This window comes from Anguilla anguilla, chromosome 2 (genome assembly GCF_013347855.1).
Source record: "Anguilla anguilla isolate fAngAng1 chromosome 2, fAngAng1.pri, whole genome shotgun sequence".
In the NCBI taxonomy this organism is placed as follows: Eukaryota; Metazoa; Chordata; class Actinopteri; order Anguilliformes; family Anguillidae; genus Anguilla; species Anguilla anguilla.
This window is the reverse complement of record NC_049202.1, coordinates 71,129,225-71,199,557: the sequence shown is the minus strand read 5'-3', so window position 1 is coordinate 71,199,557 and position 70,333 is coordinate 71,129,225. Positions and strand designations below refer to the sequence as shown.

The 70,333-nt window shown below is 45.8% G+C and overlaps 4 protein-coding genes and 1 long non-coding RNA gene across 11 annotated transcripts in view; 3 read left to right on the top strand and 2 right to left on the bottom strand.

The window, feature by feature from the left end:
* The first annotated feature begins 26,087 nt into the window (after positions 1–26,087).
* LOC118219645 (ras-related protein Rap-2a-like) lies at positions 26,088–27,312 on the top strand. The gene has a single exon (XM_035402981.1). It carries the CDS (start codon positions 26,364–26,366, stop codon positions 26,988–26,990), a length of 627 nt encoding a protein of 208 aa, XP_035258872.1. The 5' UTR covers positions 26,088–26,363; the 3' UTR covers positions 26,991–27,312.
* A 4,052-nt stretch (positions 27,313–31,364) lies between these two features.
* LOC118219680 lies at positions 31,365–31,733 on the top strand. Its single transcript, XR_004763816.1, has 2 exons — positions 31,365–31,452; positions 31,617–31,733. It is a non-coding gene; the product is annotated as an uncharacterized LOC118219680 (long non-coding RNA).
* A 4,457-nt stretch (positions 31,734–36,190) lies between these two features.
* Positions 36,191–58,840, bottom strand: prpsap1 (phosphoribosyl pyrophosphate synthetase-associated protein 1). 5 transcript variants are annotated; one of them, XM_035402953.1, is made up of 12 exons: positions 58,733–58,840; positions 57,383–57,497; positions 51,976–52,028; positions 51,681–51,747; positions 48,296–48,468; positions 46,928–47,043; positions 45,284–45,339; positions 44,689–44,834; positions 43,053–43,091; positions 39,485–39,555; positions 38,847–38,993; positions 36,191–38,500 (listed from the first exon to the last, which is right to left on the bottom strand). In XM_035402953.1, exons 2-12 carry the CDS (start codon positions 57,463–57,465, stop codon positions 38,342–38,344), a joined length of 1,110 nt encoding a protein of 369 aa, XP_035258844.1. In that variant the 5' UTR covers positions 57,466–57,497; positions 58,733–58,840; the 3' UTR covers positions 36,191–38,341. The 5 variants fall into 5 exon arrangements, with proteins under 5 accessions (XP_035258844.1, XP_035258843.1, XP_035258845.1 ...); XM_035402952.1 differs by having other exon boundaries at positions 58,005–58,780; XM_035402954.1 differs by lacking the exon at positions 58,733–58,840 and adding an exon at positions 57,903–57,975.
* A 685-nt stretch (positions 58,841–59,525) lies between these two features.
* si:dkey-45d16.4 (scaffold attachment factor B1) lies at positions 59,526–63,690 on the bottom strand. 3 transcript variants are annotated; one of them, XM_035402966.1, is made up of 5 exons: positions 63,563–63,690; positions 62,221–62,485; positions 61,315–61,535; positions 60,644–60,903; positions 59,526–60,503 (listed from the first exon to the last, which is right to left on the bottom strand). In XM_035402966.1, the coding sequence occupies exons 1-5, from the start codon at positions 63,594–63,596 to the stop codon at positions 60,420–60,422; spliced, it is 864 nt and encodes a 287-aa protein (XP_035258857.1). In that variant the 5' UTR covers positions 63,597–63,690; the 3' UTR covers positions 59,526–60,419. The 3 variants fall into 3 exon arrangements, with proteins under 3 accessions (XP_035258857.1, XP_035258856.1, XP_035258859.1); XM_035402965.1 differs by lacking the exon at positions 59,526–60,503 and having other exon boundaries at positions 60,558–60,903; XM_035402968.1 differs by lacking the exon at positions 59,526–60,503 and having other exon boundaries at positions 60,558–60,903; positions 61,336–61,535.
* A 3,669-nt stretch (positions 63,691–67,359) lies between these two features.
* cygb2 (cytoglobin 2) overlaps positions 67,360–70,333 on the top strand; it is an 11,740-nt gene continuing 8,766 nt past the window's right edge. The window contains exon 1 of the mRNA XM_035402983.1: positions 67,360–67,872. Within this exon, the coding sequence (XP_035258874.1) occupies positions 67,727–67,872 (146 nt within the window). The 5' untranslated portion in view covers positions 67,360–67,726. The remainder of the gene's footprint in view (positions 67,873–70,333) is intronic.

The following is a 70,333-nucleotide window of genomic DNA, read 5'->3' as shown; positions in this document are numbered from 1 at the left end:
ATGAACGAATATATGACGTGTGTCAAGGAGACAACCCATTCAGCAGGGACAGATGTCATAATAAATACAAGCACGTTGCTAAAAATATGTATTATTTCCTGCCCACAGACATACACTGTATGCATGGGTACATTCCTATAGATACACAGCATCCAAAGACACGTTCTGCACTGGCTCATTGTTGCTAGTCAATTCCAGAGCTAAATGGGCTGGTTTCTTCTGGTCCAGTCATTCACTTAAATGTTAGTTTTAATTTGGGTTGTACCCATGTTCAGCGTAGTAGTAGCACGTTTGTATTTTACCTGTGCTTGTCACTCAACCAAGAGGCTGCACCAGAACAAAAGTACCACACAAGCACGGAAATAATGACTCCACATTTTCAGCTTTGTATTTTTTAAAAATTGTACCTTAAATGTATTTTATAAAAAATGTTTTACGGAGTTTGTAAGGGCACAGTGGGTTCTCGTTCTGGGCAGATGGGCCCTAGTTTCCTTTGTCAATAAATTGGATCATTAAAGCTCTCGCCGGCGTCTCCATGGAGACCAGTAGCAGCGTGAAATGGAGGGAGAGGTAATTGTGACCAGCTTGAAAAGATCTGATCTTGAACAGCACACAGTGCCAGATGCTGAGCTAGGCCTGACCCAGCTCAGACGCACTCTGAATCACCTCGTGTCCCATGACACTGCACGGAAATTTACCCCATACTGTTTACAGGAAAATACTGTATGTGGTAAATTGGTCAAAAATTATGAAGAATATTATGAAGAAACTGGCAAAATCTGAAACGAAACCATATTGAAGGCTTTGAAAAACGTACCTAAAAAAAAAGTTAATATACGTTTAATTCAGAAATAGAAATCCTTCTAGCATGTTCTGAGCAATACCACTGTGTTGCTCTTCACTTTTGGGTCAATCGTTTACATTTCTGTCGCCATTGGATACAGTGGAACTCTGACTGCTTGTTCAGAATGCAGGATTTTAGAGATGTTCTTCACCTGAGAGTAATGAGGAAATGTCAGGTCTTAACTTGGGTTCCAGTTGTTTATACACAACCACATACAGTAGGTATAATAAAAATAGAAATTAAGCAATCACCTCTGACTGGAAAATACTTGCCTTGTTTGGAGTCTTTTGGAGGAACATTCAAATGAGAGAAAAGGTGACCCAGTCACGGCAAAGTTAGACGATGATGGTGATAAATAAATCTCGTATGTGCATGTGAGACCACGCCCACCCTGTGTTTGTTTTGCTTTGTATCCAATTATGCAGCTGGAAATACACTGAAGCAAAGCTAGTTGAGCGCCTTGCCCAGGGGTACGACGGCAGTGTCCTGCCAGGGAATCGAACATTATATTGCACTGCCGCCCTGTCAATCAGCTGAGCCAAGACAGCCACACGTCAGCACCCTCCACGCCTCCCTCCTGGTCACGGGGAAGACAAGACCCCGAGGCACAGCTGGTCCTCTGTTAAAAACTGACGCATTTGAAAATATAACCGCCACAAAGCCTTTTAAAAAAAATAAAAATACATTTTTAAAAAACCTTTGGGGGATTGGGGAGTGCTGATTGTGCCTCAGCCCAATTTTTCAGACAGTCAGAGGTCCTCCCCTGCCCCATTACTGTCCTACCGGACCCTGAGAAGCAATCACTCTTTGTCTGTTTTGGGAGGGGGCTGGGGGGGGGGGGGTGGCACATTAAATGTGAGGAGGCAGAGGAAAACATCACTCTGTATGAAAGGCTTTTCAAAAGCTCCTGGACATCACGTGTCTTGTCCGTCAGCTGTCTGTACTGACAAGCCGGGTCCTCCTCACCCTCATCTTCTTGTCGCCACGACAGCATCGAGGCACAGCTTTCACATTTCCGACCAGACTGGAAACAAAAGATAACATTTTTCAAACTGTAGACCTTTTGTGAGAGATGGGGTCATTGTTTTACGGAAAATGTGTGGCCCTTTGTTAGATTTAAGTGACAAAATACCACTGAACCATAACCTCTCTTTTTCTCCCCTTTAGCGTTGAATTTTTTTTCATACACTAATTGTGCTGTTCCTTAAAAAAATAAAAAAATAAAAAATAAATCGTGTACAAAATCTTTCTTCAAACGATCCAATAAATGCATGCAAGGACACAAGCTTTGGGGCCGTGTGGTTTTTTTTTGCGTTCCATTGTTGGGTGAAACAAACAAGGCGAGGAAGAAGAAAAAAAAATTGTAGGTGCCGTGGAAGCCCCCGGGGACACGTACTAAAACTGGGCACGCGTGCTCCGTGCGCGATGGTGAGCTTCCTCTGATGGCCCTGTACCGAGCACTGGCGCGACTCAGCTCTGCTGTCCTTGGACGCGAGCCAAAGTTGTGAGATCTTGAAGTGGAGCGTGCATTACCTCAAAAGGTTAGAGCTGGCCTTCCACGTTCAGCACTCTCTGCTCATTGTGTTTGCAATCAGCCTTGTACCCTAAAGGTAAAGTAACAAATTTAATCAAGCGCTACATCTGTCCTTCGTGTATGTATTGTTTCCAGTGGCCGCCGATTTTAATGTCATCGAAGAAATAATAATGTAATCTAAAAAAAAATATATAGCAATGGGAATGGTAAAACAATGAAATGTAAACCCTCTAAATTAATCTGCAAAACCAATTCCGTTCATCCCCTGCTTGTGATGCTAACGCCTTCCTGTCTTTCATAGCACTTCTTAGCCTTCATCAATGAACTGTAATTGTGTGACATCACAAAATTATTTGTCACATATTATCTTTAATATCTCTAAAAAATTTTTTTAAAAACGACAACATGATTATAAAAGAGAATAATTACAAGGCGTGTCAGTCAAAAGAAATTTTGCCTAATTGTAGAAAAGCATGGGCATGCCAGTGTTCATTCATGGATAGATATCTTGTTGTGAAAACTTGCAGTTTGAGCAAAATAAATTCTATCTATGATTATACAGTTTTCCAAATAGATACTGCTTTACATATTTGTATATGGAAAGTCTTTTAGATGCAGTTGTTCTTTATATTGCCAGAAATTATTCATGTTTGGTCAGTGAACGCAATAACTTCTAAATGACAATAATGTCCTTCCGGATCTAAATTATCATGGATTAATCACGTCCAATGTCAATTTTATTTCTTAAGATAATGACATATGACTAATACAGCACATTTGTAGCATAATTTATTACAGTTCAATTTTCAGAGTTATTTTTCAGGAAGCCCATCTCAAAAGGAAGACATAGCTGGTATTCACTAATAGGACTTTATGACATGGAACCTTTAGCCATTTTTAGTCTATACCGTACTGCTCACCCATTGTTGTGAAAGGAGAGGTTTGAAAAAAACAGACCCTTCTGAAAGTAAAGGAAAGTAAACACAATTTATTTTTTCTGAAGTGTCCTCTTTTTGGCTGGAAAAAAAAAAGTGGGTCACTTCTTCAAACTAACAAGACCTGCCAAACGCTGCCCAGGATTTGACGGCACACAAGTGCACCGCAATAATGAGGAAGCATCCTGAATAAGATGAATAGACCCAACAACCCTCTGCTGTCCACAGGATCCGACCATTACCGCAAAAACCCAGCAGCCCGTGTGGGCGAACTGAGCATGCCCAGAAAGAATTAGCCAATTTATAATTAACGAGGCACAGGGTCTACTTCTCAGTTCTACCCCTGTAACATTCTTCTACTGTAAGACCTGGCAATTCATTTTGTCCCCTGTAGAGTCCTTGTGGTTGTTGTGAAGAACCATATATTTTACTATACTGAAACCTACATATATGTCTTCACTACACAAGATTTTTGTCATCCAAGGCACTTGAATTATTTAGAAATATTGAAATACTTTATTCTGGGTATCAGGAGGATATAATGAGCATAAACCTGGTCCAAACAGCATACTGTAGGATTAACTAAAATCATAAGTCCTTGCTTTGTTGGAAGAAATACTTTTTTATTATAATGGCCCAAGCTCTGGATCTATCTGCTTGAACTCAGATACCAATCCCAAAATACCAGGCACATTATGCATAAAATATTTATATACAGTTATACAGTTATGTATACAAACACACAGTTAAATGCAAAAAAAAAAAAAATTTGAGACAGTCTTGGCAAATTACATTTTGCAGCAGTTTGCTGGTAGTCTTTTTTTTTTTTTTTTTTTGGACCTAACTTTTCTTTCCCAAATCCCTTTGACCAAATACCGCCTCTCTTCTCGCTCTGGAGCCCAGGAGCCCTGCAGGCGATAATGAGACGGGGGGGTGCGGAGAGGCTGCTGGCCCGCCTGGAGAGCCCCCCCCCCCATGATAACGGCGGAGAGGGAGGAGGTGTGGGAGAGAGAGAGAGAGAGAGACAGCCCCTGATGAGATTTGAGAGAAGACGATGAGCTGGTGAGAGAGAGAGAGAGGGAGAGAGAGAGAGAGAGAGAGAGAGAGAGACAGCCTCTGATGAGATCTGAGAGAAGACGATGAGCTGGTGAGTGTGAGAGAGAGGGAGAGGGAGTGAGAGAGAGAGAGAGAGAGAGAGAGAGAGAGAGAGGGCCCAGCGTGCTTCGCCCGGACGCCGCGGTAACGGCACGGGGGAGATGCGGGGGAGACTCATCGATTTTCACCCGTTTAACAGGAAGCCGCGTTTCTCTGAGCCGCTCCGCTCTGCTCGTGCCCCCCCCCCCCCCCCCCGCCCCCCCAAGCCCCACGTGGCCGCCGGAGATCCGGACGCCGGGGCGGGACCTCGAGTGTCAAACCTGCGAGCGCCGTTTACAGGCGTTTGGCAGACACTCTTATCCAGAGCGACGTACAACAAAGTGTATAACCATGACCAGGAACAAGTATGATGAAACCCCTAGAGAGAAGTACCGGTCCAAGTGCAGGGAACAACCGCATAGTTCAACTTGGACCCTGAAGGTTAAACTGATTAACACTAACACAAAAGAGAACAGCATTGCTCCTCATCAGGGCAAAAACAGTGCCGACGTTTCTCACTATGAGTCGCCCAATGGGAGCGCTTGGAACCCGGGCAACGCGTGCCATGACAATGCGGATCGCGCCGTGTTCCCAACGGAAGGAACCACGAATTAAAATCCCACCCACACGAGGGGCTTCCAGAAGCTTCCGTTCAAGCGGTACGCTGGGTTAAAGGGGTTGTTTATTTTTGTTTATCCCCCGTCCGCCTTTCGCAAGCCCAGCTCTTCTCTCCTCACGTCTCTCATCCCTCTGATAAAATATGCACTGTCATGCACTTCTCTTTTTGTTTTTTTTTGTTTTTTTGTCAATTTCTTTTCCAGCGGACATATTCGGGTACCGACCTCTATTTAATGATTAGATACCCGCCCTGGAGAGGACACATCTGTATTCAGGGGCCTTAGTGGTCGGATAACTAGCTGGAAAAATGCGCCACAGTACGCCACACTCCTTCGTTCTTCGTTTCGATTAGCCGTTTCACGTCCAAACCAGTTCATCAGCCCCTTCACACTGGAGCAAGATGCCCAAGATACTAGTGGCGACGTAGCTCAGGAGGTAAGTCTGGTTGTCTGGCAGTCGGATGGTTGCCGGTTCGATCCCCCGCCCTGGGTGTGTCAAAGTATCCCTGAGCAAGACACCTAACCCCTAATTGCTCCCAACAAGCTGATTGGTCTTGCATGGCAGCCTTTCACCGTTGGTGTGTGTGTGAATGAGTGAATGAGAGGCATCAATTGTAAAGTGCTTTGGATAAAGGCGCCAAATAAAATGCAGTCCATTTACCCAACGTCTCTGTCCTTCTCTCTTCATGTTGAAACTCGGCACTGTTGTGATATGTGTCTGGGTCACTTTTTAAGAGCCAGCACACTCTTGAGTGACAGCCTGTGATTATGTAAGTAATTTAAATTCAATTCATTTGGGCACTGCCAGTTGAAGCGAGAAAGCTTCATTTGGCGGGCAAGAGCCTGGAAGTGCTATACTGTACTGTATGTGTTCACAGTGCTAACAAGGTGGTTGTGTCAGACCATTAGTTACTAATGAGTTCCCGTCTGAAACACTGAACTGGATTCCATTCCTCGAGAAAAGGAGAATTGTCATTAGCTTGCTATTTTTCTTCAGCTAATTAACTTTTAAATTATATTAAATTTTTTTTTTTTTTAAAGAAACCAATGTTAATTCTACAGCTGTATATAAACTGGCAGCCAACACATTCAGCTTTGGAACAGGATATTCTCTGTATTGATATGTATGCGTTCACCAGCGGACCTGTGTACAACGATCATAGCAGACAGAAATAACCACCGACCCCCCCCCACCCCCCCCCCCCCCCCCCCCAGTGCCACCCCGCCCCGATGCTCTCTCACTCAGAGCTCACACTGTTTGCGGCTGACGTGTTGTCTAATACCCCAGAGGTGACAGAAGGGAGGAACAGCGGAGAAGAGGAGAGGCGGTGTGAATGTGAATCGGTGGCATGTGGCCACGCAGTCCCCCAGGCACAGTTCTCAGTCTGCCCCCCCCCCCACCCCCGCGCAGACCGAGACAGCATATCCTACACGCACACGCAGAACTGTCTCCTGCCCCCCCCCCCCTCGCAGACCGAGACAGCATATCCCACAGGCAGAACTGTCTCCTACCCCCCCACCCCCCCCTCGCAGACCGAGACAGCATATCCCACACGCAGAACTGTCTCCCCGCCTGGGAGTTCTGTCTTACGTTTTTGCAACGTGGTTTTTTGGGGGGGGTTTTTTGCTCTATTCAGGGGTGTCAGAGGCTTCCGAATCGAGCGCACTTCGCACCCTTCAGTTTTCGGAGTGAAACACCCACGCACACGACCGACCCACTGGTGATGAGGTCCCACACTGGCATTTAACCACTGCTGATGAATACCTACTCTCGTCCCTCTCACGCAGCAGAGATTGTCAGACGGGCTGAACGACAGACTCCATCAATCTGGGTCATTCTGTATGAAATCAACCCAGCCTTCCAGCTTGACTTCCTGAAGTCTAATTTTCTGCAATTTATTGCAAGCTTTTAGTGTTAGATTCAAATCCTGGATCATTTTCGAGGCGCAGCATGTTTTTAAAAAATTACGTTTTTTTAAAAGTGTCGATTAACGAAAGTAGCTGCCCTATCAAACATCATGGTTCATGTAAAAATACGACTGGACCATGATTGACTCCTTGAGAAGAGGCTATTCAGTAATCATTCAGGCAGATACAGCGTGCCCTCGCATTTTAATGTCATGTTTACTGCCTACCCCAGCAGGGCTTTCATCATCTTGCACATTACAGCTCCCTGCCTTCACCACGTCCTACTGCACTCATCCAGGCCTGCTCATCCAGCCTTAAGGAGCTGTGCATTCTGGGCCTGCTGCTCATCCAGCCTTAAGGAGATCAGTACTCTGGGCCTGCTGCTCATCCAGCCTTAAGGAGATCAGTACTCTGGGCCTGCTGCTCATCCAGCCTTAAGGAGCTGTGTGCTCTGGGCCTGCTGCTCATCCAGCCTTAAGGAGCTGTGTACTCTGGGCCTGCTGCTCATCCAGCCTTAAGGAGCTGTGTACTCTGGGCCTGCTGCTCATCCAGCCTTAAGGAGCTGTGTGCTCTGGGCCTGCTGCTCATCCAGCCTTAAGGAGCTGTGTACTCTGGGCCTGCTGCTCATCCAGCCTTAAGGAGCTGTGTGCTCTGGGCCTGCTGCTCATCCAGCCTTAAGGAGCTGTGTGCTCTGGGCCTGCTGCTCATCCAGCCTTAAGGAGCTGTGTACTCTGGGCCTGCTGCTCATCCAGCCTTAAGGAGCTCTGTGCTCTGGGCCTGCTGCTCATCCAGCCTTAAGGAGCTGTGTACTCTGGGCCTGCTGCTCATCCAGCATTAAGGAGCTGTGTGCTCTGGGCCTGCTGCTCATCCAGCCTTAAGGAGCAGTGTACTCTGGGCCTGCTGCTCATCCAGCCTTAAGGAGCTGTGTGCTCTGGGCCTGCTGCTCATCCAGCCTTAAGGAGCTGTGTACTCTGGGCCTGCTACTCATCCACGTTTAAGGACCTCTGTACTCTGGGCCTGCTGCTCATTCAGCCTTAAGGAGCAGTGTACTCTGGGCCTGCTGCTCATCCAGCCTTAAGGAGCAGTGTACTCTGGGCCTGCTGCTCATCCAGCCTTAAGGAGCAGTGTACTCTGGGCCTGCTGCTCATCCAGCCTTAAGGAGCAGTGTACTCTGGGCCTGCTGCTCATCCAGCCTTAAGGAGCTGTGTGCTCTGGGCCTGCTGCTCATCCAGCCTTAAGGAGCTGTGTGCTCTGGGCCTGCTGCTCATCCAGCCTTAAGGAGCTCAGTACTCTGGGCCTGCTGCTCATCCAGCCTTAAGGAGCTGTGTGCTCTGGGCCTGCTGCTCATCCAGCCTTAAGGAGCTGTGTGCTCTGGGCCTGCTGCTCATCCAGCCTTAAGGAGCTGTGTACTCTGGGCCTGCTGCTCATCCAGCCTTAAGGAGCTGTGTGCTCTGGGCCTGCTGCTCATCCAGCCTTAAGGAGCTGTGTACTCTGGGCCTGCTGCTCATCCAGCCTTAAGGAGCTCTGTGCTCTGGGCCTGCTGCTCATCCAGCCTTAAAGAGCTGTGTACTCTGGGCCTGCTGCTCATCCAGCCTTAAGGAGCTGTGTACTCTGGGCCTGCTGCTCATCCAGCCTTAAGGAGCTGTGTACTCTGGGCCTGCTGCTCATCCAGCCTTAAGGAGCTGTGTGCTCTGGGCCTGCTGCTCATCCAGCCTTAAGGAGCTGTGTGCTCTGGGCCTGCTGCTCATCCAGCCTTAAGGAGCAGTGTACTCTGGGCCTGCTGCTCATCCAGCCTTAAGGAGCTGTGTGCTCTGGGCCTGCTGCTCATCCAGCCTTAAGGAGCTGTGTGCTCTGGGCCTGCTGCTCATCCAGCCTTAAGGAGCTGTGTACTCTGGGCCTGCTGCTCATCCAGCCTTAAGGAGCTCTGTGCTCTGGGCCTGCTGCTCATCCAGCCTTAAGGAGCTGTGTACTCTGGGCCTGCTGCTCATCCAGCATTAAGGAGCTGTGTGCTCTGGGCCTGCTGCTCATCCAGCCTTAAGGAGCAGTGTACTCTGGGCCTGCTGCTCATCCAGCCTTAAGGAGCTGTGTGCTCTGGGCCTGCTGCTCATCCAGCCTTAAGGAGCTGTGTACTCTGGGCCTGCTACTCATCCACGTTTAAGGACCTCTGTACTCTGGGCCTGCTGCTCATTCAGCCTTAAGGAGCAGTGTACTCTGGGCCTGCTGCTCATCCAGCCTTAAGGAGCAGTGTACTCTGGGCCTGCTGCTCATCCAGCCTTAAGGAGCTGTGTGCTCTGGGCCTGCTGCTCATCCAGCCTTAAGGAGCTGTGTGCTCTGGGCCTGCTGCTCATCCAGCCTTAAGGAGCTCAGTACTCTGGGCCTGCTGCTCATCCAGCCTTAAGGAGCTGTGTGCTCTGGGCCTGCTGCTCATCCAGCCTTAAGGAGCTGTGTGCTCTGGGCCTGCTGCTCATCCAGCCTTAAGGAGCTGTGTACTCTGGGCCTGCTGCTCATCCAGCCTTAAGGAGCTGTGTGCTCTGGGCCTGCTGCTCATCCAGCCTTAAGGAGCTGTGTACTCTGGGCCTGCTGCTCATCCAGCCTTAAGGAGCTGTGTGCTCTGGGCCTGCTGCTCATCCAGCCTTAAGGAGCAGTGTACTCTGGGCCTGCTGCTCATCCAGCCTTAAGGAGCTGTGTGCTCTGGGCCTGCTGCTCATCCAGCCTTAAGGAGCTGTGTGCTCTGGGCCTGCTGCTCATCCAGCCTTAAGGAGCTGTGTACTCTGGGCCTGCTGCTCTTCCAGCCTTAGGGAGCTGTGTACTCTGGGCCTGCTGCTCATCCAGCCTTAAGGAGCAGTGTACTCTGGGCCTGCTGCTCATCCAGCCTTAAGGAGCTGTGTGCTCTGGGCCTGCTGCTCATCCAGCCTTAAGGAGCTGTGTGCTCTGGGCCTGCTGCTCATCCAGCCTTAAGGAGCTGTGTGCTCTGGGCCTGCTGCTCATCCAGCCTTAAGGAGCTGTGTACTCTGGGCCTGCTGCTCATCCAGCCTTAAGCAGCTGTGTACTCTGGGCCTGCTGCTCATCCAGCCTTAAGGAGCTGTGTGCTCTGCGCTGTCTGCTGCTCACCCAGCCTTAAGGAGCAGTGTACTCTGGGCCTGCTGCTCATCCAGCCTTATGGAGCTGTGTACTCTGCGCTGTCTGCTGCTCACCCAGCCTTAAGGAGCAGTGTACTCTGGGCCTGCTGCTCATCCAGCCTTAAGCAGCTGTGTACTCTGCGCTCGTCTGCCTGCCTCGTTCTACACCCCCCACTTAAACCGACGGGGTCAGCGTGTAATTCACACTAGCGTGAGAACACACAGCAGTAATGCTCTTTTTCCACAGCGGACGGGAGGATTCGGCAAAGCCCGACCGCGGCACACGCTGCTATCCCCCCCCTCCCCCCCCCCCCCCCCCCCCATTAAAAAGAACACGGCGTGCCACGCTCAAGTCGTCATAGGGGCCCTAACAGAGACGGGCCCCTGCCGTCCCCCCTGCCGCCCCCTGCCGTCCGCAAGCACACGTCTGCAGCCCACGAGCCACTCAGATCAGGGTTCGGGAAGTCCAGAGAGCCGCAGATCTTACTCCCTCGAGCCGAAAGGCCTGCAAGGTGGGGCCACCATAGAAGGTCTCGTTCATTTTTTTTTGTAGATTTCGGTGAAGTTTTTGCAGCCAGCCTCCTCCTTGGGACAAAAGAATATACCAGTGAATGAACTTTCTGCAGTCCTGTCATTAAAACAGCATCATTCATCAAGGGCGTCGGGAAATAATCCCGGTAGCGCAGAGTCGCCTGATTCCTTTAAGTTCGGTGTTTTATGAAGTTTTTTGTGGTCTAGCGGAATCAAGGGAAACTTTTTCTAACCATAAAAGACGCTGTGAGGAGACAGCCTCCGCAAATCACACAGAGGCAATTCAGAGGAAAGAGCACTCAAGGATTCGCTCAAAATGGCCCCTGCATTTCTATGACTGAAAAAAAAACTACAATCCAATCGACCGGCCGTCATTCTTTTTTTACATTCATGTGCCATTCATCGCCAACAAAAGCACAAATTTCAGTTGTTCGTGGCTTTGGAATTACATTTTTTACATTACAGGACTCCCTGGCAGAAGAGATATTGTATCTCAATGGGACCTTCCTGGTTAAATAAAGGATAACAGGCATTTAGCGGACGCTCTTGTCCAGAGCGACGTACAACAAGTGCATTATTTCAAGGTGCAGAGGTGCAAAAGAAACACACTAGAGTGAAGTAAAGATCGTAGTGCCAGAAGTGACCACATAGATCAGGACTCCAACCCTGTAGGGTAACCTGTTCAGCAAACAAACAAACAATCCTGCCAAGTACAAACTAGCACTGAAATCACATTTGCCTAATCAGAATCAGACAAAAACAATCCTGCCAAATAAAAACTAACGTGATCGCATTAGCCTAACTAGGTACATTGAGCTAAACTATAGGCTAGGGAGGGGTGGGGAGAGGTGCAGCCTGAAGAGATGAGTCTTTAGTCTGCGTTTGAAGGTAGTCAGATTCTCTGCTGTTCTGACCGCCACGGGGAGGTCATTCCACTAGCGAGGGGCCAGGACAGACAGCAGACGGGAGCGGGAAGTACAGACACGAAGAGGGGGAGGTGCCAAGCGTCCAGAGGTGGCAGAATGGAGAGGTCTGGCTGGTTTGTAGGGTCTGATGATCCTCTGGATGTATCCTGGTGCTGACCCCTTAGCTGCCTGGTATGCAAGCACCAAGGTCTTAAATTTGATGCGAGCCATAACAGGCAGCCAGTGGAGGTCAGTGAGCAGGGGGGTGACATGGGAATGTCTGGGGAGGTTGTAGACCAGTATGCCAGGAATATGCCAGTATTTGGACTGCTCCTTTTCAAATTAAACAAGGGATAGTCTGCCATGGCCACATCTAAAATGGTTTTCTGCCTGTTTGATGTGCCAAACCCATTTAGGGCGAGGTTTCAAAACAGTATTAAGGTGCGTCTTGCGCAACATGACCCGGATAAGCAGTGTATCACATTGCCAGCCTTGGACCAGGTGACATTTCCATGTTTGTTTTGTAGGTCAAACCAATTTTCTAGGAGGGGGTGGTCACAGTTATATAGTTATAGGGAAACCATTCTTTTTCTTTCAGTGAGGAGGAGGACTCAAATCTGCATTTGGGCCCAGACAATCGGTACTGTTAAACAATGGTTTATTAAATCATCTACAAGGGGGAGGAATAATATGTGGGTCAGCAATCTAGGGCAAATTAGCATATCACCTGCAGTATGCTAGCCACTACGCACACCCACACTATCACGTCAACACACACTGCTGTCCAGCAAGAACAACAAGCAAGTGGGACTTCACGACACACAAACAGCTTCTAGTGTGTCGAGGGACCATCGTAGCCCACCACCTTGCATATCTTTTTCTCCATTTCTCCATTCTCAATGTCTATTAAATTGTGATGTCTGGGGAATCAGTGTAGTATTATGGGTAAGGAACTGGTCCTTAGGAATCTTAGGTTACAATAACTGGTCTTGTAATCTAAAGGTCACAGGTTTGATTCCCAGTTAGAACACTGCCATTGTATCCTTTGAGCAAGGTACTTAACCTGCATTGCTTCCGAATAAATCCAGCTGTTAAAATGAATGCAATGTAAATGCTATGGAAAAAGTTGTGTGAGTCACTGTGGATCAGAGCATCTGCTAAATCCCTGCGATGTAATCTAATGTAATGTGTGATCTTGTCTTTGGGCGTCCTGACAACTGCATAAGGGCTTAAACCTGTTGTGCTGTCATCTGTTTTGTCATCTTGCCTGATCTCCTCCCTTTCCCTACTTCCCACATCACCTGCTGCAGGGCTGTGTCTGTAATTAATCAGGGCCTGTGTCTGTAATTAATCAGGGCCTGTGTCTGCGCATCGCCTGCTGCAGGGCTGTGTCTGTAATTACTCAGGGCCTGTGTCTGCGCATCACCTGCTGCAGGGCTGCGTCTGTAATTACTCAGGGCCTGTGTCTGCGCATCGCCTGCTGCAGGGCTGTGTCTGTAATTACTCAGGGCTGTGTCTGTGATTACTCAGGGCCTGTGTCTGCGCATCGCCTGCTGCAGGGCTGCGTCTGTAATTACTCAGGGCCTGTGTCTGCGCATCACCTGCTGCAGGGCTGTGTCTGTAATTACTCAGGGCCTGTGTCTGCGCATCGCCTGCTGCAGGGCTGTGTCTGTAATTAATCAGGCCTGTGTCTGCGCATCACCTGCTGCAGGGCTGCGTCTGTAATTACTCAGGGCCTGTGTCTGCGCATCGCCTGCTGCAGGGCTGTGTCTGTAATTAATCAGGGCCTGTGTCTGTGCATCGCCTGCTGCAGGGCTGTGTCTGTAATTAATCAGGCCTGTGTCTGCGCATCACCTGCTGCAGGGCTGCGTCTGTAATTACTCAGGGCCTGTGTCTGCACATCGCCTGCTGCAGGGCTGTGTCTGTAATTAATCAGGGCCTGTGTCTGTGCATCGCCTGCTGCAGGGCTGTGTCTGTAATTAATCAGGCCTGTGTCTGCGCATCACCTGCTGCAGGGCTGTGTCTGTAATTACTCAGGGCCTGTGTCTGCGCATCGCCTGCTGCAGGGCTGCGTCTGTAATTAATCAGGCCTGTGTCTGTGCATCACCTGCTGCAGGGCTGTGTCTGTAATTAATCAGGGTCTGTGTCTGCGCATCGCCTGCTGCAGGGCTGTGTCTGTAATTAATCAGGGCCTGTGTCTGTGCATCGCCTGCTGCAGGGCTGTGTCTGTAATTAATCAGGGCCTGTGTCTGTGCATCGCCTGCTGCAGGGCTGTGTCTGTAATTAATCATTACATTACATTACAGGCATTTAGCAGACGCTCTTATCCAGAGCGACTTACACAACTTTTACATAGCATTTTACATTGTATCCATTTATACAGCTGGATATATACTGAAGCAATGCAGGTTAAGTACCTTGCTCAAGGGTACAACGGCAGTGTCCTTACCCGGGAATCGAACCTGCGACCTTTCGGTTACAAGCCCAGTTCCTTACCCACTGCGCTACACTCCGTCCATCAGGGCCTGCGTCTGCGCATCACCTGCTGCTGTTGTGCTGTCATCTGTTTTGTCATCTTGCCTGATCTCCTCCCTTTCCCTACTTCCCACAGAAGCGTTGATTCCTGCTACGTCTTGCCTTTCGGCGTCTGTGTCTGCGCATCACCTGCTGCAGGGCTGTGTCTGTAATTACTCAGGGCCTGTGTCTGTAATTAATCATTACATTACATTACAGGCATTTAGCAGACGCTCTTATCCAGAGCGACTTACACAACTTTTACATAGCATTTTACATTGTATCCATTTATACAGCTGGATATATACTGAAGCAATGCAGGTTAAGTACCTTGCTCAAGGGTACAACGGCAGTGTCCTTACCCGGGAATCGAACCTGCGACCTTTCGGTTACAAGCCCAGTTCCTTACCCACTGCGCTACACTCCGTCCATCAGGGCCTGCGTCTGCGCATCACCTGCTGCAGGGCTGTGTCTGTAATTACTCAGGGCCTGTGTCTGCGCATCCTTTGTCCCATCGCAAAAGACAACAACTTGAAAAAAAAAACAACAAATTAGTGAATCTTTCAGGAAGCATAGCAGAACACCCATGATGGTGTGTGTGTGTGTGTGTGTGTGTGTGCGTCAAAACAGCTAATGCCAGTTTTCACACCGTAAAAACAAAAACATACCCTGATCTATTCTCCCCCAACACATCCACATTCCGCAGATTGAATTTTAAAGAATAACAACGCAACAGACTCATTGTGTTTCCCCACTCTCCTCATCAGGCACAATGCAACCTGACAGGCCGGGTTATTCTGACCCAACCCCTCTCTCTCTCTCCATCCCTCATCCGTCCTGAACACTGTGATCTTGCAATAAAAACTATTATTAATTTACGCTCGCTTCTAGGGCAAATAGAAAGGCTTACGTTTAGACTTGGTTATTCTCTGAGCCCGTCCAGGATTCTTTTTCCATGTCTATATTTTTTTTATCCTCTACTCCACATTACTGAAGTGCTGCTGTGGCTGGATGTTTGTTAGATGAAAATGTGGAAGCACGTATGTATGAATCCCACTTCACAGCAAATAAAGAGTTCTCATAAACAAATTGCATCACTAAGCATAGCCAGTGAGAGCAGGCCAGAAAAGAACACGACCAAAAAAACAATTATTTTTGGTGGATGTGCAACATATGCTTTATGTATGAAAAAGAATGGAACTGTCTTTCAAATGGAGAATAAGAGCGTCTGCCAAATGCCTGTAATGTAACATGTTTGTCCTGTGAGGTGTACTTTACCGAATGAAAATTGGAGACCCTGGACCGAGAACTGAAAACATGCCTCCCCGTTTCAGATGTAAAGGCTTAAATATGCAAGTTCTACACAATACATTCCCAGGCATAGGGTGGTCTCTCCTACTCCATGAACATCCCGTTTAAATTCTTATTTCGCAATTTTCAGGTTTTTCATGAGATGAAGTTCACTTTATGGCATGTCTGTAATAGATATACTGAATAATGTAAGCATATTTTTGCATGAAACCTTAACATTAAAACTTTTGCATCTGATACAATTTAGTGTCAATTCCAGTGTGGGTCTGAAGTATCCGTTTTAAAGTAGGAAAGCCCCACACGAGTGGAGTAATTCAGAGACAAAACCGAAAGCACCAAGAAAAAAAAAAGACTAGTTTTTGTTAACTAGCTTCCAACTGGCTGAATTCAGGTATTACTACATGCAGGGGCTATATACAGTAGGATGTTCGAATGCACTTTACTGTTGAAGTTTGCTGTTAAATTACCTTGCAACTCCCACTCCTGCCCTAACTATTTTCTAGTGTCGTCAAGAAGGAAGAAACGGAAGCATTTTGCCACTTGCCCTTCTCTTACCGCCTACAATGCATGATGGATGTCAGGTTCGTTCCCTGTTGGGAAGGGGAAAAGCACCCCGAAGCGCAGACCCCCGAAGGTCAAGCCTAAACACATACACGGAGACATATCGACGCACAGTCGTGCTTTGTATTTACATTTAAGTCCTTCTGTTTGATCTGCATGTTACATAAAATTTGCATAAGAAACTCTAAACAAGTCTCTCGTCGCTCATTCTTTACTGATCCCGATAGAGGAAATGTATGATGCTGGGACCTGGTGGTGGGTGTTGCTTGATGTGTGAGGTGAAACTGAGCACCCACACGTGCACACGAACGCACACACACACACACACACACACACATACACACACACACACACACATACACACACACAAACGCACACACACACACACACACACACACAAACGTACACACACGCACAAACACACACACACAATCTTACTGTTCTAGCCACAACCCCTCCCCTACCCCCTCTGCTCCATTATGTACCCGTGCCAGTGAATGGAGATTGGGTGCAAGTGCGAGGAACTCTACAGCTAAGCCTAAGTTCCTCTAAAGGTTTGTGTTAATGACCCTCTCTCACAGGAACATGGGCAGGTTCTTAAAGAAGTATGCCCCGGTGACACAAGGGGACAGCCAAGGCCTGAACAGAGCCCCAATATTAGTACAAACTGCCTCTAACCAAGGGACAGGCAGAACACAATTCTCAAAAAACCCTCGGGCCTCCCAGTCGTAAAGCTCGAAATCTCTGGAACAAACAGTGCCAGCCAGCTTAAATCAGCTTTTAAAAGGCTGGATTTGGAGAATCTCTTCCACCGAGTCAACCAGGATAACGATGTACAAACAGAAAGGAAACACAGACTGCCTGAAGCTGCCAATAAAGACATTTGTAGGTAATAAAAACCGAAATAATGTCATCTTTAAGATGCTTTTTGTTTCTTCCTGATGCTGTAAACATTATTTGCCAACATAGTGGAAAGCTGTTTTTTTATCACTGTCCAAACTAGGTCACTGTCTGGAGTAGTAAGAAATGAGATCGGTCGCAGTGTTGATAATTACACATAACGAGAATGAGTGCTCTTTGTCAGTGATCAAATATCCGTGCAAGTAAGACACAGAAAAATATGATGTTTAGAATAGAATAGAATAGAATAGAATAGAATAGAATAGAATTTGACATGCACTCAATGACAATTGGCGGCATAGGTCAGTTTGTATCTATAATGGTGGCCACATATTTAAGACTCCTCAACTCTTTCCGTTGTTTTCTCTCTGATGGTACAGTAAGGTGTCTCAGGTGGGACAATGTTCATCTGAAGTCTACGGCAAATCTGTTTGTCTTTTCTGCATTCAAATCCAAATTTGCTTCACGCCATTTGTGGGAACTGGTTGATAGTAGTTAGGAGCATTTCTTCGGAGTTCCGCAACTCCTGTGTAAATTAAAAGGTTGTCTCGGTGCATTTGCACTGAGAGTCGTTTGTGTGGAGCATAAATAACACAGGAAAGACCACTGAGGGATGTGATGAGAGAATGGCGCTGATGTTATTGCATTGGCCTTTGTATCGAACCCACCGAGGTCCTTCTGTCGGGAAGAACAGCACCCGTAAGATGACATGCATTACATTACATTACAGGCATTTAGCAGACGCTCTTATCCAGAGCGACTTACAGAACTTTTTACATAGCATGCCATGTTTGCTTTCTTCATTCCCAGCTGGTTCATTTTGCACGTGAATATTGTTCCGAGATTAAATTTTTTACCACGTGTTTGCATGGAAGAAGACATTTTACAGACCATTTGGCTCCTTTCTGGTAAGTCATGTGATATCCGTGACTGGACTTTAGTCCAGGAGCATGTGACTTGTGACTACCAGCCCTGACACCGGTATAATGGCACTTCTGTGTCTGTAGCCTGAGACTGCTTCTGGGATTCAGAACTCGGAGTGGGCTGTGAAATCAGCTAAGTAAACATCATAACCAGAAAACTTTCCATTTATAGTTTTATATTATACCCACGTTTCCGTGACACAAAAGATAGACACATATGGTACACTCAAAAGCTGAATGCTGGCATACAGCAATATGAAGATCTGGTCTCTTGAGTCATGATATTTAATGTATGTTTTGACAGTTGCTATACCTTGACATCTGTTGGTCTGGCATTAAATTCCCCTTGAGTACATCTTTGAGCTCCAAGTCCCCCATTGTTTCTCTGTTAATCAGACCTACAGCTGTTCCACCACCCCCCCTGCCATCTTAGGCAATCAGGGTCTGCCTTTGGGTTAATGACACTCAGACAGGGCTTACGTAAAAACCTTCCATCTCACAGAACTGTGCTTACACCACTTCCTGTAAGGTCTTTAATTATTGTATGTATGTATGTGTGTGTGTGTGGGCGTGTGGGCGTGTATGTACGTATGTATGTGTGTGTGTGTGTTTGTGTGTGTGTGCGTGCGTGCTTGTGTGTGCATGTGTGTGTGCTTGTGGGCGTGTATGTATGTGTGTGTGTGTGTGTGTGTGTGTGTGTGCTCAGTTTGCGTGTGGGCGTGTATGTACAATGTACAATAAGTATGTGTGCATGTGTGGGTGTGTATGCGTGTGCGTGCATGCGTGTGTGTATGTATGTGGGTGCGTATGGGTGTATGTGTGTGCGTGTGTTATTTTGTTCACTGCAGAAATAAATTGTTACTTATATATAACATCTTGCGATCTGTCTCCTGAGGGTAGAATGCTCAATCCAGGATTCCCCACAGCTCCTCAGGCTGCGCCAAGCAGCAGGACCAGTTCAAAGCTGTTTTTGTATGATTCAGAAGGAGAAGTACACATCAATAGGCTCTGCACCCACGGCTGATTCTGGTCACAGTCCTGGGGTTTATCCGCAGTCAAGAGGGCCACGGGAACGACAACGGCTCTGACACGTGTCTCCTTTAATTTACTAAACTATTAATAGCCGGTTCTCCTCATTAGCTTAGGCCCGGAAGCATCAATTAATGTCAATTGAACTTCAACATTTGATTAGAACATTCAGCAATTCTGTCAAAGGTCCAAATGCTTCAACAGCAGTTAAGTAAACGAGAAGAATAACTGGTGGCTGTGCAACCCGTAGCCAAGATGATCTGGATTACAGGGATGCCAGAATCTCTTAAGAGATCCCAGTTGGCTGGCGCATTGTGTCAACTTGCCAACAGCAAGAGACGATTAAGAGCCAGAAGGCGTCTAGGGTAATCGCTAATTGAATTGAAACTTTCGCAAAAAACATTTCAGACGCGTGATTAGGCGTGACAGAAGGGTACATGCCTTCCGATTAATAATCCCACCCACGCGGTGGACCCAGAGACGGATCCTGGGAGAGGCTGCCACCGCGGAGAACAGCCACCGAGCACCTGGATGTAAGCCAGCCCATAAAGCGGGAGACAGGTGGGCAGGCAGCAGGCAATGTGATCTTCAGGGATCCCCCTTTTTTGTGCAGGGTGGGGTGGGGAGGGTGTGGGGGGAGGGGGTAGGGGGAGGGGGGGGAGGGGGGGTTGTAAGCCAGCCCATAAAGCAGGAGACAGGTGGGCAGGCAGGCAATGTGATCTTCAGGGATCCCCCTTTTTTGTGCAGGGTGGGGTGGGGAGGGTGTGAGGGTAGGGGGAGGGGGGAGGGGGGAGGGGGGGGGGGGCACTTTCATGTGGGAGACGGTGAATGGGTTAGCTAATTGAGCCACGACAGAGTGTGGTGGGGGTAAGGGCCTCCCACACAGCCCAGCGACGCAGAGAGACGGAGACGAGAGGGGAGCTGCTGCATATGCAGGGACCTGAGGTGGCCACCCTGCAGACGCCGGGATCACTGGCAGAGTGACTCATCAAAAACCAGCATCCCCCGCCCTGGAGCAGCACAGCTGGGACAGAGACGCACCAAGCCCGGGGTCTCGTGATGGGCGGCACTGTAGCGTAGTGGGTAAGGAACTGGGCTTGTAACCGAAGGGTCATGGGTTCGATTCCTGGGTAGGACACTGCAGTTGTACCCTTGAGCAAAGGTACTTAACCTGAATTGCTTCAGTGTGTATCCAGCCGTATAAATGGATGCAGTGTAAGTGCTGTGTAAATCCTGTGTAAGTCGGTCTGGATAAGAGCGTCTGCTAAATGCCTGTGATGTAATGTACTGTCACCGTTCTTCCACACTGCAGGCGGCAGTGCAGTATGGTTGAAGTACAGCTGGCTTTCCAAACCAAAAGGTCGCAGGTTCGATTCCCAGGTTGGACACTGTCGTTTTACACCCTGAGCAAAGTACTTAACCTGCATTGCATCAGTGTATATCCAGCACATATCCAGCTGTACAAATAGATACAATGTAAATCATATGTAAAGAAAAAATAAATAATTAAAATTAAAATGTTGAGTAAGTTGCTCTGGATAAGAGCGTCTAGCCAAATGCCAGTAGCGTAATGTACATGTAACAAGTGCCCCATCGCCCTGCTTCTTCCAGACATGCCTCAAGGGTGTTTTCATGCACATATTTTTAGTTTCCATTGGAGAGAAATATGTACTTAGCAATGCTATCTGGCATATCTGAAATCGATACCCTACAGTAGATTGAAGGCTGCCGAAGTGTTTGGACGAGGTGCTCCACAGTCAAGGTGAAGCTTGGTTTATGTAATTTGACACAGATCCAATCTGTGAAACACGGGGCCAGTTTTTTCAGCTGTTGCTAACCAAGATATTGGGTTTCCCCACAGTATTTCATCTCCGCTGGTAGTTTCCCCCTAACAAACGCTGTTTACGCCTAGCTGAAAAGCACATGCGCAATATCTGAGAGGTCAGTGCTTAAGCAAAGCCACAGATCACAGTCACATAACCTCATGTACAGTGATACATATGTTAAGGAGAAGAGTCAGAGCTGCACAGGAATTATTACCAATTTTCCATCTTCAATTTTCAAACAATTCACAAGTAGAATTTTAGGTTGTTTAGGTTTATATATCTGAAGAAAGAAAAAAAAAAAGCCATGTTTGCACAATAACCCCGTCATTCTTCGTGTGTAGGTTAATCCCTTATTTGTGCCTTCAGAAAACAGCTGGAACTCAGCAGGGGAGCGAAGGTGTAGACAGATGTTCGTTTGTGAGAAAAACAGAAATGACTGAACTGGAAATGCGAACAAGAGAGTGACAAGGAGGGATAGAGGGGGACAGAATGCCATTCAGGTAATTGGGCAGATGAAAGTATAAAAAGTTCAATTAGTCGCTAGACATGGAAAAGGCTGACATTTGAGGGCGGATGAGGGAACAACCTCAAGCGAGCGCTGCCAGAAGAGATGGTGAAGAAAGCAGAATAAATCTGAGAAAGCTACAGCCAGACTGCAATAAATGAGAAGGGTGCCACGTACCACACAATGTCTGATTATTAGTTAAAGTCTGACAAATAAACTGGAAAAAAAAATCTGTGGCAAAGTAAGATCTAAATGGTTTGATCTGCTGCGGGTTTCCATGCAGCCCACTTATTTACACATCCTACGATTTCCCCCTGCTGTTTTTTGTGAACAATTGTTTTTATTATGAAGCGTACAAAAAATTTACTTACAGTGCCCTTGTTACACATTTTACCCCTCCCCGCCACCCCATCCCTCCCAGTCCCAAGGTAGTGATATCCTAATTATTTCAGTGAGATTCCCCCCTGCTTTGAAGTCATACATGCATGAAATTTGCCACTAGATCTATATAATATCTATATAATATTGATTATAACATTTCAGCTGAGCAGCTTGATCTTGCTGAAAGAACATCAAGGCTGAAAGCATTGCACGTGGAAGCATGTCAAATTGTTTCTAAGGAATCTTCACTTTTCCTTTTAAGTACAAAGCCCGTGCTATTGTATTAAAACCACATCATGGAGACTTAACATAACATGCAACACACTTTTCCTGAGCTAGGGCATTAAAATGATTTTCTGTACATAAATGGAAAACCATTTTCAGGAAATAAATACATAGAACATCGATTTGCTTGTTTGACTTTAACACCATTTTATTACAACCTAAAACTGCGAGGGTCAGGGATGGAAAGACATCATTCCACCACTTGTCCAAATAGACTAGGCAGTTTCCTTCCATCCATCCATCCATTATCTGTACCTGCTTATCCTGAGCAGGTTAATAAGGAGGGGGGGAGGGGGGGGGGGGGGGGGCGCTGGAGCCTATCCCAGCATGCATTGGGCGAGAGGCAGGAATACACCCTGGACAGGCTGACAATCTATCGCAGGGCACACACACCATTCACTCACACACTCATACCTATGGGCAATTTAGGGTCTCCAATCGGCTTAACGGAGACAGGAAGGAGCAGCTCTGCGTCGCAAACGCAGCTGAACAGCGACGGGAAGGAGCAGCTCTGCGTCACAAACGCAGCTGAACAGTGACGGGAAGGAGCAGCTCTGCAGCGCAAACGCAGCTGAACAGCGACGGGAAGGAGCAGCTCTGCGGCGCAAACGCAGCTGAACAGCGACGAGAAGGAGCAGCTCTGCGTCGCAAACGCAGCCGAACAGCGACGGGAAGGAGCAGCTCTGCAGCGCAAACGCAGCTGAACAGCGACGGGAAGGAGCAGCTCTGCGTCACAAACACAGCTGAACAGCGACAGGAAGTAGCAGCTCTGCGTCACAAACGCAGCTGAACAGCGACGGGAAGGAGCAGCTCTGCATCGCAAACTCAGCTGAACAGCGGCAGGAAGGAGCAGCTCTGCGTCGCAAACGCAGCTGAACAGCGACGGGAAGGAGCAGCTCTGCGGCGCAAACGCAGCTGAACAGCGACGGGAAGGAGCAGCTCTGCGTCACAAACGCAGCTGAACAGCGGCGGGAAGGAGCAGCTCTGCGTCACAAACGCAGCTGAACAGCGACGGGAAGGAGCAGCTTTGCGTCACAAACGCAGGTGAACAGCGACGGGAAGGAGCAGCTCTGCGTCACAAACGCAGGTGAACAGCGACGGGAAGGAGCAGCTCTGTGGAGCAAACGCAGGTGAACAGTGACAGGAAGGAGCAGCTCTGTGGAGCAAACGCAGCTGAACAGCGACGAGAAGGAGCAGCTCTGCGGCGCAAACGCAGCTGAACAGCGACGGGAAGGAGCAGCTCTGCGGCGCAAACGCAGCTGAACAGCGGCGGGAAGGAGCAGCTCTGCGGCGCAAACGCAGCTGAACAGCGGCGGGAAGGAGCAGCTCTGCGGCGCAAACGCAGCTGAACAGCAGCGGGAAGGAGCAGCTCTACGTCGCAAACGCAGCTGAACAGCAGCGGGAAGGAGCAGCTCTGCGGCGCAGACGTCCAGCGCTTCTCATTGTCACGCTGGCCTCAGAGATAATCACCCAGGCGTCCGGGGAGGAGGGATTCAGGAGCGCCACCGTCTCCTCTCCCTCCCTCAGGGGCTCCCGGAGGAGCTCCCCGCAAAAAAACTGAGCCTCCTTTGTTCCCCGAGCCCTGACACAGAGAGGAGCTGAGCCGCACCTCCTCACCAATTAGCCCGTTTGAGCGGTGCAAGCCAAACGCCTCGCCTAACTGCGTAGCCTCTGTGCCAAGAAAAAAAAAATGAAAATATTACTAAATGAAAATATTATTTATATTGCATATATTACATATATTACATATATTTACACATGAAAGTGAAGAAGTGTACATGAATATTCCTGAATTAGTTCCGTTACCCTGAATACACACCTACAAATATTGGCAGTTATTTTCCGATAGTTTAGTTCCCGTAGATAATATTCTCTGCATAGGTTTGCTCAGCAGTCTCATATTCTAGATCATATTCTCTCTGGCTACGAAACTGAGGTTCACATGCAAAAATTAATTTGCGATTGAATTTGAATTTGAATTGTGTATTCATAACCAGCTCAAGTGACCACGAGATCAGTTCTCTGGATTGGTCCATGAGCATTATATTGGATTTATATTCAGGGAGAGGTAGAAATCAATTCGCAGCGAATAGGCGCTCTTTGCATGAACAACATAAGGTGCACAAAGTACCTGTTGACCCAGTTACAAAACCCTCACTAGCACAGAGGTGGTTCTTTTATAATACAAACGCATCACAGGCAGCATTTCCCTGGGAGTGTAGTATGGGTTTGGCTCAGTTTCAAACCGGTCTGATATGGAGAAGTAGCACAATGTAAGATAACTTATTACTATCAGTTGTTTAGAAGTATGCATACAGGATAACGCTAGCCAGCTAGTAAAACAGCAGCACATCTATCTAACTAGCGGTCCTAAGGAACAGTTAGCTGGAATTCATAACTTCCAGGTGCTCCTGTCAAAAGCAAAAAGCACTGGAACTGACTGGCTGTTAACTGGCAGAAAATATGCATAATAAAAGGGGTACTTGTTTGGTATCACTGGACACTCAGCTCTAAATGTAACTTACAGCCTTGGAGCCTCGTTAATAAAACAGCCCCCACACGGCATCTTAAAAAGAGGGTTTTACAGAAAAGCAGGACAAAGTAGTTATTTATAAAAACCCCACTTTTTCAGTGGATATTATCGTATCTCCATGTAAAGTTTAAACTAGACACTGGACAAGGCAATTACCTGTGGGTCATGAGGAGGTACTATATGTTTGAGGCCAATGCACTGAACTGGGCAGTGTTCACGCTTTCAGAATTACAATTATTTTATTATTTATGTGTCCAAAAATTTTCTAATAATTATTTGATATTTGATAATCGATCCATTTTTTTTGGCATGAAGAGAGCAAATGCGATCATATTCAGACAACAAAAAAAATGCCGTTATTGGCCACATTCACAAAATGGGGTCATTGTAAAGCACCTTTCACAATTTTTAAATTGAAGTTGATTTGAGATTGAAGTCACGGGGGTGTAAGACGCAGGTACGCCATCTCAAACCAACACAGGTCACAGCAGCTTCTTCCAGTCACTGTTATTTCAATTCAAGTGTAAGCACAACTTCGGGAAAGATCTTAAGATTATGCTTAAGTTGAAATCCCAGAACATTTTTTGTATAAATGTGGCCTGGAGTCATGTGATGTACGCAATCAAGAAGCCATTCTGCAGTAAGGAAATACACATCTGATGCTGATGGTTTTTCTCAGATATGAAGAAGCTTCTAATGCACTGCTTTTGTCGCCTACCTTTGCTCGCACTGTTTTCAACTCCCTGAAAATCACTGCAGCATCTGTTTGCGCAGCACGGACGGATGACGTTCTGTCCCGGACCCGTCTGACAGCGTGTTGATTTTGTTCCTCTAGTGCAGACCCCGGAGCGCTTCTAGCCTCTGCCGGTCTTGTGCTACAGCTCTAAGATAATAAAGCCCTGAGAGTCGCCCGTCCTGCTGCTCTTTTGTGCCGAAGGGACACGGAAAGGAAGAGGCTGGAATGGGAACAGAATTCTAAATTACTTGGGAAAAAGAAAAGCAAAAGAGAAAATAATGTCAGTTTGAAAATACCACACAGCATTCACTTCTTGCTCCTTCCAACGTAAAACATCCAAATGTTCTTTGCGTACAAATCACACGACAGTACAGAATTAAAGCGGAAAATGCCTAGAAAAGGTGCATAAGACATTATGACACAAAAACATTATTCTAAAACAAAAAAAGGATTCAAAAGGATTTATTTTGAAGCATAAAAATGAAAAGCTTGAAAATGTTCCAGAATAATGTTAGTGCCACAAAAGACTTTGAGACAGAGCCAAAAAAAATCAATGTACTTCACAGGAAATATTGTCTTTCTTTGTGAATTGTTAAGACAAGAGGAACAGTATAGCTCAATCCCCAGTGAATGGCTTGCATAAGCAAGGTCAGTCTGCAAAAGTAATGTCTGAACATCTTCTGTATGCATGCTTAAAATGTATAATTACAGTGGTCATACTGGATCCAAATGAAATACTGGAGCCAAATGAAATGATAAAATACATTTTCCTTGTGTCTCTAGGATAAGGGACAGTGCAGTGGATGGTAACCCAAATCTTGAAAATGTGTATTTTGTGAATCTGAAGGCAGCCACTCTTAAATATATCACCTTGCCTTCCTCCATCTGATTCCGTTTGCAATTTGCATGAAGCTTCCCGATTGGTCACTGCGCGATTCCACTGAAACGCGTTGCTGCCTGCTGATTGGACAGAGGCTGTAGTGGGCATGGAATCTCGGCGGTTGAAAACCCAGATAAGAAGGAACATGCGGACAGAAAGCCTCAGAGCATCCTACAAACAAAGAGCTGACACAGCTTTTACCACAGTCTCTTCCGTTCACCTGCAGAGTCCAGCTGCCGTTGGAGCGTTCCTACAAGCAAAAAGCAAATATCCCCGAAGCTAAAATCCGTCTAGCCTGCACAAAGAGCAGATCTAATTCCCGAAAAAAGAACAAAAAAAAAAGACAAGGCTGCAAGACAGAGAAGACGAGAGTGACCGAGCAGACAGAGCGGTTTGGGGAGTTTTTTTTTTCTTCTTTTCTCGGGGCGCACCTGGCCGAGGCGGGAGAGACCATGTCCCTGCAGGTGAAGGAGAAGACGCACGTGCGCCTCGTGTTTTTGGGGGCCGCGGGCGTGGGCAAAACCGCCCTGATCCGCCGCTTCCTGCAGGACACCTTCGAGACCAAGCACCGTCGCACGGTGGAGGAGCTCCACAGCAAGGAGTACGACATCAGCGGCGTCAAGGTGACCATCGAGATCATGGACACCAGCGGCAGCTACTCCTTCCCGGCCATGCGGAAGCTCTCCATCCAGAACAGCGACGCCTTCGCCCTGGTATACGCCATCGACGACCCCGGGTCCCTGGAGGCGGTCAAGAGCCTGCGGGACGAGATCCTGGAGGTGAAGGAGGACAAGTTCACGCCCATCGTGGTGGTGGGGAACAAGACGGACCGGGAGGGCGAGCGGCAGGTGTCCAGCGACGACGTGCTCTCCACCGTGGAGCTGGACTGGAACAACAGCTTCCTGGAGGCGTCGGCCAAGGAGAACGAGAACGTGCTGGAGCTCTTCCGGGAGCTCCTGCAGCAGGCCAACCTGCCCAGCTGCCTCAGCCCGGCCCTGCGCAGGCGGCGGGAGACCTTCCCCAAGGACAGCGGCGTCCGGCCCCCCATGAACAAGACCAACAGCTGCTCCGTCTCCTAGAGACGGAGGGAGAGGACGCGGAGAGGCACGCCGTCGTTTCCACGCTTCGCACAGTGCCACTGCCACACGCCTGGGGGTGAGAGAGAGAGAGAGAGAGGGGGACAGGGTGAGAGAGAGAGTAGGAGAGAGAGTGGGAGAGAGAGAGAGAGTGAGCGTGAGAGAGAGAGAGAGAGAGAGAGAGAGAGACCTCCATCCATTTAAACCTTCATAGGCATTTTGTGCAGGAGAAGGACAATGACTGTGGTTAATGGCAGTAGAGAGCCAAATGAGGGGACACAGGAAAAACAGTGAACACATGTACAGGAGACTGTTTTGGGGTGGCCGGGGGGGGCGGGGAGGGTTCAGATCAGAATCTCAGCTGTGCAGTGCGCTCATATTTGGCTGGACAGCAACAGCGGGGCCAGCCCTACAAACGCGAATGTCTGTGACTGACTGAGTGACTGACTGAGTGACGAAGTTACACCATTGGTCAGCCGAGTTATGAAGTCACACCATTGGTCGGCCGGGTCACGTGTGTTAGGTCCAGCCATATAGTAGGTTTTAACCTGGTCTTGTTTAAATGTACTATGACGATGTCTCAAATGGCACAGCTTATGGTGTTCAAGCTTAGATCAATGTCAAGCTGTGTTGTATTTGTATTACTTTTGAAATTAGGGGTATTCACTTGCAATAATACTTGAGACTGTTGCAGATAGCAAGAGCGTGTGAATTCAACTGAAAACAAAGACGTGTGCGTATTGTGCTGCCTGTACAAAGTTTCTGCTACAATTTTATTTATTCAGCGATTGGGAAATTAAGATGCATCAGAGCAAAAAAAGTTTACATGAACGTTTTTACTTAATTTTTTTATTTTCTCATCTATGTGTAGGGCCTATTGAACATGTTCATGAAAAAAAGGTTGCATTGCAATGTTTACCAGTAAACATTTGTTTCAAATGAATGTGTTAAGATTTATGTTTCACATGTTTTTTGTTTTTTTTTTTATTGTTTTTTTTTATTTATTTTTATTTATTATTTTTTTAATTGAAATAAATATAAATAATCTACAAGACATATTCTGGTGACCATAAAAGTGTGGTGCTTTGTTTGCGTTGTGAATGTTCACAAACAAGAAGTGTATTTAGCAACACTATTTCACCTTATCATGAGGGGTTCCGAATCCTACCCTCAGATTCGGGGCTTCGTCAGACATCAAGACGTGCTACAAAGGTATGCGTTAGCTGTGAATTCACGAATGGACGTGTGAACGTAATCTGGACAGGTAGAGCGTGATTTCTGGCAACAACAAAAAAAAAAAAAAAACAGAGACGCAACATACAGTAAAGAAACCCAAAAAGACCAACCATTCAAAATGCAACTGGTGTACAGAGGCGTCTGAAGAAGAATATGCAAATAGCGGTCTACTTAATCCTTTTAATCATTGTTTTTGCTAAATAATAATAATAATTACTTTATATTAATTTATAAAGTAAAATTAATTCAATAATCACATTTTATTTCCACACGACCATCAATAGCTCGTTACAAGTAGCCTAATTTCGTTCCCACCTGTAGCCCACAAGCGGCCGACACAGCTGTCGTCCGAATTCTGTTTTAATTAGATATAGGCTTAAAATAACATTAGTTGTACGGACCGATTTATTTGCTCGTTCTAATCGGATAAGGTGGATTTAAATAGGTTTCAGAGCAGTTCTAAGCAATTTAATATAGACCTACAGGTTCACAATTCTCACAACATTACGAACGGCCGGTAGGCTATAGCAAATACACGGTTGTAAAAAATTCTGCTTGTAATTTGCAAGCATCCGTCGTTCGTTCACAAATGTACCATCCCTTACTGACAGGAAGGTCAATAAATTGGAGACCTAGAAGGGGGAAGCTAAACATGACGTGAATGTTCTGTAGTATTAAGTTAGAAAATATTCGCTGAACCTCGAGATCTTAATGTAGGAACAATCGCTTCCTCGTTCCAACAGGAACGAATCGCAGAAACATACGTAGTCCGTCGTCGCCCCCTAGCGGTAGCCAACTTTTAAAAATTGTTTACGACTGGCAAAAGAGAAAAAACTCAAGGGAACTATTCAACTGTATTAGACAAAAGACTGTTGTTCCTGCATTTACTTTATAGGAAGCAACTTGTTCCTACAATTCAATGGTAGTTTTCAAATAAAACGAAACCATAAAAATGCAAAGACTACATATTAATGGAGTAGCACCAGAGACAAGCAACTGAGATATTATACAGTTTGCATTCGCGTTATTAACGTTTCCATAGATACACAGTAAACAAAGGCCATCCCTTCGGCTTACATCACGGTAACTCGTCCTACTTGCTACCTAATCGTTGTCATTAATTTCAAATTGGAATACTGAATACGAATGGCTTTTGTAGACGATACTGATATTATAACCTCTCATGCCAACCCCAGGATAGTGACATTACGTCACTTTGAATTCATAATTCTAAATTCCATCAGACCATTTTTCAAATACCATTCATTGTGTATGGTACTGCTGATTAAATAATAGTATTCAGCAAAAATAATAGCACACCATGTCCGCATGGGCTCCAGCAAGTTTCAACAACTAACCAGAAGATTTATTTTATTAACTCAATGGCTGAAATAAATATGGCTGGCATACAAAATAGACATACCCACAGGCATTTGCAACCAATAAACATGGTTGCATTCAGAATTCACAGCATTGTTAAATGGTTGAATACAATAATTGGGTTTAATCTCATATATCATACAATTTCAAGCATGGATTTGACAGTTAAAGACCAGTAAGTAATTCAAGGGCAATTTCTGTTTGCATGGTAATGTGGTACAGCAAAGACCATTGAATGGCTAGACTACAGTGTAGTGGGAAAAGTATATGCCTCCTGCCTGATTTCCTCTGATATTGCATATTTGTCAGAGTGGATGGTTTCAGAACTTTAGACAAAACATAATATTAGACAAAGGGAACCCGAATAAACTCAAAACATATATTTTAAATTATAATTCTGTTTATTTAATGACAAAAAGTAACCAAACACCCATATCACCCATGCAAAAAAGGAATTGCCCCCTTAAACTTAATTGCTTGCTCCACCTTCAGCAGCAATAACTGCAATTGAATGCTACCTATAGTTTCACATCAGTCTTTTACTTCATAGTGATAGGCATTTTATCCCAATCTTCTTTGAAGAACTGTTTTAATTCAGACAAACTCATCACTTCTGGAATTTCATTTAATTATGGCATAGTGTGCTAGTAGAAACTTTGTGAGGACAATGGCAAGGTTCAATGTGAGTGAGGTTTAGATTCAACAGGGCTGGCTGCAATCAAGCCTGGCTGTTTTCAATCAGCTGAATGTAAGAATCGTAAAATAAATGAAAAAAGAATTTCAAAACATTGTTTTGTGGTTAACTCAGTTCCCCTTTATCTAATATTACATTTTGTCTAAAGATCTGAAACCATTCAGTGTGACAAATATGCAATAGTAGAGGATATCAGGGTGCCCTGGCCCAGCTAAGCAGGTCCGACCACTATTTAAGTATCTAGTCTCAGCAGTTAGGGAGACCGAAGTTTCATTTATAAAGCAAATAGTACATACAAGTAGCATATTTTCAGTCTCTGGTGGAAATGCTGGTGTATAAATAAGGTAGACTGGCGATATGCTGATGTGATGCAGGGGTCGTAGAAGCAGCATGTTGAGCATCTAACGGTTGTGTGATGAAGTAACAACATTAGAGACAGAACCCTCCTCCCTAAAACATTCAGGTACACATGTACACAGGCACACGCACAGGCACACACACAAACACACGCACGCTCGCACACACACAAGCTCGCACACACACACACTCACGCACACAGGCTCACACACACACACACACACACACACACACGCTCGCACACACACATGCACACTCACACACACATGCGTGTGCACACACACACACGCTCGCACACACACACACACACACGTGCGCACACACACACACATAGACACACACACACATGCTCGCACACCCACACACACACACACACACACACACACACGCGCACACGCACACACACACACACGTTCACACACACACACACACACAAACACACAGACATACACACACACACATGCAGCACACACACACAGACATGCACACACACACACACACACACATGCACACACACACACACACGCTCACACACACACACACACACACACTCGGACAAGCTCACACACACACACGCACACACACACGCTCGCACACACAGCTGCTCTGTTCGTACGCTTCCCCTTTCCGGCCCAGCACAGAGACAAGGAGCATTGTTTCCTAAGACTCAGACGAGGAAGTGGCCTGTGATCGGTTGCTTACTGGTTCCTCTTTACGGTGTTTAAACGGACTGCTGTCCCCATACTGCACATTGTCACTGCACCCCGTCTGGAGGAAAAGGCCCACGCAGCCACCCAGGTATGTACCCCTATGGGTCTCATAAACATAGCTAAAATGTGGCTCTCTTATATACCTACTGGCATTATCACATAAAATACTAAATTTGCTGGTTTTTTTGGGTTTTTTTTACACTAGAGCGTCTACCATAGAGTGAACCTCCTTCTGTATTTCTTGCTTTGCAGCAACCACAGCAAATCTTGCACACGCTGCCATCGGCACTCATGGCAGCTAACTGAGAAGAAGCAACGATGTTCAAGTCACAGTGTATAGAGGTTTCAAATGATATGTGGGCAAAGTTACGAGTTATGTTCTGATTTTTTTATTTCATTTTTTTATTTTAAAAAGGCTTGGTTGGTATAATGGTTACAATTTTGTCAGTGAAGTTCCTTTGTTTTGTGACCATTTAAGGAGACTGAGGGAATACTGAGATATTAACAGAGGGGGGTTAATTGCCTTTATATTTGTCTTTGACCCTGGACTTGGTCAAAGCTCCTCAGTGGCTGTTACAGATAAACCTGAGGAGTTTGGAACAAGTATAGGGTCCTTGACTCTGGTACGCATGCATTTAATGTAAGCACATCATCCATCTAAGAACAGTTACAGTGGAAAAAAGGTAAAGAATGTGGCATTTTAAAACTTTTCCCAAGGCCACACATAGGACAGACACATAGGACAGACTTCTGAAAAGTCTAAGTCTGGAACATTTTGTCTGATATGCTGGAGTGAAGACGCGACAGAGTTTCTCAATGCCTGTGCCAACAAATGCCGGCTGTATTTACTGGTGAAGTTTTATGCCGGATTATTAATGTCTTACCCAATACTTTTTTTTTATGCCTCATTCAAAAGCATATTAGTAGGAAATAACCTGTGAATTCCCGTACACCATGTATTCCCTACTTCCCCATCGATATTAAGTGTGCATTTGATGTCCTGCCAGCCACTCAACAATAAAAATTAAAAAAACAGAAACAGATCATCGTTACAAACAAAACCATTGATTTTTGTTCCTGTTCTTTGTGTTTCAGGCCCTTTTCAAAGCCCCTCCCTAACCTGAGCACAGTTAAATACAGATAACTTACATTTCGGTGCATCTTATTATGCGTACGATGTCCTGTGTAAATCTGTTTGGTTGAGCATGGAACATGCACGATACAGTGAAACATGCCTAAAACCACATATGGAAAATAGCTCCCAATATTTCAGTAAAGAAGACCTTCTTAATACATCTCGATGCATCTCAATGATAAGTTTGGATGTCTAAATGCATTAGAAAACAAGGCCAGCACCTATAATCATTTGGTATTTTATCTAAATAAACTTTCTATTAAAGGTAGGCACGTTTAAAAATAATAATAAATGCGACCCATTCCATTAGCTGGACTATTTTCTTATGTCAAGTCCAGAGCTCCCTATTTTTTTTTTTTTTTAGAGATCTGCATTAGCTAGTGACTTTAACAGACACCCATATTTGCAACCATTTATGAACCTCTTATACAAGTACAAACCACTTATAAAAGTGTCAAGTCTCAAACCCTTAATGCATTTGCCAGTTTTGTAGCAAGTCACTACCAGAGTGCACTTCAGGATAGCTGTACATTTTCGTTTTACCATCTGGTCTATAATTTGACAAGATTGTAGCCAACAAAAAGTACTAGAATTTTTTCAACAAATGTACTTACTAAAGACTGCTTGCTTGAAGTACATAATAAACTAACTGATAAGGTCAGTGTGTGCTGGCAGCCATTTGCTTTACAATGTGAATGCCCACCAACAATACAGCTCTGAAAAAAAAAAAATTGAGACCACATCTAATTTTCAGTTTCACAGCCTATGGGTAGGTGTGTGTAAAACTGAACTTCTGATATTCTTTCAGGAACTGTTGACCACATTTGATTTAAATTCCAAACACAAACACTATCATTCAGAACATTTATTTTCAGTGTTTTCATAAACTGAATAAATGTAAACTAAACAAGCTCACACACATAAATAATAAAGAATAATACCGTCGTTGCTTAGAAAGGATTCAACAATCAATATTTGGTAGAGTAACCCCAATTCTTATGAAAAAAAATAAATATGGGGGGGGGGATTTCAATTTTGTTCCAGAGCTATTCATATTGAGAATACAAAGCCTTCCCACATACACCTAAATTTTCTGTTACTGTACTGTTCTGTACTGTACCTAAATTGTAGTTAACGCAGACGGGATTTTGTAAGTTAGAGCGGCAACATTTTTGGGCGTTACAGTAAAGATGAAGTATTACATTCCTCCACGAACCAGTTGGTCCTTGCCCATGTTCCGTTACAGTCTAAAGATGCATCTCTTCAGACTGTGTCTGGATTAACTCCATCACTACACTGCATGCAGGGTACTCCCAATCCAGGATCATATCTTGTCACCATGCCTCATTCTAGTTTGACCGGTCATTACAATGACCTGTGAGTAGGGCTGGGCGATATGGACAAAATCAAATATCACGATATTTTTGACCAAATACCTCGATATCGATATTGTGATGATATCGTGGGGATGACTATTGGTACTTTCACCAAATTACACAATGAGATTTTTGATAAATAATCATCAGCAATGCCCGTGTAATAACTAAGTGGGTAAAGGCAAATAATAGAACAGCTAGAACAGTTCAGAAAATGACATCACTTCACTGTAATGCTGCCTTTAATACCAGGAAAAGACAACACTTATGCCATATCACGATATTACGATATACAAACTCCCAGACGATATGTAGTCTTATATCACAATATCGATATAATATCGACATATTGCCCAGCCCTACCCGTGAGTCCCGAGCGGTGAGGTAAGGGCAGGCGATTATTTGAGACGCATCACATCCCCCGTTTAGGGTATACGAGCCGTTGCCACCAGGCAGACGGTATAGGGTGCCATCCGTCCGAATCAAGCGGGCTCGCGGATCATCCGTGCCTACCGGTACTGCACTGCTGAACAAACTGTGAAACAAAATAACTGAACATCCGTGTGTGGAGGATGCCGCACGTTATAGTATGTAGAGCACTTTGGTGATATGCTGTGTATAGGTCTGTGATTATGCAGAGGCGTTCTGTTGTTGTTTGTTGTTGGTGCTGATGTCGTTGTGGTCGTTGGTATTGTAGTTGTCCGTTTGTTTGTCTGACGATTGCTGTATGGTACATGATAAATTTTCGAAAGGACTAATAAATATCCTTCTATCACTTTCTGACTTGGCCTACGCTTACTGAGTGAACTGGACTTTGTGCTCATGTGGACAAGCGTTACATAATGAGTTGTACCTTATCGGACCTGTGTTTTGTAGTTGCCCGGTGACCTTCAGTATGCACTCATAGCACGTCACTATCGATAAAATCGCCCGCCAAAATACGTGAACACGTGAAGCTTCACCACAAGCAGCCAGTCAGTCTTTGTAAGTCAACATTTCCCCACATGCAATAATGATGTTACTTTTCAGTAGAAACTAAACAAGAATCTGGTGACGGCATGCACCCCAAGAAACCAGTTTAAAGTGCACCGATCAAAGAACTTGGATAATTCATAGCGACAGTAACTTCAGCATTTGGCTTAATCCATAAAAACAGTGCCTTTGACAAACTGACAGACACATCTGGTACATTGCATGAGCGAAAACTGAAAAGCTTATGCAAGTCAATCTTCACTCATTTCACAAATAATTCATTTTCAGGATATTTCTAGCTATAAATATAAAATTGCACAGCGTATCAATCAAATATAGGCTGCATGTGACAAAGGAGGGTTAGAAACAGTACTGTCACTAACTGGCAGGCTAACCTCTGGCTCCAGAGCTGCCCTTAAGGACATTACATTGACCACCAAATATGAATAAGGCCCTGGTACAGGGACCCGAGCAGGAAGCCACAGTCTGTGCTCTCTGCCTTTTACTTCTGGACACTTCAGACGGGGTTCACCAATGGGCAAGGTAGCTTTGATACATCCCTTCCAATACAGACCCAGACTTTCTACAATACCACAGGACGCATGAAGCCAGCTGAACATATTGGCTTAAAACAAATTTTTATTTAAAAAAAAACCGAATTGCAATAAACGTTCGGTAAAACATCCGCACTCCCTGCACATTCATTGAGGGAAGGTGTTTAAAAATTCCTCTCCTACTGTTGAAAGAACCAGATAACCATCTAGGAGAGAAAACGTGCCCTTACATGAGACAAATATACTCAGAGTATTATAACAATACTCTCGGATAAGAATGTTCACATTCCGGGAATCAAAGTGCAGTCTCAAAGGGAGGGCGGAGACTATGGAAAAACCAAACTGGCTTTGCATTTTTTTGCAACTGTAGTGGATTCTTTAGACTCACCAAATACACAGCCCGGCACTCCTTCCACCCTGTGAGCAGATTCTGGATAATGACAGGAGTTCCCGGTGCTAGATTACAGTGCGTATGTCCATACATTCAGCACTGCACTTGGTCGCACCCTTTAATGGGGTTTAAGGAGACACATCACGTTGTAATTTTTAGGCATTTATGGTTGGGAGGCAGCACTTTCCATTTAAAGAACGGAGGCGTGCCTAGCTGGTGGGTCTGTGGACTTAGTGGTTGAGAGTAGCCGTTTCACCACAAGCTATGAAACTGCGTTCACCAACATTCACAATGTGGTTTATACGTTTGTAAGGAAGAAACCCTCCTATTCAAGGTATTAATGACCAATCTCTTCTGCGACCGCTTACAAAATTCGTGTTTAAAGGAACACAAAGTAATGCAAATAAAATTCATTTTATTTATGTGACTACAAACACTCAGCTCTTACAAAGCCCATTCTACAGAAGGTCCTTACATTGATGACATGCTACAAGCTACAAGAAGTTTAACATGTAAAGGAAAGAATCTGTGCGCCTTCCTCAAAAAAAAAGGGCACAGCGAAAAGGAGCATAGATGTTTTTAAAATAAACAAAAATATAATAATAATAATGTAAACCGAGGAGCTAAAAGTTTCTAACGCTTTTGAACCAGACACTGAAGACGACCAGGTGATATCCGCAGAAAAAAATACTGCTTTAGGAACAGACCTGGGTCAAACACCTATTTGTTTTGGATTCAAATACTTTTCTACGCTTTACTGATCTTGTCTGGTCTACTGGAACCAATGAAATACTCTCGAAAAGCGCAAACCCCGCCTTCTGGTCATATTGGCAGGCTGAATTACACCCAGGCAAGATCAACAGAGCACAGAAAATTATTTGAATCCAAAACAAATACGTACTTGGACCCAGGTCCGTTTAGGAATCAGAACATGATAACCGATAATCTATTCAGACGTCAGTTAAGCTTGGTCCAGCAGCCTTTTCTCTTGCATAGAGAAATGAAAAAAAAAAAACCATTCTCCCAGTCCCAAAACACCCTCAGCTGTAAACACCAGTTCGTCAAAAACGAAGACTGAGGGATTGATGCCAATACCAGGAAAACATTTATTTTATGAAATGGACAAATTTGATGCACCTCACTGGTGATGGAAATACCCAATATTTAACTCTTCATTTCCTGAAATGCACACTTACGGCTGACATTTCAATTAAGCAGCCAGCTCTGCGTAATCACTGACAAGTAAACAGCATATTATCCCGATAGGCCAGGACACCGTACCAGGGAACAACAAGGCAAAAATAAGGCTCCAGTCAGAGGCGTGTCTGATGGGCCTAAAATGCTTCCACAGTTTAACTGCAAGTATTTACACAAGTATGACATCACCAGGCTTACTATTGCTTTTCATGCCAAATTGAATACGCTTAGAACCAGTATAACACGCAAAAATGCACATTTAAAAAAAAAAATCAAAAATTTTAAATCAGCCAAGGACATGTGCGATCGAGTTAAATGCGGCAACAAAATGAACGTGTTCCCTTTCAGTACCAAAACAAACTCAGGACTACGGTTCACAGACACTACTAAAGTTTATGACCCGCAACGAGCACTGTCACCATGAAAACACCAGACTGCCAAGTTCAAAACAAATAAGTCTGACGACGGCGCTCCGCGAGAATCACAAAGATCAGCCCTTCTCGGTGAATACAAACATCATGGCTTTACAGACAAGGACACCAGGCACAGATACAAACAGATAGAAACAAATACACACAGATACACACACATGCACAGACTGTGCGCACACACACATATGTGCATATTCGCACTCGTGCGTGCACACACACACACACACACACACACACGCGCAAATGCTATTCAAGTCCTACAGAAGTGGGGAAAATGGCTAATCACTTGAAAGCAATGAAAGAAGGTATGAATGCTAACATATAAACTTCTGTTTAGAGGAACCAAGGCTGCCACACTACAATGTACAGGTTTCCTTTCCACTCCCACTGGGGTCCAACCCGGTTCACCCAAATCGCAGACCACACTGCATTCACCCAGACAGAGAACAGAGGGGAATGCCGGTTACCCAATCACAGCAGAGTGAAGTAGTGATGTATGCACATAAAGACTTGAGTGACACTTGGAAGGCCGTGTGAGCACATAGCACGTAGTGAACCAAACCGTTAGGATTTTATTGTACAAAGTATTAAACTGCATGTGCAGCACACAAGGATACAGTACAACCCATGGCAATCGCCAGCAATACGGACCGACTCTCTCAGCATTAATTGTACTCCGCTTTTTTTTTTTTTTTCTGCTTTTGTTTTTAATAGCTTTACAATTATTCTCGACAAGTAAAAGAAAATGCAAGAACACAAAACGACAGCGGGGAAAAATGTCGTAGAAAACAGATCAGTCGGACTGGCTCTGAAGGACGACACTGACGAGGCGGAGAGCAGCCCCGGCACAGGCAGGAACGCGGAGGTTTGGGGGGGGGACACGGGGACGGGCGGAGGGAGCGGCCCCCGCGCCCCCGCGCCCTAATCGTCCACGGTGATGTTTCGGAAGAGGTAGGCCATGGACTCCCCGTTGTGGATGCGGCGGATGGCCTCTGCCAGGATCATGCTGACGTCCACGGTCTTGATCTTGGGGCACTGGAGCTTCTGCACCTCGTGCGGGACGGTGTTGGTCACCACCACCTGGGCAGCGGGACGGGAACAAGAGCGCCTCGGTCAGGCCTCCGACAGCCCAACCCCCCCCTTCCCCCCCTTCTCAAATTATTTTCACCCGGACCGAAGTTAAGCCCAAACGGGGTGTTTGTGTGTGAGAGTGTGTGTGTGTGCGTGTGTGTGTGTGTGTGTGTGCGTGTGTGTGTGCGTGTGTGTGTGTGTGTGTGTGCGTGTGTGTGTGTGTGTGTGTGAGAGTGTGTGTGTGTGTGTGTGTGAGAGTGTGTGTGTGTCTGTGTGTGTGTCTGTGTGTGTGTGTGTGTGTCTGTGTGTGTGTGTGTGTGTGTGTGTGTGTGTGTGTCGGACGGGTGGGACCGACCTCGTCGATGGCGGACTCCTCGATCAGGCGAGGGGCGTCGGCAGACAGCAGGCCGTGCGTGGCCATGATGTAGATCTTGTAGGCGCCCCTCTCCTTCAGGATCTCCGCCGCGGCAACAAAGTCCTCCACATCGTCTATGATGTCATCCTGGAGAAGCACCAATGAGATTCGTTCAAAGATCCTTACTTTAAGACACTTCTCTAATCGTCTGACCATAAATACAGTCATTTATATGACCGTGACTATATTTTGTCAACATTTCCATGAAATGTCTGTGGACAACGGTAGTCGGTGCCCGCACATAATGTCCAGAGGGGAACTATTAACTCCCCACTGTATGACAAATAGAATCATCTGACCTAGTCAAACAGGCCGCTTGCAAAGGAATAATAAATCATCTCTTGCTTTCAGACATAACACGCTTGAAGAGTTAATTGTCACAAAAGCACCAGAAAGGGGCAAAAAATAAATTACTTAATAAAATCTTTTAAAAGAGGGGAGAGAAAAAAATAACAATAATACAAAATAAATGACTGAATGAATGAATGAATGAATGATGCTTGAATGAATGAATGAATGAATGAATGAATGATGATTGAATGAATGAATGAATGAATCAATCAATCAATAAATCTTACAACAATGATGGCGATCCTTCCTCCCACGTCTCCCACCACTGTGATGGGTGGCTTTTCCTTCGCCATCATTACTGCAAACGCAAACAGTGCCTGTCAGCCACGGCCTCAGAGAGCAGACGCATGCACACCAAGGCAAGGCACCAGAACAAGATCAGGAGAAATCACTTCAGTGTAGATTGGGTAAGATGGGATAAAGTTGGGCTTTTTCAACAATGCAAGACCTTTCTCGGATCAGAAAAAATCCCTTTCTTCCAACTGCCCCCCCCCCTCAGCCTAGACAACTGTACTCAGCCTCTGAAACAAAGGAACACTTTTATTGGGGGGAGGGGTTGGGCGGTGGGGGGGGGGGGGTGTCTAACTAAGCAGGGAGGGTCATTCATCCCTACCGCTGGCTTTCCTCTCTCTCTCTCTAGGGAAGACAGAGAATAACACAAAGCAAAGGATCAGAGGAGCCAGCTCAGATGGGAAATGACATCACTGGGGAGCCTCCGTGAGCAAGATCTAAGGTCTTCAGCCACACAGCCGGCGATCCTGAGACGTAGCCAGATTAGCCGGAACAGATTTCTCTTCAGTGCCTACGTACATTCAGACATCTTCCAAACATCTGCTCCAGGGTAATGTTAGCGTTAAAATAAAACTCACATGCTCCTGAAGGTGAGGGGAGACCTAATTTGCAACAGGTGGCTAATGAACTGGTGAACGTGGATTCCTGGGCGACATTCCCCATTTTACCCCAACTACAACTTCACGAATCTGATTTGGAGGGAAGTCCTCATCGCAACACATGCCATGCAAAATCAAAACAACCTCGTCTTTCGCCCAGCATACCCAATCAGACTCATGTATATTTAGAAACTCCCACAGCAGTGCATATTTTTACATGGACTTCCCAAACAAAACAAAAAGTTCCATTTAGAGAGGGAAAAGACAACAGAAACTGTCCCATTTTGTTGTCGTCGTCCCCCCCCCGCCTCCCTCCCTCCCTCCCTCCCCTGGAAATGGTACAACCATGCAGGGCTTTTAAAAGGGGAAGTCAAAGTTTTTAAATATACAAGAATCAAACCTTGTATCGTCAGTCCATCAAAGCCAACCAAATTAAAGACAATGCAGTGAAATCAGGCTTGCCAACATCCCCTGTTCTGCCCCTGTGGAACTCTCCTGTCCAGTTGCACCCCGTGGAAACTACATTTACAAATGGAACCGCCAGCTGACTAATGTACAGAAACACGGCAAAAGAAGTTGATTAAAAAAAACCAATATATGCACACCGATTCCCAGATATGGACAGAGGGAAGCAGCGGCAAACCAGTCAAGCGATGCACTGCCACTCGCCGTTAAACATCAATGAAAGATCTGTTAATAAACCCAAACTGGCACTTCCTCTTATTGATGTTTAACGGAGTAAAAGTACATGCTAAACCGTGGTATATCAATTAGCCTGGATAACTGCGCCGCTGCAAAGCCCAACGGCACCAGCGTGCAGGGGGTTAAATAATGCACTCCAGGAAGTAGCAGGAGTGCGCACTTATTGGCTGAGGGGGGGATGGGGGGCGGGGGCAACAGAGAGGAGGCCACACCTGGCACACAGGGGAGAATATTTGGCAAGCCCGGTCGCCTCGTTATGATTTCACACAGCCTCAAGGCTATAACCACAGAACCGCTGCCAGCGCAGTCAGGAATACCACACCAAAACAGCCATGAAAAACACGTCCTTTAGATGGATGTTTCCCCAGAACTGAGATTGGGGAAGGGAGCGGAGGGTGGGGGGTGGGTGTAAGGGGGGGGGGGGGGGGGGTGGGGTTGTTGAGGAATGATCCGAGTCAGTGTTTGGTATCCTGACACAAACCGGATTAAGATCCAGGTTGTAAGGCCATGGAGTCCCGTGTGCAGGAGGCCGTCACATCTGCGGCTGCCGCTGAGATTGCAGTCCAATGGCACGGGGCCCCTGCTTAATTCTGATCAAAGTTCGGAGGGGGGGGGGCTCCAAAGTGCTGGTGCCTGCCTGTTCTTCCGCTCAGAGTACGGAACAAGGCCGCAGAGGCCATTTGACCACTTCACTGTTCTTACCTGTCCCTGACTGTAAAACGCCTGCAATTCTTCCCCCCCCCCCCCCCCCCCTCCACAGTATCCTGGGCTACTGACCGTGTGCAATAAAGCACAGCTGTGCACAGAGGAAGGCCTGGCCTGGGAGGTACAGGCAGAACAGCTGCCATAGCAACAATCTGGCCCTGTGTGCCAATTACTCTATATGTCGGAGAGATGGAAAATTTCTCTCTGCTAATAAATCAAAGGGCTCAGCATGTTCTTTGCGGATCTAACTTTGTCTCATAGCGCTGGTTTATCAAGGCTTTCAATTAGAAGAACGTTGTTTCGGGGGGCTAAATGTACTTCCACTTCCTTCCTTAAGTATTAAACGCGAGTCGTAAACTCCTCAAATTCTGGGTGTCTGATATAACTGTGTCGATATAGAAGGGCAGTACCACCAAAGGGTATGTTTTTATTTTTGTTTTGTTTTTTTAACCCTACAGCAGAATGGGTCTGAAACCAGCATGAGAGTTCTGCACTGAGAAAAGTAATCAGTTGGCTGGACTAATTCCGATTGGACTGTGAGTGGAAATTGCACCAGGGTGTCCTGGATGGAAACATCTCCTGTCAGATTTGTGACAGCCATCTACCAAGGATCTCATCAGGAATTCAATCTCATTTCAAAATAAAAGCATCACTTCCTTATTGGATGGTTCCTGTTCAGCAGAGGGTCATTCGGAAGTCACACTAGAGCTTTCACATCTGAAGGCTTTCAGTCCAATGCTCAGCAAGGCAACACTCTGAAATTCTTTCTTTTAGCACAACGGTGCATTATGGAGTGTTTTTGTCCCACCGTCGGTGGAGTGGAAAAGGCAGGGTCGAGGCAAGAACGTAGGTGGAGAACCGCGTACACTGGGCAGCCCGTGCTGGTGATCTTAAGGATGTTCCACCTCCAGCATACTCCACTCCTTCACACACTGTTCGGTACTACAGGAGTCCCAGGACCGAGGAACACGCCTCTCCCAGCCAGGAGTGTCCCGCGCTCTTCTACGGGCTCTAGAGGTGCACCAGCCTTGTGCTTCTCAGCACGGACTGCCCAGGCACCTTCACTTCTGCACTACCCCTGCCGCGGGCCTGCCTGTTCCAACACAAACCCAAGCTTCTTCCGCCAAGCTCAAGCAGGTGGAACAAAAAAATAAATTAACATATTTCACTGTCCAGGTCACAAGATTGCAAACCCACATTTTCCACAAGTTGACAAAACTGGGCAAAATCTGCACACGAGAACCGACAGCAACACTGGCAAGTGCCCAAAATAAGGGACACCAGCTGATGCCTTCAATTAAGATGGTATTGCAAAAAATTGCAGATTTCCAAGTGGTTGCTGGGTCCATGTCAAATTGCTTAATCCCCGGATTTCAGAGTGTGCTTTGACCGCATGGACTGAAAACCCTCGCCCACAAGAAAATCTCCATGCATGTGTTAAGGAACCATCTGAAATGTTATTGCTGTGATCAAAAGCAGAATGGAATTACTGTCGTACTTGGGAGCTCTATGCCAGGGAACGGAGCTTGGTGCTTCCCTATTTCCAACAAATATAAATGGCACATTAACAGATATTCAAACACAGGCGACATGACACACAACTACAGGACCAGAGGGGAAAAAAAAAAAAAAAACCCCCAGCTTGGCACTCTGGTTAAAGGAAAGCATTCCTACAAGTTTTGTCGGAAGATCAAATTTTAGTACGTTAAAATTTAGCAACCCGGCTTTGAATCCACATTTCTCCTCGGGGTGCAGTTTATAAAAAAAAGTTGTTTCCATTTCTCAGACGCAAACTCTGCACCTGAACGAGGGAGCGAGGAGGAGAAAGGAATCAATGCCTCAGCCAGCCCGACCGGAGCAACTCGGTGGGCACGCTGCTGTTTACAGACCTCAGAGAGGGCGCTGAACCGACACTGAAATGAGGTCTGCAAGCCTTCGATGGCTCAGTCTGCGGCTCCGTCGGGCAGAAAATGAAGGCTTATCCTAATACCTTCACACATAGAAATGTGAAGCCCATCGATTCCCATTCCCCGGCAGTCCCTGGGGGGGGATGAGGAAGGACTTGCCTTTAAGAGTTCTTTGTCAATTTGAAAATCAAGTGAGAGGCCGTTAGAGGGGTTTTTTTTTTTTTTTGGTTTTTTTTTTTAAGTCCTGGGTAATAAAAGTTAAACAATATACAAATGCAGTTACAGAATTAGTGATAAAGCTATTCATGCTTCATAAATTACATTCCGGAGTCATTTGGCAGGAACACTACCTAAGGAAACCTCTCCATTTTCTGCAAGAGCACCAGCTGCCAGTGGACACTTAAAGTATATAATCCCACATTATCTGAACTTTCTAGAAGGGACGTCCACTAACCTCCATTAAGACAGCAGTAAGTAAAAGCCCTACATCAGCTCCTTAGTATTCGCTTCGATCAAAAGGAGAGATTAAATAGACTGGCCAATAAACAGAATCGTTTGTACAAGTGTTCCTACAAAATCATTCTTCACTTACCGTTGTCTACCAGATGCACCCTACACCTGATACAACATGACCCCCGACTAAGTAAAACAACCCTTTACTATGGCGTGTACCCCCAATAGTGATGTGTACAGTTGAGCTACAAAACAGTATTAAATGCCTCTATGGATTCTTTTAAAGCCAAGAGAGACAACGTCATTGTTAAAGTGTCCAGGAAACTGAAATCTGTGAATTCTAAGCTGACGTGCTGTTCTAAGATTTTTTTTTAAGCATTTGCGAACGGCTGGGAAATATTTTTAAATGATTCTTGCAAAAAAAAAAAGAAAATAAGAAAAAAAAAAAACATAAAAACCTGCGTCAAAATTGGCTGGGTTTCCGCTCGGCTAAACACCAGATTTTCACAGTGGGTGGGGTTATCAGGGTGTCATAGTTACGTGGTAATAAAACTTTAAACGGAAGAAAATATAAATCTTTAATACGCCATAGCCCATGGGACGGACGCGGCGGCACTTTCAATCAGGCTTGGCGGTGAAAGGACTCCGTCGCGTATCGCAGTCCTTCACCAGTAAGGGGCGCCACTGAGAGAGCCGCCCCCGGGCCCGTCCCAGGTCTAATGACTCCGGAGGGGGGGGGGGGGCAGGGAGGAAAGGGCCCTGGCGGCGTCTTACACGGCAGCTCCAGCCCCGGGTGCCCGGAGGTGTTGCGGACAGAGGGGGGAGAGTGTCTGCCGTCGGCCATGTCAGACTCGGAGCACTGGGCCTCCCCGTGCATCACGGCCAGGCCCAGCCGCAGCCGCTCCGCGTAAGACTGAGCCCTGCAAGGAGACGCACGCGTTAGAGATCGCACGCACACACACGCACCCGCGCACGTTAGAGATCACACGCACACGCACACACACGCACCCGCGCACGTTAGAGATCGCACGCACGCACGCACACGCACGCATGCACAAGCAAACACACACAAATGCACGCACACACACGCACGCACACGAACGTGCACATGCACACACCCACACGCACGCTGGTGCGCACACACATGAACACGCAAGCATGCACGCACACGTGCACAAGCAAACACACACAAGTGCACACACGCACGCATGCACACACAAGCACACACACGTATGCACAAGCACAGACACACACGCGCACAAAGCTACAACAAACTCCCCATTACCAGAACACACAGAGGCAAACCAACACAATGACTGTTCATTGTAGTCTAAAACCCAACACCCAGATTTCCCGATCCATAAATTACCTTTTGGCAGCGGATGGGGACTTTGCAACAATAATGGCATTTCTATAATCAGGGATCTGAAATGGAGAGGGAGGAGGACAGGGATGTAAGAAGCATCCACATACAATAAACATCACTGCATAGAATCTAAATATGTTTAAACAGTTTCCACACAGGGAAATCTTAGCGCCCAACCCTTCCCTTTCACTGTGGAAGCGCTTTCCACCAATCACAGCGCAGCGGTTCATTTTCTCAACCTTCCGGCAGCCGTCCAGTCACCGTAGTTCTTCCTTTTTATGGGCGGCTCGGTCTACACTTGTTAATCATTACAGCTGGCTACCATAGTCCATGCTGAAACCGCAGGAATACGAATCACGGGATTGTCCTGTCGAGGCTGGCGCGGCGGGCAATATTCGCCAGAAGCTACGAGAACTGAAGCGTTCTGCAGTCCGTGATTAACAGAGCACTGTCGTTGAGTTCTGAGTACTAAAGGGAAACTTTGCTGTGCTACATAAAAGTGGCTCTGTAACGCAACTGGAAAGTTACAAATGCACGCCACCGCGTACCATAATCCTGCTGAACGGTTGAAACACCCATCAAAATGGCCGATAAGTGAATAAACAGGCGGCCACAGGCAACCTTTACCCAGATTTCCGAGATGCCGAGTTCATTTATTTCTCTCTAGTGTACACAAAGCAACCGCAGCCCCTTTTACTGCACTTTGACTCAGGCAATGCGCTTGGGAACACTTACTGTAGGTTTACTGGCCCTACCTACGCTCCATTTAACACTGTATCCTCAAACCCAACCGTCCTCTTGCACCAATAATGACACGCAACTCTATGGTAGTAGATTTATACCATCCTCCTGTACCAATAAGGACACGCAACTCTATGGTAGTAGATTTATACCATCCTCCTGTACCAATAAGGACATGCAACTCTATGGTAGTAGTTTTATACCGTCCTCCTGCACCAATAATGACACGCAACTCTATGGTAGTAGATTTATACCATCCTCCTGTACCAATAAGGACACGCAACTCTATGGTAGTAGATTTATACCGTCCTCCTGCACCAATAATGACACGCAACTCTATGGTAGTAGATTTATGCGCCGGCGTCCAGTTGTGACACTGACGGCTGCGGTCTCAATATACCAGCGCTAGTTGCCCATATCTTAGCATAGGCACGAAAGCTCACGTGTTGTTGTGACCGAGTAACCTGGGCAAGAATTTATTATAAAACCTTACACGTGTGTGTGGACATATACGTCCTTTACAGAGGTGGGTAACCCGGCTTCAAAGAGTAAAAAGACTGATCATGTATTTGCTCCACCACCATGCACTAAACCAGCTGACTCTAATTAGCATAACTCTTCAGCATGATAGGAGACCTAATTATTGTAATCAGCTGGTTTAGTGCATGGTGATGGAGCAAATACATGGTCAGTCTCTTTACTCTTTGAAGTCGGGTTACCCACCTCTGGTCCTTTGTGACATCATTAGAGCGTGTTGTAAAGCGTATTTGAGTCTGTGAAAAGCGCTATATAAAATAAATGTATTATTATTATTAGTATTATTAGGGCCGTTGTGCACGCCCTAAACTAAGCTCTGCGTACGGCCGTCCGTGGGTGGAAGGCCCGAGCGCGCGGAAGCGTCCTTACCTCCTCCTGGATGTACTGCAGGAGGAACGGAGAAGCCCGCAGGTTATCCACGGGGAAGCTGAAGAAGCCCTGAATCTCCTTCTGATGCAGGTCCATGGTGATGATGTGCGTCAGTCCTGCGGGCAGACGGAGAGAGAGAGGGAGAAACGTCAACACGCCGGGGACTGTTGCTTGCCTGGGTAGTGCAGGTGGAGGTAATTACCTAATTACTTAATTGCCTCCACCTGACTGCGGCCCCATATTAGCCCTGTAGTGTGAGGCTGAAGGGAAGATCTTCTTCGGGGCTGTGTGTGGTTTGTGTTTTTTGTGATCTTTTTTGTTTTGTGTACTTTGTAGGGTTTTCGTTTGTTGTAGTCTGCATGTTAGTTTGTGATTTATACAACTAAACGCGTGGGCTTTATTTTTAAATCACTTTCTGGATTGTTTTTTTGATGCATTTGGACTTGCTTGTTGCAGCCCTTCGAGCCAGCCGTAACAGGGACTGATAACAGCAGGATTTTATCTACCGGGGGGAGACAGTGTATTATAATAGGTAAGGAGTTGGTCTTGTAACCTCAAGGTTGCAGGTTCGATTCCCCCGGTAGGACACTGCCGCTGTACCCCTGAGCAAAGGTACTTAACCCGCACAGCTTCAGTATATAACCAGCTGCGTAAATGGATACAATGTAAATGCCATGCAGAAAGCTGTGTACGTCGCACTGGATAAGAGCGTCTGCTAAATGCCTGTAATGTAATGAAATGAGACATTAAATCAAAAAAGATTACAAAGGTTTGAAAGGCCAACGAGCTCAGGTTTCTCACAGTAGAAACAGTGTCTTGGAACCTTCATCTCTACTGAGCAGACGGCTAGGTCAGGGAAAAGCGGACAGCACCATAAACCCTGACTACCAACTTGCCAACAATGAGTTGGGGATTTTTTAAGCCTTACTAAGTCTCATTTGACTTGAGTCCTTTTGACGAGTTAGTGAGGCTATTTTTCAGATCAAAGTCCCTTTCTCACTTCACCTTCGCCTGATCACAGGTCAACATGGAAATAAAAAAAATGGAGAAATGAGAGAATAAATAATGAATGTAATCTTATGAATAAACAATAACACTTTTTTTTTGAGGTCAGCACACTGGAACATTCCCCACAATAAACTAAGCTATGCCAAAAAAATAAAATAAAAAAAATTATCAGACCTAAAAAATAAAATAACTCTGAATGAGAAAAATGCAAATGCAGACAAAAGAACTGAATACTGGCAACAACAAAAAAATAAAACATGCTCGTATGCAAAATTACACAGTACTCAAAATGTACAGCATGCACTATGGCCCTATGAATAGTCATGATGATAAATCCATAATAAAATGGCAACATCCTACCTGCTTTGGCTAGCATAGACGCCAACAATTTGCACACTATGGAGCCCCTTTTCCGCATTTTACACTGCTTGCTATAGGGGAAGTAAGGGATCACCCCTATGATGTTCTTTGCACACGAGGTCTTGAGGGCATACGCCATCACCAGCAGCTCCATAATGGCAGTGTTAACATCCCTAGATTGATGAGAGAAGGAGAGAAGAAAAGAAGGAGAAAAAAAAGAAGGATAAACATTAGTTACCATTTTCATTTGCACAGCTGAATTATAAAGCACGACATGGCACAGGTTTGCGCTGGTCTTTACTGCAAAATCTTTCCAAAGGACACTGGCTTGTAGCATCATCTTGATCCTGCCAAGTCTCTCCCTTTTTTTTCCACTGCCCTGTGAGGGGATGGGACATTTTCGAATGCCCTTGGGGATCTCACTGGATCGCACCGAAGCGATGCAACCCCAAGTCTGCAACGCAGTGCCACAGTTTTTGCAGGCCAACCCACAAGTTTCTTCCACCATGGGTTCCCTTGGCAAATTTCCAATGCTTTTATCCCCACAGGGATGTCCATTTTCTGCTATATTGAAACTACAACAGTTGTTGCATGCAGGTGGGCTAGTATGGACTCTAGAGCGATGACAAAACGCTGCCATTGTTGTAGTTTTAATATGGCAACTTGTTAGCAAATTACCTTAAAGCACACGAAAGCTTCAAATTTCACATCCTAGATATTAATGGGTGTAATTTATGTTGTAGAATTAAAACGTGAACCTCTCTTAAGCTTACTTTAAACACAGACCTTAGTTTCTGCAGAAATGTAATCCCTATGGGGGAAAAAAAGCAATGAAAATCTGCCAAGGGAACCGCCCATAGCTCAAAAATGCCAACTCACTTCCTGATTTTAGAACTACAAAACTGTGGCGCTCAAACCGAACTACGAATACTCTGCTGGTGCATACAGGAAGCTGGGAGTCCCACAAGAAAATGTATGAATGACCACAGCGCCGTCAGGCAGCACAGCGTCAAATCAGCAAAGTGTTTTACAGATTCATCACACAACTGTGCAAGGCAAAACATACGCAGTTTGCCATTCAGGTAACACAAAAGCTGGGTAGATTGCTGAATAAGGGCATCGTTTAGCAAATTTAAAAAACAGAAAAATATACACATGCATACGGAAACAACAGTTTATCCTGCTATGTAATCAAGGAAACTGTCACACAAGTGGATGAGGTAAACGGTTACCCCTAAAACACGAGCTCAATAAAGAATTATAGGGCTTATCTCCAATTCTGTGTCAATTTACAGATCTGTGTTACAAAGGCCTAAGGTCACTGAAGTGCTTACTAGAGCCCTACTAACTGCATGGCCAACAGTAGAGCTCTTAGTACCATGCGTTTCAGTTAATGCCATGCAAGCAATACAAGCACAAGCCCCAAAAACTGCCGTTAGGTCTCCATGCATTCCACACAGGTGAGAGAGCTCAGGTACACCCAACCTGCAACAAATGTGATCAAACAATGGGAGCACATCAGAAAAGAATCCCATCAAACACATTCCATTCATGTTTCCTTTTTATTCTAGATAGAAAGTGGTTCTGCTTGTTCAAAAAAACGCTTTAGGCCAATTGTCACTGGCATATCACGGGACACTTATTAAAAGTATTCAGAACAGCATGCGCTTCACACAAGGGTTCAACTAATTTCAGAAATCACCATTTTCTAAAGGAGAAAATTTTGTGTTTTGACCAAATTTTTCAGCATTTTATCAACACTGACGTTATTAATAATTATTGATTTAAAAATCATAACCAGACAGTTCAACAAAGTTTAATGAACATTTTCAATAAGACCAATACACACTGATGCACGAATAACTTTACTTAGCCAGGTAGCTGCACAATTAAAGTGATGTTTTTACCATTACCTTTCACTTTAATTTTATATCTTTTTTTATTTATAGCTTTAAACTTAGAAAGCTCAATAAATAAATCAAATAAATAGTGAGGAAATTATGTGCTGTATGTCAACACTGCCACAGTCAATACAGCAAACAAACTATAGTGGCACTATTTCGGCACACTACATATCTCACTCAGTTATTTCTTATTTGTGTTAAAAGTAGCCAGAAACAGAAAACATGTAATGGTGGCCAGGCAGCAAACCATCAGTCATTATATATTTCTGCTCATTCCAACGTGCATTCACGTCATTCTTTACTCAATAATATTACACTGAGCATTAACCAAGCTGGCTACCACGATGGCACTGAACAAATTTTCTTTAATAGCTAGCTAGCCATTTATGCTAGCCGTCATACCTGGCTAATTTCAATGGGTGTGAACAGCACCCACCTCTCCTTGTTCATGCGTTAGCAGTACGACGTTACTGTGCAAGACTGACATGATAGCAGCAATGTAGGAGGCAACATTTGGGCACGTTGAGATTTATATGTTGATCAGCTCACCAAATATTCTAACACTAGTAGCTAGGTATCTCAGACAGGTTTGGCCTGTTTCTGATCACATTACATTACATTACAGGCATTTAGCAGAAAACCACTTCCCGGGATTGCTGAAATGATCGGTGTTTATCCGATCAAGGGTGCTCCTTTTGTGTGCGTGTTCACAGTCAAGGACCAAAAAGTGCAACTTGGAAACGGCTCATCGTTCAACATGGCCGCTGCTGTGGGTGGCTCGATGAACTGTGTGCCACATCAATCAGGGTTCCCACTCATTTTGGGAAATCATTTTCCAGGACTCTTCAAGGACAATTTCCATGACTTAGACTCACAGACATGAAACATGGACAATGGTAGCCCAAAGCCGGTGGTGGACCGGGGGGGGGGGGGGGGGGGGGGGGGGGGGGGGGGGGGGGGGGGGGGGGGCAATGTGCAAGTGCCATGACCATTCAAAACTTTGTGCTGCCATGTAATCTCAGCAGCTAATAAAAATGAGAAAAGCGGAGAAAAATACAGTAAAATATGCAAGCTCAGCTCTAAATATACTGTTGAAATAGCTCGACTTACAGACTAGCCTACAATTTTCCAGGACCTCACAAATATTTCCAGGACAGGAAAACTAGTCGATAAATTTCCAGGTTTTCAAGGTTTTCCAGGACGAGTGGGAACCCTGATCAATCCGTTAGTTTTCCTTATGAATATATATATACTCAGAATACAGAAAATCTCAAGCAGGACATGCAATGCAGTACAGACAGTTCTAACAGAAAACTGAATAGAACATCATCATCAATAAACCAACATTTTAAAGAACACGGTATGCATTTTTTTTACCTTACTTCACATAAGAGTAATGAAAATAAATGATCCGGGGTAACTTCAGGGAATGCAACAGACTGTACATGAAGGCAATAACAAAGAGCACATGCACGTCTCACCTGGGTATGGTCTGGATAATGAAGATGTCCTGCCCTCGAACAGATTCCTTCACGTCTACTCTGGTCTCTGTGACAGAGAGAAAATGCTCAGTCAATTCCAGCCGCGTAGACAGGGTTTATATGCTTTCACACAGCACACAATGATTCTTCTGGAACACCACTTTAAAATGGCGACCATGATGATTACGATGAGCAGCAATGAAACTATTGCCAGTTACACAAAGTGAAGCAGAATGGTACTGTGCCTAAGATAACAGACAGGCAGGAATCCAGGACAAAAGAGCAGAACCCTCACCTCTGTTGGACTCCTGGTAGACCACAGACTTGCCCAATTCCACACCAAGACGCCTGTCCAGAAACACATGATACAGCTAAAATAGCAATACAGACTCTAATTCAATGAAAGACCAGCAAGGATTAAAACCTGGTCTCCTCTCCTTCTCTATAGGGGGAATGTTCTTTTTTGGACAAAAACAGGGTTGCACCAGCCACCGATGCCAGAGTTAAAAGATATCATTAGTTTAATTGCAGTTGGGGTCAGATGTGTTTCTAGGCAAACCAGTGTCACACTTGTTTGTTCTGATAACATACACTCAAGGGTAATCAATTCCTAGGCGTTCTACAGGGTCATAAATCCTGAAGGCCAGCCCTACTGTATCCCAGTACGGATACTCCATACACAAACAAAAAGGAAATACAAAGCAAGATCAGTTGGATGATTAGCCTACATATAAAACAAAAAGGTCAAGATGACAAATAATGGATGTTTCACACACCTCAAATAGTTTCTGTCAATTACTACACGCCCACACATTGAAAATGCAAAGTGAGTACGGTTTTTAGACCAAGCCAGTACGCAATTACTAACAAACAAATAAAAATGTAATAATCTGATGCAAGGCCAATAGGCAGATAGCCTTTAATCCCACTGCGTCAAATCAAATGCACTATACGACCAAATCTATCTGGACACCCCTCCGCCTGGGGCTGGGGCAGTTCATCTTGGTTTGGGCTATGTTCCGTAGTTCCAGCGAAGGCAAATCTTAATGCTACAGCATACTATCACATTCTAGACCATTCTGTGCTTCCCCATCAGTTTGGGGAGGGCCCTTTCCTGTTTCAGGATGACAATGCCCCCGGGCACATAGTGAGGTCCCTATACAAATGGCTTTGTCGAGAACGGTGTGGAAGAACCATAAGCCAGGCCTAATCGTCCAATCGGTGCCCAACCTCGCTAATACTCTTCTGGCTGAATGGAAACAAATCCCAGCAGAAATGCTCCAACATCTAGTATTAAGTCCTCAAAAAAGAGTGGAGGCTGTTCTAGCAGCTAAGGGTGGACCAACGCCATATTAATGCCCACAATTTTGGATGAGAATGTTGGATGTTGGGTGTCCACATTCTTCTTTTGGCCTTGTAGTGTATAAATGTGTGCATTTCTAACAAGTGCATTTCGACACTTGTTTTTTCGACAGAATTTGCATAAAATTATACAAAATGAGTAAGAACCACCCATGTGTAGCCTAGTCATGAGGCCTGTAGCTAAAAGGAAGTGAACCAAAAAGCAAATGGCAGTAGAAAACAAATGGATCGAACAATACTGAGACACACCCACACCTAGGGCAAAGTGAACTGCTTGGCACAGAGTTGTTTTTTTTTTTACACAAGCAAAAGGAAGCTAAACTGCACACAACTCAATGAAATTCTCAAAAGACCATGCAAAATGGAGATGGATTTAACAGGAAAAACAAACTGTAGAAAGCATATTTGTTCATTTTAAGTACTGTGCTTTGATACTGTATGCCAAATTCACAAACTAAATTTGAATTATATTTGAGTTTAATCAAAGTCATTCAATCAGCCCAGAACACAAACATAGCAAAGACTTAACCAACAGTAAAAACAGGGACAGAACAGATATCTGTTCTTTTAGGGACTTGAACGGCTCCCTGTTCTCTTAGGGGCCAGAATGGATCCCTGTTCTCTTAGGGGCCAGAATGGATCCCTGCTCTCATAGGGGCCAGAATGGATCCCTGTTCTCTTAGGGGCCAGAATGGATCCCTGCTCTCATAGGGGCCAGAATGGATCCCTGCTCTCATAGGGGCCAGAATGGATCCCTGTTCTCTTAGGAGCACAGAATGGATCCCTGTTCTCTTAGGGGCCAGAATGGATCCCTGTTCTCTTAGGGGCCAGAATGGATCCCTGTTCTCTTAGGGGCCAGAATGGATCCCTGTTCTCTTAAGAGCCAGAATGGAGCCCTGTTCTCTTAGGGGCCAGAAGGGATCCCTGTTCTCTTAGGGGCCAGAAGGGATCCCTGTTCTCTTAGGGGCCAGAATGGATCCCTGTTCTCTAAGGGGCCAGAATGGATCCCTGTTCTCTTAGGAGCTCAGAATGGATCCCTGTTCTCTTAGGAGCTCAGAATGGATCCCTGTTCTCTTAGGAGCTCAGAATGGATCCCTGTTCTCTTAGGAGCTCAGAATGGATCCCTGTTCTCTTAGGAGCTCAGAATGGATCCCTGTTCTCTTAGGGGCCAGAATGGATCCCTGTTCTCTTAGGGGCCAGAATGGATCCCTGTTCTCTTAAGGGCCAGAATGGATCCCTGTTCTCTTAGGAGCCAGAATAGATCCCAGGGTTCTCAAGCTTGTACGTACAGAAACAGACTGGCACTGAGTGACACCTGCACCGCGTTAACCCTGTGGCTGATTAAGAGCTTAATTACAGTACATTTGGGCAGCGGGTGTGATTGAGGACATGCCTGGGTAATCCAGTCATAGGTCCTCAGCAGAAACACTGACAGCAGAAAACGAATTGATCCAACAATACGGAGCCACGCCCACACCTAGGGCAAACTGCATCACCTCTCGCAGGCACAGGCTAATGGGAAAGCACTTAGTGCGCCAGGCCTATACACACACTTCCACTGCCTGTACCAATGCAGGAGAGCTCAATTCTTCAGAGAAATTACTAGAGGCCGCACAGGACATTTACACACAGGCTCGATTTGAATTGTAAAGCACGATATTCTAAAATATGAATGACAAAAACGGGATGTGATCTTAGGACGGTCCTTCCGGTGTGCAAGGAGAATTTAAGTTGCCCAGGATATTGCAAGACGAGAGAAGAAAAGGCCTTCTATAGTCTTATCTCACCAAGGTCTGTGGCTAAAGCCGGTCATTTTCATCATAAAGTCAGCATTTCACAGCCATCCATCTAAAAACACCGGTGTGTCTCTTTCCTGACTCGTTGCCCTGGCTTCATGTCCGCAGGACAGGTACACATAGTTCTGGTGCACAGGACTGGCAGGCTCCCTAGCCTGGATCTGTACAGAGTGTCCTGTCCACACTAGGGCTGTCAAAAAATATGCAAAGTTTGAAAACTATTTGAAAATCTTTCTTCTTTTTTGGATCGCGCGTATTGTCATTAACATGCAGGCTTTAATTTCATGCGGCGAATCGTGTTCATACACGCAAAGTTCATTTCCTGTGCTAACGTTACTTCCTCTGTCAACAAAAAACGTTCTGCCCTGGACCCAGGGCAAGTGGATCGTCTGGTTATCTTTGCCAATAACCTCCGGTGATACTTTCAGCTCCATGGACACCTAATGTTACTGGTCAGCTAGCCTCGCGAGCCAGTCTCTTTTTTCACTTCGTTCAACAGATCTGGTCAGCTAACAATTTATGCTAAATAATGTTCCCATGGCAGGGTATGTTTCCTTTCTTTTCTGAAGATTTTGATAAAATTGGACAATAAAAGAAGCTAAACAAACTAAACAGAGTAAGTAATTTATGTTGTTTTAGGCTACAGGTATTAGCCGTTTGAATAGTTTTTGTGAAATAAACAGGGATTTCCTATAAACAATCATTTCCCTATGATTAGTAAATGCAGATTTGTGGCAAATTACATCCATGAGAAAGTGCTTTATTCATTTGTGCATTAGGCTATAGAAACTGAAGGGGGCTCATTTATAAAATGAACTTGCGTGCATACGTCAAGTGAAGACCAGACGTAGAGCCACGACAGTTTCCACGGTCAAATCGAGTCATGTTGAAATTTTATAAATCACTACTTTGACGTGATTTTCTACGCACGCGCCACAGTTGACCTAAAATATGTTTTATAAGTGAGGCCCCATATGTAGTAACCTAGTATTAGCTAAAGTTCACCGATGTCCTCTATTCTACTGCCCGCTTGTGGAAAATAACGCGTAGGCCAGTTTAGAGGGAGCGTCACGTGCATATTGCCCCCGACAATAAGAAGCTTATTTTTGAGAATTATAGGCAAATAATATTCGAATATATTCGAACTCTAACTAATTACAAAGGCTAATATTCGAACTCAATTTCATGCCACTTTTGACAGCCTTATTCCACACCCCACCCTGCAATAATCAAATCTACCTTGTTTTTGTTGTTTTGTTTTTTTTGTTCGCTTGTTTGTTTTATCGATAAAGCAACTTTTATCTTCAGCAGCACTACAAGGGAAAGAAACATGAAATAACGGCAAAGCAAAAAGCAAAAATGCTGATTTTTATTTTGCATGGCAGCATCATGTTGTGGGGGTGTTTTGCTGTAAAGGGGACTGGTGCACTTCAGAAAATAGATGGTATCATGAGGAAGGAGGATTAGGCTATCTAGAAATACTGAAGCAACACCTCAAGACATCAGCAAGAAAGTTAAAATTTAGTCGCAAGTGGGTCTTCCGGCAGAAAAATGATCCTAAGCAAAGTTGAAGCAAAATTGCTTAAAGACAACAAAGTGAAAGTATTGGAGTGGCCATCACAAAGCCCTGACCTGAATCCCATACAAAATTTGTGGACTGAACTGAAAAAGCGTGTCCGAGCAAGGAGACCCACAACCCTGACTGAGTTACACCAGTTCTGTCAGGAGGAATGGGCAAAAATTCTCGCAAAGTATAGTGAGAAACTTGTGGAAGGCTACCTCAAGCGTTTGATTCAAGTTAAGCAATTAAAAGGCAATGCCACCAAATACTACGAAAGTGTATGTAAACTTTTGACCCACTGAAAATCTGATATAGTACATAAAAGCTGAAATAAATCTCTCAGCTATTATTTTGAAATGACCTCCTATTGAAATATAGTAGATACCCTAATTGACTTAACACAGGAAATGTATGGTAACAAGAAATGTGTGGAGTTGTAAAAAAATGAGCTTGAATGTCTTTAGCCTAGGTGTATGTAAACTTTTGGCCTCAACTGTATTACCCCAGAAAAAAATGAATACGTCTTCAAAAAACGAGTGCACAGTGCAGTTACTTGTATACAGTGTAACAATGCTCTTTGCTACACTGATAATAAATGGTTAAGCAATTAGCACGGAAAATTCAACACTGCTATTGCTATTCAAAAAAATACACACGTCCCAAAATCGTGGACTTAATTTAAACGCACCATCATTTACCGGTGACCTTTTCTTAAGCCATTCAGCTTCCGAAGCAACATGAGCCGTGCTCAGTTACAGGGCGGGCATAATTGCTGAAATAAATCCACTTTCGACATTGTAGACACGGTAAACACATAAACATTCAAAAAAAATGTTTTGACATCACAAATGCAACGTCAGCCCTGTATTGTCAGAGACAGTGTGCTCGGCTACTCTCGGATAAAATGTTAAGTGTTTTCAGTTGACCTCCTAATAACATATTTAATACAATACGTTTAAGTACTTAAATAATATAATACTTACTCGGTGATCTTCTTGGCCAATTCTGTACATGCTGTGGTGGAGTTAGCAGAAAAGACACGATACCCACTTTTTGCGACATTCATTCTCGAGTGGTAACCATACGAAAGCCTCGGGGCTTGGGAATGAGAGAAAAGAGACTTGTGAGGCCCTAATTGTCTTTTCGGCATGACTCCTATCACAAGGACAAGCGTTTTAGAATATTCAGTAATTACCCCCCTAACAAGCCAACTACCGCGTCACAGCCACTGTTTATGATTTTTTTTTCTAGCCAAGTTAGACTGCTACCTAATCTTCGATCCACTCCAAACCGAAGATCACGTCAGTAGCCTAGCTGCTACACAACCAAGCAAAACTAGTGCTGCCGAATACACGGTTAACAGATTGTTTGTTAGCCAGACAACTGCGTAAGAGGCATAATTCTCTGACAAATTAGTTCGTCAACGTTAGCCAAGTGTTTAGTTTGCTTGATATCCAATTACAGGCATAACTGGCCAATCAGCACGTTTTACAAAATACCTACCTAGCAAACTAGATAGCAGGCTAAACTATAGTGCAAACGTCAAATATAGCAAACGTTAGATGGGTAACCACAGTTTAACAGTAATGTCGACATTTGACTTACTATGCTTTTCTTTCCCTTTTAGCCTGGCAACCCAGTCAAAGTCGATAACAGCTGCTGGCTCACTATCAACGTAGTTTAATATTCGCTAAAAGTACTGCTACCTTGAGTGAACGACAGTTGGTGCAGAAAGACTAGCCAGGTAGCTAACTTGTTAGCTTGCTAGTCTAGTGAACAAGGTGAAAATTACGAAGCCAGTTAAATAGACAGCGAGTTAAGTTCTTTAGCTGATCAGAATTACGGTCAATTACAGAATAATGACTGTTGGTTGACGAGTAAAATCATGTAAATTGTACGATTTGCTGCGCGAAGCCACTCTCCCGAAACAAACCTAGGTAGCTAATGTTTGATAGCGAACTAGACTAGGGAACAGCCTACCAAGTCAGTTCCAAATTAAATCACAAACGAACACTCGGCCGTAGAACTTGCAGCTAGCGAGTTTTCCTTATCTAGCCAAATGCTATGTTATCTGAGAGCTGCAAGGTTAAAATGAACCGTTTGTATGGATAGCCAACTACATTGGTTGGTGTTGTTTACAAAATAGCTAGCTAATGTTAGCCAAGCTAAGTATCCTACGGCGCCAAAATGTAAAGTACAGTTTGAAACTGTGGACGCAAACTATATAATCAAAAAGGTTATGGATTTTAAATGAAATGATGTCGAGATTGTTGAGCTAATCAACGTTTGCTAGGTAATTTTAAATATTCTGAGTTGCAATAACATCTACCCACCGTCCCTCGCGCTACTGTGGCTAAACCCCTGTAGGCTAAACTTTGTTGCAATGCGGTCACGGTGTAGAAGTCGTCACGGGTCTCCTGATTGGCTAGCGCAAAATGTTAAGCGGCACCAGGCAGATCCAATGAAAATGGAAACAATGAGAACGAACAGGATGGCATTCTGTATAGCGCAACCAATTGTATTTTCTCCTAGGTCTTGGACAAAGGTCAGCAAGCCTGGCACTGACAATTCCGCAGACTACACTGCTTTGAGAGGGCATTTGGTTGTACAATTGAACATAAAGTGGCTTAACATGGAATTGGGGCGATAGAGCAAGGGCTTGTAAATGCCCTCAGAGTAGTAATATGATCCGATTCTGCTGCAGATGTCTGATAGATCGGATGGGGGGGGGGTGCTTGTGGAGACGATGGTGATGTTGATGGGGCTGGTGGTTTGTGTTTGCTGGCTAGCTGCTCATGTTGGGGTGGAAGGTAATGAGAATGCGGACGTTGTAGCTAGGATTGGTGGGACGAGAGAGAGAGGGGGTCGATGTACAGGTAGCACTGGGCCATAGGGAACTCAGGTCATTTAATACACAGATCAGTTAAGGAAGAGGTGAATTGCAGGAGAGAGGAAGTTATATGGAATATAGTTGCAGTTGCAGGAAACTACAAATGATGCTATCCAGCATACAGTTTGGCTCTGTCGATTGCCAATGCTAAAGAAATATGGTTAAGACACGTTACAGTTAGCTTTGAAATGAAAGAACATTTTTTTAGAAAATCAGTTTTGCAGGAATATTTCAGATATTTTTTCAAATATATATTTAAATTACAAATGGAATATACATTCTCACAAAAAACACTGCTCTAGTTACACAAGAAAAAAACAGTAATTTGTCAGTAAAAGTACACTAAAAATATTATTGAACTGGATACAGGCTTGTTCAATACACCATTCACATATATAATACAAAGCTCAAATAGGCAAAATATGGCACTTATTTAAATTTACATTTCTACAAGCAACTGTCGACGGACAGGGATATAATTGTCACTTGCAATTAAATCCCTATCCAGGATACCCCTAATAAACAATTGCAAATACAAAGTTTTAAGTGCTTGCGGTGCTTGAATCTCATCCCAAAATGACATGCGGTTTATTGTATGCCATTATTACGTTATTACAGAGTTTTTCACTGGCTACAGAAGGCGAAAATGGAACTGAACACTGCGGGAGATAATTATTTCCGGTGGGTTGCCTTTGTCCTCTCTGTGGCATGATTATGCTTGTTTGACTTGATGGGAGAGCTACACGGTAGCCTCAGATCAGTCGCCGTGTGTTTACGCGGGCGTCCCCCCCCCCTTTTCGAGCGAGCGAGCGAGCGAGCTTCGACCTGAAAACACCCAGGTGTCCTGAGAAAAACCCGTCCGCCCGTGTTTTTTTTTGGTCCACAGGCCTCGGGAAGCTTCGAGAAATTTAAAATGTGTCGTCATCGCCACGCTCTTTCTTTTCAACTCCCGAACCCCATCCGCCCATGTTTTTTTTTTTTTGTCCACAGGCCTCGGGAAGCTTTTAAGAAATTTCTTTTAAAACATGTCGTCGTCGTCGTCGTCGCCACGCTCTCTCTTTTTTTTTCTTTTCCCTTCTCCTCCTGCTCCTCCTCCTCACCCCCCTCACCCCCTCACCCCCCCCACACTCTCAGCACTTCAGCACCTTCTCCTTGAGCAGGTCCAGGATGACCTGCCTCTCCTGGCTCTCCAGCTCGAAGCGGCGCTCCCGCTCCTCCTGCTCCTCCTCCTCACCCCCCTCACCCCCTCACCCCCCCCCCCCCCCCACTCTCAGCACTTCAGCACCTTCTCCTTGAGCAGGTCCAGGATGACCTGCCTCTCCTGGCTCTCCAGCTCGAAGCGCCGCTCCCGCTCCTTCCGCTCGGCGCCCAGCCGCTCCCGCTCCAGGGCGATCTTGCTCCGCTGGATCTCCAGCTCCTCGCGCCGGAGCGCCGCCTCCTCCTCCCGCAGCCGCTGCTCCGCGTCCGACCGCTTCTCCAGGAAGCTGAGGATCTCCGAGTAGGTCTGGCAGCAGCACTGGCACGCGCGCTTCGCCGTGGGCGCCGCCAGGTCCACCACCAGCTCCTCCTGCTCCTCCTGCTCCTCCTGCTCCTCCTGCTCTGGAGTCGGGGGCCCTGGGGGGGGGGGCGGTGGAACAGGAGTGGGGGGTGGGGACAGGAGTGGGGGGGGGGGGGGAGCAACAAGAGAGCAATTACCTGTGTTTAAATTCCTCAGGATACTCGCGTTATCATGAAAGTTGGGGCAGGAGTGGGGGAGCAACAAGAGAGCAATTACCTGTGTCTAAAGTCATCAGGATACCCTATACATTATCATGAAAGCTAAAGTTAGCTCTTTTCAAAAATCAAATGTTTCTGTCTTTATCACATTAATGTTTCTGCTCACCACATTCAAACATTTTGATTTGTGCCAGACACAACTGCTGAAATTTCCAAAATGGACTGTGACCAAAAATGGCCCCTAATCAAAATTCAGAAAGTAAGGTTTCACAAGTTAAAAAAATTTTTTTTAAAAGCAATGAAAATTACCTGAGTTTTGCGTCTCCTCACCTGCAGGAGGCACTGTCTGGGTGGGCATCACACTGATTTTGTCCTGCTCTGGGAGCACCAGCTCCTCTAGTGCCCTTTTCCTCAACTCTTCATCCTGGTATTTGTTCTCACCACTTCCCATAAGCCCTTTCTCAGCCTCCAATTCCAGCACTTCATGCAGCAGATCCTCCTTCTGGGCATACAGCCTTTCAGTCCCGAACCTAAACACAGGAAGATGCACATTTCACTGGCACCAAACATCCTGAACATCTCTTTGCTGCAAAGATTTTTTTTAATGGAAATTGTTGCTACATTTTTAAACATTGTTCCTGGGTCTTATTTGCCAAATATTAAATAATCAACACAAATGCAGTTCGTTTAAAATATCAAATATATTTAATATCAAAATTTACACAAAAACGGATACAAAAACTATTTTAACATACTAATCAATATCAATAAAGATTCAAAACAGTGCGGACATGATTCAGTGTTTTATTATAACCTGTAATCAGTTTTACAATACTCTGGCAATTTTTCCAATTGTGCCAGTAACAAAGCATTGATCAGTCAATGGTTTAAGACAGTGGAGGTGGGCAACCTGCCTTCTCTTCGGTAACATGCAAATTATTTCCTTGGCAGTTACAATTATATGTAGACAACCAACTTTGTATTGTTTATATTCTACAATCCATTTATACCGCCATTTTTTTTGAGTCCACCTGAAGGAAGACTGTAGAACATCAGTCCAAACCCATGACCCCCTAGAATGTAACTTTCGACAATGACTGTACCAGTCAGCAAACACTCATATGTTCATATGTAAGAACATCTGATTGGGCTGTGATAGATCATGTGACTACACCCGGCCCCGGCCCGGCCCGGCCCGGCCTGACCTGACCTGACCTGCGGAGGCTGGCGAAATCCTGCTTCTTGTAGTAGTCCAGCAGCAGCATGGTCCTCTCGCGGCAGCGCCTGGCGTCCACCTCGAAGCTCTCGTCCTGCAGGGCGGCGGTGATGATCTCGCCCACCCGGGCCCAGATGCGCCCGGGCTCCTTGGAGGAGAAGGGGTTCTGCGCAATCACCTCTCGCAGCAGCAGGATGTCGTGCCGCGCCGAGAAGCGCACCTGTCGCTTCCGGGGCGTCGTCGAAAGTCCGGCGATGGAGAAACCTGGGGGGGGGGGGGGGGGGGGTTGGAGTTTGGGGCTGTTTCAGATCGGTGCACATACCCACCCACCGCCGGGCTACACAACCGGCAGGGCGTGCCTGTAACCCTCACCCCTCTGTGGCACTTTGCAGGGTGTCCCACGGGGGTATCAGTTACTCAGGAGTGGCCGTGCTCTAAGAGGAGGAGCAGCTCAGCGGTGTGAAGGGCGTCTAGAACAGTCGAGACCGAGCACTGGCCAGCCCAGAGTGTCCGAGAGGTGTGTCCTACTTTAGCTACGAACTTATTGGCCGACAGCCTCCCTCAGAATGACTGTCAATGACTGGGTTGGTGGCAGAACCGAGAAATAAGAGGATTTAGCCAAAATCAACAGTAAGGAGCAGCATGTCAGTCACGTGAATGCACTTACAGTATGCTTTTCCGGCACAGTAAGACTGTCTGGATAAGAGGGCAGGGTAATGTAAATAGTGAAGCCACCCTTGGAACTCCTGGGAGGGATATTTTACATTTTAAATTAAATGTATGCATTTTCAAGCACACATTTTAAACCACAAATCACATTTTCTGCCATTCTGCCATCTAAGTAAACACTAGGTGTTTATAAATGCAGGAATACCGACGTTACTCAAAGGTTTTATTTATATTAGAATACATATTCAGAGAACGCCTTAATGTGTAGGAGATCCACGCGTGTACTAAGTAATGCAAATCTATGTCAGCATTTTTAATTGACTATTCAACACGACATTTCTTGTTACGTACTGCCGATTGATAGAACGCATATGAGCCATCTGCATGCCCCCTTCGTCTCACGAATTATTATGAATGTCTCTTCTGCCGCAGGATATAAAGTATTCTTGTCAAACGGTTTGTCAAGCACACACGTAGCCACGCCAGCTAGCTACGTCTACGCATTACACAGATTACGCAGGGGATGGAACGTGATATCTGAGTTTATTTTGCAGTGGTGCGCATTTGCAATGCAACAAGATACATATTCAGGCAGAATAAAAATTAATCCTCTGAATTGCTAAAGAAAACAAAATGCATTTTAGACGTTTATGTTAAAATCAGACGTCTTACCGCCGTTGCTTGACAGCTCCACTACACGTTCCATGTCGTCTTGTATCCGGGGTCAGCTGATACGCAGGAATTGTTGAGGTCACAGTACACGTCCACTCACCAGTACAGGTTCCATTCTGACGTGTAACTCAACTTCTCAGAAAATCTGGCAAAACTGGAGAGAAAATAAGGTGCATGTCTACCAGATATCCACAAGAGGGCAGCAAGAGGCTATCTTTATTCCGAATAGAACAATATCTTAGGTGTGAACAATATCTGCGCTCGAAAATGCTGTGGGCTTTGGTAAAGGTACGTAACATAGAGTAGCTTTGTGCTTCAAGTTATAAAGCTTCAAAGTAAATAAAACTACCGTGTAATATAACATTGCTAATGATTATGCCAATGATGATGATGCCTGTCATAAACTGGTGTATGTCGAAATTCATGCAGTTATGTTCGGACAGTTGCGCTGTCAAATAATTAGCGACACGACACGGCTAAGACGATCGTGTACAAATAGGCCTCTTTACTATTATTATTATTATTATTATTATTATTGATGTTGTTGTTGTTGTTGTTGTTGTTGTTGTCTGTCCCCTCACTGGAGCCAGAAGGATAAAACAATGAAGCCTTTCGGTGAGTGATAGACCTGGGAATCAGACCTCGCCAACTCGCATGGTAAAATGCACTTAAGATGCACTAGCTAACATAATGCAGTTATGACATAGTTTGCAATTGTTGTCTTACCGGTGGTCCCCCCCCCCCTCCCCCCCGACCCACCACCCTTCCTTTTTCTCTCGAATAGACAGAACAGCCTATTTATTGATCAGCACCTTTAATGTAAACGTACATAACAGAAAAGGCGAATGTAACAGCTAATGAGTGAGCTAATGATTCAGTCAGTCCAGTGCTTCTCTGTGTACAGCAGAAGCTGGTGATCGGCCTGCAGTCCGAGCAGGCTCTCACGTCGTGCTTTCTCAGAGTGCTCCTCTGTTTCCCGCTCCATTCTGCTCAACTTGCACTACTCAACCAGCACAAGAACATCTGACGGCTCCTCCGAGCTCCCCCCCCCCTCGCTCGGCCCTCTTAGCGTGCCCTGTGCTTATGTGGGCAGCGGAGCCTACCAGGCGTAACACGGCGTGGATAATAAGCTATAGTAATAATAATGAAATAATCGCAATAATAGCCAATCTTCCGCTCTCTTCATTCAGCCAGAGGGGGGTTTTTTTCCGGCTCCTCAAAAAGCAGCTTTTGCGGACGGCGGTTCGCTGACCGCGCCGGCGGAGCGGAGCCTGATCGAAGCTGACAACCTGTTACTTCCCATTTCAGGGCCTCTCCCACACGAGAGGATGGGGAACATTTGCTGCCAGCACCCTCCCACCCCCACCCCACACCGATGCCTCGGTGTGCCCGAGCAGACATGCAAATTCGGTGGTGTGCAACACGCGTAACGCACTGTCCCTCTGCTGTGCTCCACGGACAGCTGTTCTGTTACATTCGGCTTTTCTGTTATGTACGTTTACATTAAAGCTGCTGATCAATAAATAGGCTGTTCTGTCTATTCGAGAGAAAAAGAAAGGGTGGTGGGTCGGGGGGGGGGGGGGGGGGGGGGGGGGGGGGGGGGGGAACACCGGTAAGACAACAATCGCAAACTATGTCATAACTGCATTATGTTAGCTAGTGCATCTTAAGTGCATTTTACCATGCGAGTTGGCGAGGTTTGATTCCCAGGTGTATCACTGCCATCGGAACCTGGCCGTTTTAATCTGAACTGCATTAGTAGTCATGGAACCGAATGATATTTGAAATTGTTATTTGAAAAAGTTATCCTGGCTGATGACATGTCAGGCAACCTAATGGGATGTAAAAATGGTAATTTGCATGAATAATATAATTACATATAATTATAAGTAATTAGCTTAATTCCTGCCCCTTGGTGCTGCCATTCTTCCAACTGGGTGGGGCAGCTGGATTCACATTCAGCCAGTTTACTGCAAACCAGTTTGGGAGCAAAATGGGTCACAGTGGCAACTTGGTTCTTAGTCAAGAGGGAGCCAATTGAATTTCAGACTCTGAGCTTCACAATGACTGTCACAGTGAGTCTTCACTTCATTTTTTTTCCTAACAAGAAAAACTCAGGAACTGTTGCAGCACTGTGATAATTATACACCGAGTTCTGAGTCTTAATGATTTGATCCGATAAAAAAAAATACAAAAAAGGAAATCTGTAATGTGCTGTGCATTGCATCCTCTTACAAATGGCACAGAGCCATTTAAAATCAAACGGTATATGGGGAAATTCAGCCATACAAATACATTTTTTGAAAACGCTGCCGTTTACTTGTCATTGTGGCAGCTCCTGAGTTAGCAAAGCTTCCTCCTGTAGTGATCCCTTTGCCGTATAATCATTTTTTCCTTTTAGTAGAACTTCAAAAACCAAATCCAGGGGGAAAAAAAAATATTCCTTCTAATTCCGTAATTACATGAGTCTCCAGTGGGCTGTCACAGAACACTGTGCATGGCTTTTGTGCAGAAATCTGTCGTCTCCTTATTGCATTGACACAATCTGAATGGCGAGCTTTTCTAAAGACGTCTGCATAATAAAACTGTCAGCATGGACTCATTCCCATTCTCCAGACAGAGTGTCCTCCTTTCACAAGTCACTATCTCTATTGTGATAATGCCAAATCTTTCTTTTAATATCTTTACTGACTCTCCGCATATTTACATGAACTAGTTTGTCTCTTGGAGTTAAGTTTGATATGCATTCTTGGAATTGAAAGTGACATTTGTGTGCATGTTTTTTTTTTTTTCTTCCTATGGGTCTTAGTCCTTAAAAGCTTTATGAAATTATCACTAAACTGTGATTCAAATCCCCATTTACACTAAATCACCTCCCAGACCTTGGTATCAGCGCAAAGTGGAAGTTTAAACCAAAATACCCCCACTTTGGATTTGTTAAAAAGGTGGGGTCATTTTCTATTTTACCCTTTTTAACGTTGTCTAAAATTAAAATAGCTTTAAAATTCTACATAAATCAACAGTGTTGCTGCACACCAGGAGAAGATCCGCACACCAGAATGGAGTGAACCTATTAAGGTCACACCGTCAATAAAGTACGAAAGAAAAGGAGCAATTTGTTGGGGATGAGGAACGCCTCCCTTGAGAAGAGAGCTAGTGTATTTAGAAGGGTGTAACGTGACGCTGTCACCATTCTGGTTGACTTTGGCGGTCACTTATCGTAAAATTCACTTTCAAACAACGCGGAGAGCTGAGAGTTGTTATCGCGCGGAGCTGACAAAGTTCCGGAGAACTGCAAATAGGCCGTGACTCGCGCCACTTACTGGGAAAGCGGGGCGCGGTGGTGACCTTCGCCCACCTTTTGTTTTCAGAGCGGACTTGCGAGCAGGCTTTCCGTGTTCACGTAAACATCGGCGACGCCCCCCCCCCCCCCCCCCGTTGTGAAACACGTCCTGCGCCTCAGCCACGTCTCTTAGCGCTTGGCCACGTCTGACCTCGGCGTGGCACGCTTGTGGGGTGCACAGATTATCCCAAAAAAAAAACCAGCAAACACACCTGTTAATTGGCCCCCCTTATGCTTGCTGGTCACCTTTTCTTTTTTTTTTTACTTGTCAGTCGTCATTTGCATTGCAGGATTACACCGAGCGTTTCTGTTGGTGTGTGCGTGTGTGCGCGCGTGTGTGTGTGTGTGTGTGTGTGTGTGAGTGTATGGGCGGGGGTGAGCGTGAAAGAGAGAGAGAGAGAGAGAGAGAGAGAAAAAGGGAAAAAAAGAGGCGGGTGGGTAATACAGGAGAACACTCACTACTCACTGCTCTCTCTCGCTCTCTCTCTCTCTCTGACTCTCACTCTCTCTCTCCCTCTCGCTCGCTGTCAGGTCTTCACAAACACAGAAGTTCAGACAAGAGGCAGCTCCTGAGCCAGAGAGACGGAATTAAAAAAAAAAAAAAAAAAAAAAAAAGGGGAATCATCTCGGAGGAGCAAGTTTGCGAAAGAGAAAAGAGCAGATAGACAAAGGGGAGAGGGGTGGGTGGGGGGTATATTTGGGTCGCTCTCTTTCCTCCTGGATCTGTTTTTCCACCTTCCGTCCTCCGCCTGTGACTTCGCCGCTTCGCTGCCCTTTCCTTCGGCGCCGTTGCTGGGGAGGATTCGCCGCGGGAGCGCTGGATGGAGGAGAAGGAGCAGGGCGAGAGGGAGATGGAGCACCGGGAGCGCGCGGAGCCGCTGTCTGAGGCCGAGCGCGGCATGATCCTGGACACCTGGGCGCGCGTCTACGAGAACTGCGAGGACGTGGGGGTGTCCATCCTCATCAGGTAGCCTTTCCGAAAAACCCGCCGCGCCCCCGCGTGTCCCCCTGGCTTCGCGAAGTTAAATAGGCAAACTGAGCGCGACAGCAGTGTGCGTGCATGGTGACAAAAAAAAAAGTGTGTGTGTGTATGTGTGTGTGTGTTTGTGCGTACGCGTGCGTGCTTGTGCGTGCGTGAATGCCTGTGTGTGAGAGTGTGCAAGTATGCGCGCATGTGTTTGTGTACGTGCGTATGTGTGCGTGCGTGTGCATGCCTGCCTGTGTTTGCATGACTATGTGTGTGTGTGTGTGTGTGTGTGTGTGCATGCACGTCTGTGTGTGTATGTGTAAACATGTTTGTGTCTTTGTGCATGTGTGTGTATGAGTGTGTGGTGTTTGTGTGTGTGTATGCATGCCTGTGTGTGTGTGTGTGTGTATGTGTGTATGCGTTGTATGTGCATGTGTCTGTGTTTGTGTGTGTGTGTGTTTGTGGTGTGTGTGTATGCATGAGTGCGTGTGTATGCATGTGTGTCTGCATGTGTGTGTGTGTGTGTGTGTTTGTGGTGTGTGTGTGTGTGCATGTCTGTGTGTGTGTGCTGTATGTGTGTGTGTGTGTGTGTGTGTGCTGAAGTGCACAGAATTAAGGTTTGATGCTCATATAAAGCAGGCATGAGAGAGCAGGCGCAGGGGGGCTGTGGAGGCTGTGGAGGCAGGGAGGCAGGGAGGCTGTGGAGGCTGGGAGGCTGTGGAGGCTGTGGAGGCTGGGAGGCTGCGGAGGCTGTGGAGGCAGGGGGGCAGGGAGGCTGCGGAGACTAGGAGGCTGTAGAGGCTGTGGAGGCAGGGGGGCAGGGAGGCTGTGGAAGCTGGGAGGCTGCGGAGACTGTGGAGGCTGTGGAGGCAGGGAGGCTGGGAGGCAGGGAGGCTGGGAGGCTGCAGAGACTGGGAGGCTGTGGAGGCTGGGAGGCAGGGAGGCTGTGGAGGCTGGGAGGCAGGGAGGCTGTGGAGGCAGGGAGGCTGCGGAGACGGGGAGGCTGTGGAGGCTGTGGAGGCTATGGAGCATGAGCAGCAGAGAGGAAGGCTAGCGTACGGCTAGCATTAGCACAGCTGCCGAACGTTTCCTCCACCTGGCATCAGCAGCTGGCCTGTGAGACAGATCACCAACAGGGGGACCTTGTTTCTTCATTAAATCACCTCCGTCTATTTTTAAGATTAACATTACCTCTCTCCACTCGTGCAGGGTGGCGGTGCACATGGGGGTAAATTAGGGCAACAGAGGGTGCAGCTTTGACACCACTTCACCACAGTTCAGTCCAATCGTGTCTTTGCTCATATTATCTATAACTCTGTTACTACTTCTGTGCAATTTGCATGCGGTTGTGGAAGCTGAGGTAACTGTATTCCAATTTCAGATTTATTACCACATTATTGTTTTTGCCATGATATTACCCTTCTACCCTGAGCTGTTGACATTTCCCCATTCTGCCACCTCGTGCGATTGCAATGCGTACGCGCTTGTGGTTGTACTCAAGTGGTTTGTTGATACTTTCAATACTCTCTGAAAACATTTCTACACCCGTTTTAAAAACACGGAGCCGCCAGATTCTGATGCATCCCCCGCTGCCACGTTAAATAATATCCTGCCAGATGCGCAGCCGTTAAAAACCATAATGGGAACTGGGGCATCTTCAGTTTCCGACGATGGCTTCTGAAAATGCACAAGATTCCATTGCTGAGTGGAGACATGCTGATTTAAAAAAAAAAAACTGTAAGGAAATGTGCTTCATAGGAGGTGTTGTAGCTAGTTTTTTCCCCCCTCCATGTGCTAGAAAAACAGAGTTGAGAGAAAAGTTACATTCTCAAAGCTCGCCAGGCTAATTCTCAGCAAGTCTGTCTTATTAGAATTTCACCGAAGCGGGTAATTCTTCATGGGGGTGTTGGGGGGGGGGGGGGGGGGTGCTGTTACTCTTGGCCGGTTCAGTGCGCGGTATCAGTTTAATGGGATGCGGCGCCTGCTTTCTTCAAAGCGCTAGCAGGGGACTGCTCTGCCGGGGTTCGGCTGGCTACTCCGCATCTGCGGCTTTTGAGATGATCGCCCCAAAAAAATTCAAATGTGGCAACACACGGTCACGCAGCTTCGGGTTTTCCTCTGCGCGTGACCAAGATCTGAGGCGCTTACGGCTAAGAAAATATGTCAGGGCACCTCTCCGTAATCCGTGCCGGCGGTTACGTGGCGGGGTTTGTCGTTCGAGGCAGAATGTATTACTGAATGCGGGAGATAAGACGACACAGAAAAGGCGAACACCGGTCTGCTACAGTTAAGCACTCTCTCTGAGTCCGACAACGGCCGACGGTTTTTCTTTTTTTAATAGTTTTTTTTTTTGCGTGGGGGTTGGGTGACGACGGCAAGACTTTGTAATTTTTTGCATTCATCAGACGTGACTGTTCAGACACTTAATTGTAACAGTTCAACCCAGGGTAATGTGGATAAA

Coding starts and splice junctions, on each gene's coding strand:
- LOC118219645 (XM_035402981.1), top strand. CDS start 26,364: ATGTCCCTGCAGGTGAAGGAGAAGACGCACGTGCGCCTCGTGTTTTTG.
- prpsap1 (XM_035402950.1), bottom strand. CDS start 57,549: ATGCCGAAAAGACAATTAGGGCCTCACAAGTCTCTTTTCTCTCATTCC. Junction 47,044..48,295: donor GTCTATGCTAGCCAAAGCAG/GTAGGATGTTGC, acceptor GTCTGCCCGCAG/GACTGACGCACATCATCACC. Junction 44,835..45,283: donor TCCCCATCCGCTGCCAAAAG/GTAATTTATGGA, acceptor GTCTCCTTGCAG/GGCTCAGTCTTACGCGGAGC.
- si:dkey-45d16.4 (XM_035402966.1), bottom strand. CDS start 63,596: ATGGAACGTGTAGTGGAGCTGTCAAGCAACGGCG. Junction 62,486..63,562: donor GGAGCTGTCAAGCAACGGCG/GTAAGACGTCTG, acceptor CCCCCCCCCCAG/GTTTCTCCATCGCCGGACTT. Junction 60,504..60,643: donor GGCTGGGCGCCGAGCGGAAG/GAGCGGGAGCGG, acceptor GAGGAGCAGGAG/GAGCGGGAGCGCCGCTTCGA.